The sequence below is a fragment of the Triturus cristatus genome, chromosome 2_1 (genome assembly GCF_964204655.1).
Source record: "Triturus cristatus chromosome 2_1, aTriCri1.1, whole genome shotgun sequence".
NCBI lineage: Eukaryota > Metazoa > Chordata > Amphibia > Caudata > Salamandridae > Triturus > Triturus cristatus.
The window spans coordinates 391901129-391973217 of NC_140581.1; positions in this window are offsets into that span (position 1 = coordinate 391901129).

Sequence of the window (72089 nt, forward strand, 5' to 3'; positions counted from 1 at the left end):
TGAGACGGTGGGTGCCAGTGAGGGCCAACAGTTCTAATTTTTGGGGACCGGCAATAATTTTTCCTCACTGGACATTTCCTGAGAGAAAGAGAAAGAAAACACAAACAGGAAAGAAGGAGGAAGAGAAAAATGGAAAACATGTCCCCACAGGAGAAAGCAGGAAACTGCAATAGTGAGAGAAAGGGGCAGAGTGTGTCTGGTAGTGGATTAAAGAGGCCTAAGGTAACTCAGCACTACCAGCCTCAATATTTGGCATGCTGATATTGAATAGCGCCACCAGGCTTCTGAGCAGCACTTTTGTTCTATAGCACTCATTATTTTACAAATTAAGCACTAGGTAGAGTGAGTTAAATAGAGGGGAGGTAGGTATATAGAACAGAGGCAAGGAGATATGATATGTGACTGAAAGAGAGGAGAAGCGGGCGGAGAAAGAAACATGCCAAGTGGTAAAGGAAGGTACCATAAAGATAGTCAGAGCAGGGGTACATAAAGATGTGAGTTAGAGAGAGAGGGTAGGGATTTAGTGATAGGAAGAGGGGTATAGAAAGAGAGGTAGAGACAGAGATGAAGTAGAGAAAGGTGAGACTGACAGAGAGGGGAGAGGTAGCAAGAGATGTAAGATAGATAAATGGAGATGAGGTGAATAGTTAGTTGGAGAGAGGAAGGCATGGAAGTAGACAGAAGTAGAAAAGGATATGTTGAGAGATACAGAGTCAGAGAGAGAAAGAGAAATTGAGGTATAGAAAGACAGGGAAGAGAGAGAAGCATCACTTTAGCATTGGCCCCTTGGGAAGTCGTAGCCCTGGGCAATTGCCCACTTTCTTCATGAATTAAAATGGCTCTGAAACTATTGGGGAAAGTTACATGGGGGTCATCCAAAGTGTGCTGAACCAGTCAACGTCTTGCACCACGCTGGAGGTTCCCCTGCCTCATTTAGAGGTTAGGGCATGACCAAGCTCCAGATTAAGGAGTCCAATGTGGCTGTATCCTCAGAAATCCTTTTAGGTAGATTATGAGACTAAGTTTCATTGAGTCAGAATGTTAAAAAAGGATTGGGTCTTTTGACGCTGGCTTCTGATATTATGCTCTGCGAAGGGAGGCACAGTGGTCCTGTGCAGGAAAAGTCCTCACTCTTTCTGAGATTTTTTCTGCAAAAATAAAAAAAGAATGGAGAGTAGGAAGCCATGGCATATCACCCCATCCCACCTGGGATTACATTTTGTTGAAAGTACTCATGCAACAACCGCTGAAATAATTTAGGTGAAAATTGACTGCCAGACTGGCAGAGAATTCTCAATACAGCTGGCAGCCCTCCACTGGAGTGATAAGGGAACAAACTGATGAGTGTAGATCACATATCATAAAAGTACAAACACAAACAATTGCATGGGTAATATTTGTAAATATAAACAAATGTATAATTACCTTATCAACAGGGATACTTTTATTTTTATTTTAATTAAGATTTAGATCTATTTTATTATTTTCAAAAGGATTCGATACAGTCCTGCCAACCTACATCCATTGCCCGGTGGTGACTCAAGTAGTAAAGATTGTGGGCATGTATCGTGGAAAAAGTCAAATAGACTTCGATAGTCTTGATCCAAGCGGTTCGAGAAAGGAGGGAGGGTGTGTCCAGGCGCACGCTGATAATAAGATTCGGGGATATACTCAGGTAGTTTGGTGGTCGATGGGCATAGCTACAGAGGTTAAACGCAGTACTCGTAGGTAGCGGGGGCAGGATAATTCACACAATTCTGCAGCCAAATATTTGAGGTATGGTTGCCACATCTTCACAAAAAGAGAAAGCGCTGCATATCCACGGCCATCAGTGTCCCCATCCCAATAATATCCCACAATTTGTGTATCCAGTCCAGATGTGTTGGTGTAGCTTCTGTGCCCCATTTCGTGAGGAGGAGGTGTTTGGCTGCTCTCAATGGGAGGGTAATATCTCTGACTCTAGGGGACCGTAGGTAAGTGAGGGGATTTGGAAGATCCAGAAGAACATAGCTCGGAAACCTAGGGATGCCAATCGCATACATAGTGTTTACTGCCTCTAAGACCCCATCCCAGAAAGACTGCAATTTGGGGCTATGCCATAAATGGTGAGTAATTGTGCCCTGTTGGCCACAGCAATGCCAGCAATGATCATCCCCTGCCCGTGCCCAGATGGCTATTCTGCCTGGTGTGAGGTGCCAGTAGTGTGCAATTATCAGGAGCATTTCTTCGCTGGTGGTGTTAAGGGCGAATGCTCAAGTTCAGTGCAGAATGTCATTCCACTCCTTGTCGGTAAAGGGGGCCCACATTCCCCTTCCCATCTGGTGTGTGAGGGTGATTTTAGGAGGGTCTGTGGTGTAATCAAAAAGTATAGAGATCGGATTGTATTTTCTTGTCAGTGAAACGTGTGAGAAGCCATTTTTCAAAACCGTGTGAGAAGCCATTTTTCAAAGGGTGTCAGCACTCTGATGGCGTGTGGTGGAATGCAAGGCTGCGTCACTCAGTGGGCCACTGTCAAGTTATGACAGAGTACTGTGTCAGGGAGACCATAAGAGGCCTGCAGGGTTGGGAAATCCATAAACCCGTCAGTATCAAATAAGTCCTCCAGCCGTTAACAGTTGGCTTCTTTCCAGGCCATAAATGCTGCACCGAAGGCAGTTAGGGAGAAGTCTGGGTTGCTTATCAGTGGCGTCTGGGGGGACATTGGTGTGGAGAGGCCATGCCACAATTGGACCCTGTCCCAAACCCCAATAGTGGTCCGAGTCACCGGTGAAACAGACACCGAATAGTCTGCGGGGCTTTGGCAGCCACGGTATTTTTCAAATGTGGATGCCCGCAAATCGCCTGGTCTATAACCTACCAGTACTTCTCAATTTGGGTGTGAGACCACTCAATCATGTAGTGTAATTGCGCCGCCTGGTAGTAGTAGTGCAGATTCGGAATCCCCAGTCCTCCTGCTTTCAACAGCAGATAGGCGCGGGCTTACCTGCCCAGACAAAGTCCCTGATAAGGGATTGCAAATGTCCAGGATTTTCAGGGGAGGTTGGAGAGGTAGGGTCTGCATAATATAAAGAAGTTTAGGTAGTTATGTCATTTTTATGACAGCTATTTGCCCAAGCCAGGACAGGTTGTGGGTTTTCCATTTAGCAAGACTAGACTGTGTGTTGGTGAGGAGTCCGTAATTCTGGGCCACCATAGCCGTGAGTGTTGAGTGTATCTGCACCCCCAAATATGGAATCCCATTCTCCTCCCACTGGAAGGGCAGGAGGGTCGCCAGCCGGGCCGTCTCCTTCTCAGTGACGGTTGCGCCAAGGATTGAAGACTTCTTTAGATTGATATGTTCATGTCAGTGAGGGTCAAAAGGACGTCATCTGCGTACAGCATAATCTTATGCTCTCTCCTACCCATCTGGATACCCGTTATGCTGGGGTTATTCTGTATGCATTCCGCGAGGTGCTCGATATAGAGCGCAAAAAGAAGGGGAGATGAGGGGCAGCCCTGCCGGGCTCCATGCGCGATAGGGAATGGGGTGGATTTCACACCATTCACACACACACTAGCCCGAGGGGTGAGGTAGCACGAGCGCACCCAACTACAGAACCGAGGACCGATACCCATTTGTGCATAACACACTGCAAGTAGGGCCAGTGCACCTGCTCAAAGGCGTTCTCAGCGTCGATCAAGAGCAATAAGGCTCGTGTCTGGGTGCGCCGCACCTTGTCCAGCAGGTAACACAGTTGTTTCTTGTTATCACTGCATCCCCGCTCCGGGATGAAATCAGCTTGGTGTGATTCTACCAGACCCTGAACATAGGGGGCCAGTCGGTGCGCTAGAACACTGTTCAAAATGTTTGCATCGACACTCAGGAGGAAGATCGGGCGAGAGGAAGAACAGCACTTGGGTTATTTGACTGCCTCGGGGATCACCGTGATTGTGGCCAAACACATGGACTCAGGAAGGGGGCCCGTCTTGCTGCAAGAATTAAACAGCCGGGCTAAAATTAGAGCAAGCAAAAGCCTTAAAAATGCAGCACTATAGCCATGTGGACCTGGTGCCTTATTTGGCTGTAGTTTTTGAATGGCCACTAGGACCTCTTGATAAGTGATGTCTACATCAAGAGAATGAAATGCAGTTGCGCCAGCGGTGGGTGGTGTCATCTGAGATAGGTGCGCCTGCGCATCAGACTCCAGCAGGGGTTCTGCCCTGTAGAGGGATGCATAGAAAGCTCAAAAGGTATCCGCTACATCTGCATTCTGCCGTCGTAGTGTGCCATCCACTCCCTGCATTTCAGAGAATTATGCCCTGTTCATATGTGGAGTGGCGTCGTGGACTGTCCAACTAAAGATTAATTGACAGAAACCAATCATAATCTAAAATTGAATTTATTTAAAGCAGGCTCAAACTAGGAACTCACCTAAAATGAATAATGTATGAGAACCTCTAACCTACATATAAAACGGCAGTACATGATTGAACAATGAACCATTAAAATGAATATAAACACAGTTGTACCAGCAGGCAGCATCAAATCTGAACATTTCCAACCTTACATGTAGGTAGGTTTCTTACGGGGCACCTTAGTTGATACAGTAGAAATAAACAACACCACGAAACAGATCACATCTTCGTACATTTTATGAAAAAGGGAAAACAAAATGAGAGAGAGTAATCGTGTACACTGTGCAAATCTTAAAAGCCACATTATTTCAGCTGTCTGTACAACCAGGCCAAGCCCCAGTAAAATAGTTTTTGCTTCCTACTTATGCTAACATAGGAGCTCATTACAATGGCGTAACAATCGCCACCGCCAAACCAGCGGTGGCAACCGTTACGCCACCGTAACGAGAAATACCCCCCACCATATCATGATGGCGGTGGGTATCGCGGCGGATGCAAAGTCCGTCTGCTGCTTTTCTGACGGTCAGCAATTGTTCTGATTGCCGGCCGGGCGGTGCTGGGCCAGTAATATGGTGGCCGTGCCTAGCAGGCACCGCCAGCCATATTAGGATGTGGGTTGGAAACGGGCCCTTCATGGCAGCGATGCCGCCATGGAAGGCCTGGCGAGGATTGGCTTGGGGTCCGTTACAGGCCCCCGGGGAGGTGGGGGGTACCCATGGTAACCCCCTGCAGTTCCCTGCACCACGTGGCAGCACCTCATGGTGCTTGCCACATGATGCAGGGAAATGCTGTGCATGCCGTTTTACCATTGCGGACGGTGCTGCAGCCAGCAGCACCGTCCGCAATGGTAAAAGGCCAGGATGCACCCGCCAGTATGGCGGGCGCATCCTAATTGGGCCGGTGGGACCGCCGCAAGTTTCAGATGGTCCCATCACCGTTATGGTGGCGGGCGGACTGATGTCCCCCGCCATCACAATGAGCCCCTTAAACACACGAAAATGTACATTAATCTTTATCATGAAATCTGCTCTAAAATCCTTTTTCAACACTGTTGTTCAGCTCTTCCTCGTCCAGTGGTTTATAAAAGTGAATGTACTTACCACTCCTCTTGATTGAAATGCCTGATTGTTGACTCACAGGACTCAGTCAGTCTATGTTTCTCAATTTCAACCGTCAGTTACACCTGCCTATTGTGATGTGGCGCATCTTTTTAAAGTTTTGACAACTTTGACGAAACTGCAGCTTCTCTACATTGTTTTTCTACAATTGTACAGAAGGGTGGGCTATTAATTTGTTCACCATGGTTTGCGTCTTCTATCTGAGGAAAAACTTTGTTTAATCCTTTTCAGAGAGGGACTACAGTACATGTATCAATATTGGAAATAGCGATTACCTAATTGCGATTTTCTGCAAATCGCAATTAGGGAATCGCTATTCCTAATGTATGAAACTCCGTGAATTTTATTTAGTAATTCCTAGTGGGTCGCAAATCGACCTACCTCATGAATAATAACGAAGTAGTTCGCAATTTGCGACCCATTGGGAATTGCTAAATGCATCCCGTTTTCCTCAAAGGAAAATGGGTTGCGCTTAAAAAGAAAAATTAAAAGTTTTCTTTTCATTTTTTAAGAGCAGGCAGGCGTCTGTGGGAACACTGCCTGCTCTGAAAACAAGCATTTGCAATGCAAATAGGTCTCGCATTTGTGAGTTAGAGCTATTGACATTGTAAATGGCAATTTTTTTACCTATACTTTTTATTTTTGGAGTGAATGTATTTAGTGTGCAAAATCCCTTGGCAAGGTCCTGCACTTCGTAATAAATATATTGAAAAAGACGCAAAGTGTGGATTGTGTCAACAATTGCTTGGCACGTACCTCAGGGGTGAAGTGTCGCCACACATGCACACCGTGGTGCTTTACTAATGCAAAACTCATTAATAAAAGTAGTGCTTACAGACTAACCAACGCGATCGGGATCGGAGCATGTGAATCCGAATCCCGGCTTTTCTTTCATTTTCTAGACTCTCCTGCGTCTTGGTTATCCCTCAAACACTGGGAGGCAATGAAGTTTGCCAAGGGGGGCGGGGGACAGGGGGGCTTCGGGGGTACATGAAAATGTATTCATTGCCTAGTTGTCAAAGGTCGCCCAGCGTTATTAGTTAAAAGTGTGCAGTTTTCATTAGGTTATTAAGAGTACTTTACTCGCATCTATGAGAGAATCGACATTAACTAAACAAAATGCCAGAATGTGTGTCAGTTTTCACAGTGTTTTAGACAGTACTGGTTGCTTAGTTTCATTGCATTCATTTTTGTATTTACTCTTTTACACAGCATCCAAAGTAGGTTACCTAACCCCAAAGCCCGAGTTGTTAAATGACCCATTGAAGGAAGTGTTTTACAGTTGAGCAAATGTGTCCAAATGTAATTTTGGTAGTGCCATGGAATGATCAGACAATGAGGTACTCGATGATCAGGTATTTAACTACACGTTCAAACATACGGTATTGTGGCTGTTGTTTGTTTGTACACAACTACCTCTCTGAATGTGTTTATTAACACAGAGCTTCATCTACCAGACAGTGCTCACAGAGGGGCGACTAAAGCACAGAGCAAAATGTATTCATTTATCCTGAGTGTGAAGGCACCCGGAAGGCTTAGGTGCCCGCCCGGAGAGGCTAGGGATCCCAGCATTTCTACAGACTCTGTTGTGCTCCTCTTCACCAGCAGGGCACAGCTCAGAATCTGCCGCTTCTGCTAAGAATAGGTGAGGGGGCTGAGGTTGGGGCATGCGGGAGTTGCCGGCAGATTTCCAGGTCATTAAAAGTGATGATTCTGACGTGAGGCAATGGAGACTGACTTTGTCTGTTTGTCTGCACCAGTCTATTTCTCTACCATCTACCGGGCTCACTGTCATGTATCCATTCATCTTTCTTTGTTAGAGGTGCGCGAGCCAATATATTAATTAACAGGTAGAGCCGGCCAGAGACGAGCCAAGCCTATACGAGCCAGTGGGCGAGGCGTGCAAATGATCGACATGTTAATCATACAGTAAACATGATGTAAATGTGCGATAATGTCTCTTCAGAATAAAAAAAGTGCATTTCTTTAGCGCGTCACCTCAGTACACAAGATTATAGCACTGAATTGAGAGTAAGTTATTAAAAGTGCTCGTTTTAAGCATGAGTTAAAACACTGCCACTCCTCCCGCCCGACAACAATGCCATTTGTGAACTAAGAGGCGTTGGTTGCCATGCATACCCCGAATGTTGCCTAGAGTCTTATTATATTTAGAGTAACTTTAAAATCTAGTTCATTAAACACGAGAAGTTTTTGTACAGCACGCATCTTCCACTCGCATATTTCAAGGTGGCAATAATAAAGATGAAAACGGAAGTGCCGGCAGGCAAGACAACACGAACGGGAGTGGGGGGGGGGGGCCGGGGAGGGTGAGAAGTCACAGACTGAGGGAGGGGGCAGTGGGGTGCGGAGGCAGGGAAGAAAATAGTGTTAGGAGTAAAAGGGCCAATAGCCGTGGAAGGATACAAATGATGAATGAGAAGGGACTAACAAGCCTCAAACCAATCGGAATGCAGCATTTAAGACAAAAGCCAATGGGCAGAGAGTGGGCAGAGCTTCCACAAAGCTTCCACACTACAATATATACTGCATGTCTTGCAAAGCGATGGCAACGCATTAGCGCTGCAATGCTAGGTGCGACCTAAAAGAAAATAGTGTCAGGAGTAAAGGGGCGAATAGCCGTGGAAGGATACAAATGATGAATGAGGAGGAACTAACAAGCCTCAAACCAATCGGAAGGCAGCATTTAAGATAAAATCCAATGGGCAGAGTGGGTGGTTTTTCCACAAAGCTTCCACATTACAATATATACTGCATGCCTCGCAAAGCGTTGGCAGCGCGTTAGTGCTGCAACGCTAGGCGAGACCTAAAAATGGTTGTTCTATCATTCACAAAGGGGAAGTTGGTGGTAAAATGCAAATGTTTTGCAACCGCATCTCGGTCGCAAAACATTCTTACATACTGCTGCGATTTGGTATTGGGAAGGGATGCCCTAAACCCACCTTTTCCTAACACCGAATCGCAAAACCTATTTGGCTTTTTATTGATTTTAGGCTGCATGTTGTGGAATAGGCTACTTTTTAAGCGTCGTGGCAATTTTGGCGATCCCAATTTTCACAAGGCCTTGACAACCTGACTTTGTGTATAGTAGTTTTTATTTTTTATGTTTTTTAATCTTGCTTTTTCTACATTTCAATGCTATGTTTCAGGTACAAATTGCTCTCTAAAAAGTTCAAATATCATAAGATAGCTTACTGTACAATGTAGCATCCTGGATGACATCACATATCACATCACCATTGTCATATCATCCTAGTACTGCAGTCTTCAGTTAGATACCCATCAAAAAATATACAGAGAAGAAAGGCTGTTGCAATTACTAGTAATATATTCAATAATATTAATTGTGTGAGGGCTACAATATCATTCTCACCAGTAATTTCAGTGATGTAATCAGGTAAATGCATCTGTTATGTCAAGTGTATGGTCATGCGCAGTATTTTCATGGTGACCCAGCCGAAGCGGGGTCTGTGAAACTTTACTGACTACTTATCCTTTCTGGTATAGCTTCAACTCAATTCATCAGGGCCGTTACTCAAATATTTAACTCTCTTGTCAGTTTGAAAACTACTACCAACTGCTACTAACATCACTTAGGTCCGTGGATCTTGCGTTGAGCTGTAAGGGACTAGAATATTCGGGGAATGAACAATTATTTTATTGAATATATAATTGTTGTCTCAAGCTAATGTTTCAACATAAGGTACCACTTTTATCAGCAATAAATATAGATTCCTAGAGGCAAAGAATAGCACCAAAAGAATGAGACAGACAAAAGTTAATTTAGTAAAAACATTTATGTAATGCCTCAAGAATGTGGTATGAACTGAAAATACATTAAAGATCAGATTTTAATGACACACTGAAATTGCACAGGAAACCACAGAGTACATGAGAACTTACATGTTGAGTGATGCTAATACAAACCACTTAATGTCGTTTCAGGTTCTGTCCTCAAGAAATCAGTTTGTGTCCGTTATGCAGCTCCGATTGCCACATTATGAGTCAGAATAACCTCTCAGCCGAGAAAAGTTATCTCCCTGCGCCCGAATACCAGCCGGCAATAGCACAGGATTAGATCTCAATTCGCTTAAGGTTCAATTCGTTAGAGTCTCTACCACTCAAAATGAGTGATTGGGACTAGAAAAAAAATAAAGTTCAGGACAGGTAACATGCATGGATCAAAAACCCAACATCATGACGAGCAGGATATGGCCAGACAGCCAACCAGCCTTATGACTCCTCCTTCAATTTGGCGATTATACTCCAATACATCCAAGTTTGCACCCCTTAAAGTATCAATTCCATCAGTTACAGTTCCATCATTCCTACATATATCATATATTCTAACACTATGCATGCTTTTACAATGCAGTATCTCAGCATGAGAGTGAAAATGAAATTTCTTTCGGTAAGCAAACATGTCTTTATTTTGTCTCATCCAGTGAAAAGGTGTCGTAAATCGATTCTATAGGTAGGAATTGGTGAAGATGGACGCATGATAACCTCTACGCTCCATCAATGGCTGATCAAACGGTAAGTTTGAACTTCAATGTATTGTAGGTTTTTAATTATAAATATAACAGCCTTTCAAATGTTTCCAATATTTGTAACCATTTTCTCAAATATAATTATTCTCTATTACATTATATTATATTTTATTATATTGTATAGGGACTTAATCACAAGAGCATTTTAGAGTACAGGAATTAGTACTCCAGTAGTAGGATTTTGCATACTCACAAATAATATTCACTTCATGTGGAGGTCTCTGCCTACACCTGCCCTATTTCTTATGTACGGAGTTCTTCACCATAAATGCGGAGATCTCCGTACACAGAGATGTACGTTTTAGTTGTAAAAGCTGGGAGGAAAATACTAAGGGCCTTGTTTACAAGATTTTGCTGTAGGGCAGGGCCGCAGGACTTCCTGCTGAGCTGGCCTACGGTAAAAGAAAGGGGCAGGAATGCGTCGTATCTATCAGATATGGTGCATTCCTGTCCTTTTCCCCTGCGCTGGTGCACTATGGGCTGCCATGTGCTAATGCAGGCACCTTTGCGCCATGGTGCAAGGGTGCTTGCGTTGCTGGAATGATTGTTTTTGTGCAAGAAGGGGAACCTTCCTGCATAAAAGCAATCACAAGAGGCCTTTTCCTCTTTCTGTGTGTGCTGCAGAATGCAGCACACATAGAAAAAGAAAAAATGAGAAGAAATAAAGGTATTTCTCCCCATTGCTTTTCCCCTACGCCTCCCCAGGGGAGGTGTAAGTTTTTAGTGCTGCCTCAGTTTTACGATTCCTCGTAAATCTGGGGCAGTGTTAAAAAGTCACGGGTGTTGCTGGGAACGGCCACAGCAACAACCAGTGCATGCCCCTTTAACGCAGAAAACTGCATTAAAAGGAAAGATATTTACAAGGTAGTATTAAGCCACACAAAGTGGCTTAGTGCTGCCTGGTAAATGTGGAGCAGACCGCAAAAAGTGACGCTCCGGTGGCACAGCATCATTGTAAATGAGGTCCCCAATATGTACTACTTAAAAGGTAAGGTTACTGGAAATGTAAGGAGGGATTTTAGGTAGGCAAATGCAGATGCAAATACTAAAACACACCCACAAAAGAGGGTATGAAAATTGCTTAAGTTACACCTAAATTTAATACAGTAGTACAACAGACAAAAGAGTTTGGACTCTATTCCAGACAAGCCTTGAAGTCTACTGGATTTTCAAGATGGTTAGTAAAGATACTATGGCCATCCCACAGGCAAGTGATAGTGAAATATGGAAGTCTCCATATAATATGCATACGTTAACATATCACTTACTTAGTCATTCATTTACTAATTACATACAACTATATATGTGCATTTTTTTCCCGCATATACAATACCAGATCCCTAATTTCTCGTCTGTTCAATCAGGATTCTTCCACCTCAACAAAAATTCCCTAATTATAGGATGTTCCAACTTTATAGAGGAGCGGAGAGGGAGCCTTATAGTCACACTTTCATCAAAGGTCACCTATTGTGTATTCTCAGATCTCCTCTCGGCATCCTGATTGAACAGACCAGAAATTAGTGATCTGGCATTGTATGTGTGAAAAAAGTGCGCATGTGTAGAAATAGGGAAACGTAAAAGGGTCACATAGAGTCCAATTTGGTTCTGAAGAAAGCCCCGGACCCCGATGGGGCCAGTTAAGGGCTGAAACATGTCAACCTGATGTTTAAATGAGCACCATAATAGAGTCTCAGTTGCCTCACTTTGCTTTTTATCCATCCCTCCTCCACCAAATAATAAAGTCTAGAAGGATATGGGTGGTAGGCATTTGTATTGGTTACTCCCTTCCCTTGGTTCCTTTCCAACTATTCCCCCTCAGCCCTGAAAAAGTGGCTAGCTCGCCATTGGAGTATGCTTTGGTGTGTGTGGGATGGCCAATGGTGAAGCATGACACCCGGGGGGGGGGGTGGTGTGAGGCCAACATGTCTATTTTTATAAATGCCCATAGATCCAGAAAAGTATACACCAGTAAGTTAAAGTTCCACCCATATTAGAGTATATTCCTATACAGCAGAGTGATTGAGTCTGTAAGGATAATTAATTAGTGAGGCAGCATGCTCTCCTCTCAGGCTAGTACCACCTGTAAGGTGGGCTACCTGATGTGAACACGACTTTTAGAGTTCCAGCATCTTGGGTTTGGTGGAATTAGGCCTTCTGGGGCAGGGTTATGCCCACGTCTCACAGGAAGTGGTCATATAAAGGGTGTAGGCACCCTGAAGGGAGGTAGCCCATTGTATACTAAATGTCACTCCCTGTAACATCCCTTAATTGAGTATTTAGGTGGCACCCCTGACACCAGAAAATCAGATTCAATGGATCAAGAAGAGAAGGATACCGAGAGCCTCATGAAAAAGCGAGAACTGAAGACTGGTGTGGACGTTTGGTGTCAAACCCTGCCTGCCACTGTAAGTCTCACCAATCACGACCCAGCGACTCATCCTGCAGCTGACCAGCTTCCAAGAGTCCCGGGAGACCGCCAGCCCTTCACAAATTGCCATGCAATCTCCATTGGAGTAGAGGAACTACTCCCCTGCAGTCTACAGGAACAGAAATACAAAGTCAGGTTTACTGTGTTGATGCTCCCTGGCCAACCCAATGCAGCAGCCACCCAGGAAGAGGACCCTGTGCTCCTGAAAGTCAGATTTGCCCCCCCCCCCACCAAGTAAGAGGACACCAAGACCAACCGGACCAATATCCAGGGTACTGAACCACTTGCAGCAAACAGAGACTGCGAGAGTCCAGTCGGGACTCCAAAACCTCCAAGGCAAAGCAGCCACCAAGGGGCTTTAGCACCACAGAGGCCCCACTTTTGGAGTGGCCCAGCTTTCCTGATTTTGCACCCTCAACTGGCAAGACCGATGACCGCAAGGTACCAAGGCGTAGAGTGCTCAGCTGACCTTTTCACTCTGCAGCCACACACCCCAACCTGGGTACCAATGAACTGACTGTGCTCACTTGTCCCCCAGGCCCTTGTGACCTGAGCCACCTGTTGGGAGTTCCCAGACTTGTCCCCAATACCCCCTCTGCAGCCTGTTGCTAGGTGGCCCCCCTTTCCCTTTACCGGTGTAACACGCACAGCTACCAACGCGTCCAACACCTCTGCACCAGGACGTCCTAGGGTAGGTAAGGAGAATCTGCTGATAGTACTTTGGACCTTAGCCCACTATGACCCTAAGTCCCGAAGGAGACCCCAGAATCCGTACACAATCAACTGTATGCTACACATGCCTTTTCTCCCGTAGGAAAGCATTGTGCATAAAGATGCATTTAAGTGAACATTTTACTTACCTGCTAAAATCAATATCTTAAATTGTACTTACTTGCTATCAAAGTTCTTGGTATCAAAATGTATATAAAAATATGACTTATTTTTCTAAATTGGTCTCACATTTATTCTTGAATGTGTGTCTAATTTATTGCCTCTGTGTGTCGCAACAAATGCTTAGCACTACCTTCTGATATGCCTACCTGCTCGCCCACACTACCACAAAAGACAGCATTTGGGATCTCATTTGTGGCTCTGTAAACCAACTGGGGTTTGCCTAGACTCTTTACAGAGTGTACTCCTATTTGATCCACTATGTAAACAGCCATCTTCCTACAGTACCCATCTGGATGTTCAGAAGCCTAGGAAAACATCCACTTCAGACACCCTAGTAGACTTATATGTTGCACCCCACGTACCTCAAGAGTTTGTCATTGGTCTGCTTTCGTGTAGGCTAGCTGGTAAGTAGGCCCTCTCTCTGAGTATGAATGAGATGACTGTAGAGTTGTGTGCAAACCCAGAGATGCAAGCTGACCTTGCATCGAGAACGTTGCATTCTCCGAATGTTTGGTTAAAACACATTTTTAAAAACAATTCAACTTGGAGGAGTACTCTTTCATGAGTGTGGGAGCATGATTGTTGATGCATGCAAGGGTGTTAGTGAGGGGTTTTGGTGAAATGTTTGTGGATTTGATGTAATTTGCCCTTGACCATGTAGGGGTTTTCTTATGCAGGTCTCTGAATAGGCAGTGTTGAGCCCAAAGGAGGTTGAAGTTAGTTGTAGTTGTGGACTGGAAGCTGATGGATTTGTGGGTGGTCCAGGTGATTTTTGATAGAGTTTATGGGCCTTACAGATAGGTCTTGTACCCTGAGTTGACTGAGCTGTATGCGATGGCCATGCAGATTGACACTAGCACCTGTGTGGTATCATCTGCATTTCAAAGCATGTCACCTGGTATCCTAACGGCTAGGGCGGTCAACCTCGAATCTGGGGAACTGGGTTTGAGTCTCAGCAATGATGCTGAACATCCTGTGATTCTGGGCAAATCACATAATCTCCCCGTGCCTAGCAAAAAATTAATGTATTGTCATGTAATGCAACTGGTGCTATGAAAAGCGCTCTGATACACGATTCGGGTCAAGTTTGCGCTATATAAAACTCCGTAAAATATATATATTTTTTAAATCCTACTCCCCAACAAGTGAAGATTTTCCTAGTGCAACTTTGAAATGTCGCGGAGAGATATTTTTATCTCTTCCAAGACACAGGTCTGGCTGTCCATCAGCCTTAGTGCCTCTTTCTGGTGAGGTTGTATGGTGCAGAAGAACTACCACTTTTATCGAATATCCCCCCTCACAGAAGCTTTTTGGGTGAAAACAGATCCTCACAGTGATTAGTATTTGTCTATTCCATCCCCACAAATGCATTCCTGTATAACAATGCCAGCAAGTTGCCCAGTGATATAGAGGGTTGTCACGTGGGAGATTGAGGGAGAAAGATTCATGAGTGTTGGCGAGGTTTTCCTCACCACGACGTTCCTCTGTCTTAGTTTATGACTAGAAAACTGAGCTTGTACCTACATTGCTAGGATGAGCAGGGAAGTGAACTGTGGTCTGCTTAGACTGAGCTGTAGGTTCAAGAAACTCCTTCATAACTGATACAATATTCTGTAGATCAGTAGCTGTTGCCTGGAGACTTGCATTCCATCGGAGGTGTCTAGAAGTGTAAGAAAATATTTATTTTCAACATAATCATTCCTATTCTTTTGTACTGATTATGCTGTTTTTTTATCCTGTATACTGGGGCTCTGAGACCCCTAAAACATGTAAAATGTGACTACACTCCTGATTGACACCTTTAGTTTACCTTTATGTCCTTAGTATATGGTACAAAGTGAACCTAAGGCCTGTAAGTTTAATGTCCATAGTTCGATTGCAGCACATATTGTGCCACCACTAAAGTGAAAACAGAAAACATGGCTGCAGGCCTGCCACCAGTAGGCTGGCTGATCAGGTTTAACCTGCGAATCCACCCTCTCAAAATAATCCTTTTGACAAGACTGAGCATTCCTTTTAAATATTAGTAAGCAACCCCTAAGTTAGCCTTATGTATCGATAAAGCAGGCTGCATCGTATTTAAGAGTTACTTATTTACTTACTGCCCGTTATGCCGACTGGCATGCAGGGCAGCCACAAAGTACTTCTACTTTTGTCTGTCCTGTGTAAGTTTCTGTATGGTTCGCTAGCTGTGGTTCAATGTCTTCATTTTTGTTTCCTCAGTTTGCTTGCAGGTGTTCTTCCTCTCTTCTGTTTGCCTTCTTGGATTTAGTGAAGAGCTGTTCTTGTAGTATGGCTTTGTTCTGTTCTGATGGGGTGTCCTTTTCTTCTCTATCTTTTTCTCATAATGAGGGTGTTCATACTCTCCTACTTGCATCTGGTGAGCAGCTCCTGGTTGGAGATAGGTCACGGACAGAAAATGTGCAACATTCTCTGGTGTGGAAGGTTGACGGCTTGGTAATGTTGGTTTTTGTAATCCTACAGAATTGTGATTCATACAAGAATGTGGGCAGAGTAGAGCCCTGGTAAAGCCTCACCTTGATATTGGTGCTGTCCTGTGATGACCTCCAGACATTGTTCGGCATCCTGAAGTTATTCCTGGCCTTTCTCAGTCTGCTCTTGGTGTCACTGCTTGCCCCTCTATCCTGTCTGAAAGTAATTCTGTTGGTGAAGTCTTCAGTCATGGCTAGGTCCTCTCCATTTACCTTGATTGGTGAATGGTTCGGGATGTTGAGGTGTATGAATTCTGATTTCTTCATGTTGATCTCCAGATTCACTTGCTGTGAATAGATGTTGAGGTGAGCCGTCTTTATATGCAGGTGTGTGTGTGTGTGAGAGAGCAAGGTTAGATAATTGTCATAGTCAAGGTCCTCCAGTGTAGAGAATAAGGTCCATCTGATACTTCTGCTTGGTCTTCAGTTGTGGGCCGCATTACCCATTCAGTGACTAGGTTGAAGAGCAACGCTGACATCACGCATCCCTGTCTCACACATGGTTTGTCTTCGAAGCTATACTCGCTATCTCCCACCTTGCAGATAAAATTATCACAGAAGCTCTTAATGAGGAGAACTATCTGCCTCAGTATGCCGAAGGCTCTTAGCATACTCCAGAGGCTTTCACAGTGGATACTGTCAAAGACTTACTCACTGTCAATGAAGTTGATAGATAATTGTCTCTGCTACTACGTTCGCTGCTCTATGATGTTGCGTGAAGTAAGAATCTGATCAACACACTTTCTACCCTTGCAGAACTCAGCATGTTCTTTTCTTAACTCATTTGTCCATAGCATTTGATATGCATTGTATAATGATTTCCATTAGGCTTTAGCTCAGGATTGACGGAACAGTAATTCCACGCCAGTTGTTATAGTTGGTTAATGCCGCCTTCTTTAGAATCCTGACTAAGAAGCCTTGGTTACAGTCGTCTGGTACTTTCGTCCTCACCCAATCAGTGTAAACATTGGTTGGAGGTTCTTGGCCGATGTTTCAAGGACTGCCTTGAACATTTCTGCATTCAAGTTGTCTTGGCCAGGAGCTTTTCCATTCTTGAGAGACCAGATGGTAGTGACAATTTCTTCTTTCTGTGGTGGGGCACGGTTCACATCCAAGTCTTTCTCTGCTTCTTGGATGTCCACTTCACTTGTAGGTGCGAGTCGGTTTGAGAATTCTTTGATGTGCTCGGCCCAGTCTGCTTCCTTCTCTGACTCTGTAGTGAGTAGTCTGCCTTGCTTGTCCATGAAAAAGGGTGTTGTTTGTTGCACGAGATTTACTACTGATTGTCTTCTTGATCTTGAAGACCTTCCCTCATTTTCCTCTACTTGCTGCCTCCTCGGCTTGTCTGGCAAGGTTATCCATGTATGCAACCTTGTCTGCTCTTGTCATTATTTTTTATGCTCTGTTTGCTTCTGTGTACTGTTGCTTATACGTCTCCGCAGCCTCTCAGATTTTCCTTCCATAAGTTCCTTTTCTGCTCCCTTCCTGTTTTCAAAGGCTTGCCATGTGTCTTGTGTTATACATTCTTTGCTCTTCCTTGTCTTGGTCCCCAAGCATGTTTCACTGTTTTTCACATATATTGAAGAGACCAGTTCCCATTTCTTGTTGACTGTATCTGCAGCTGGCTCAAACTGATTTAAGAGTAGGACCTGTAAAAGTTTAAAGTAAAACATGCCCTTACTTTAAAAAGGCCTAAAAAGCTATTTTCACCGTAGCATGGTTAGCTGGTCCATAGGAAAGCATTGGGAGTTAATGCTAAACATTAAATAAGGTTTTCTCTGCCTAGAAACCAGATACAAGGGTATTTCTTAGACTTTAAAGCCTTTTGAAGTCAATTTGCCTGATCTTCAAAGTCACCCACGAACTAAATGTCTCCTTGTTTAGGTGTGAAATGCCTCCCAGAACAAAGACAAAAGGCACATGTGTGAGGAGGTGCCCTGTTCTCCTGAGAGGATTCCCATCTGGGCAGTGCCCGGGAAACTTATCTTAAAAGGGGCTGCCCTGACACACACCTGGGCTGCTCCATCAAATGTCCTGCTAGCAGCCAGGCACCAATATCCCAGCGGGTGAGGAGCTGCCCCATAACTGTTTTTGAGTGATCATAGGGGAGGGTTTGCTCATTTCCCTGCCCCTCTTGGGTGGGCACAGGAGGTCTGCACAAGGAAAAAATGGTTCTGCCATCTAGGTCTTAGGTAGAGAGGGGCCCGGATGGATTGTTTGCAGTAGGGCACACAGGAACTGCTACAAAAGTGGGTTCGAGTTACCTCTGGGAACTATTTCCTTATTGGCCAGTGAGGGGCCAGGCTGCACCCCCACCCACAGGCTAGTGCCAGGCATAAAAGTAGTACCCCTGGGAACATTCCAGAGAACATTATTGGACCTGTGGAAGACAGGACGATTGAACCTGCTGTTGTGACCTGTGAGGATAACCCTAAAGGCTGTGCATACTCACACTTGTGTCCTGGACAAGGAAGTGACTTCAAGGGTCAGTTGGCTGACCCCCAGTTAAGCTAAAAGCTACAAGAGGCCCTCTTTCCTGAAGAGCTCACCTGAGCAGTTTTATAGGGACCTGCCCTGGACTGTACTGGTGGCTTCATTGGAGTCCTGAACCCATGTGCTGTTCCTGACATCCTGGAATCTTTGACTTGTGTTAGAGTATACTGATCCTGCTCAAACTGCGAAAGCTAGGACTTAGAAATATTTTGCTAATGTTTCCTCTGTAGGACAAGGAGAGACTGGGCTGCCATCGAGCCGAAGCCATATGTGTTGAATTACCAGTCAGATGTAACTTTCTGGTCTGCCCAGCTGTAGGAAATCTGAATTTCAGAACATTTTATAAGTCCTAATTTAAAGGGCTTCACTGAGAGCAACATCGAGTCAAAGCCGTTCGATATCAAGACCTTCCTGAGCACGGACGCCGGACTTCGCCCGCTCAGAGTTTCTAGCCTTTGTCATTGACTGCACCAGGATGCTATACTTAAATAACCCATTCTCAATGAATCCCGACTTGCTCCCAGCTTGCAGGTTGCCCCGTCACAGTCTTTTCGGGGACCATCTTTTCTCCAGGAAAATTTCTAAGCCCAAAGCTAACTCTTTGCCCGGCACCAACGTGGTCCATTGTATCCGGCATGTGCTCCATTGAGGTTGGCCGTTAAATGTACCTTTGTCCCTGTCTATCATGACCAGTTGCCAGCAGTTGTAGCTTTGTACTTCTTGGCATTATTATTATTTACAACTTTAAACATTTCTTATCTCAGGTTACCCTTATTGGATTTTTGTCATTTTGTTCATTACAATATTCTCTAAGTTTTATAAATTGGAGTGGAATTTTTATTGCTTGTGTTTTTGGCACTTCTAAATGCTTTACACATTTTCATTAGTTAAGCCTGTCTTTCTGGGTCATAGCTACCAGGGGTTGAGGTCAGGTTAAATTAATGAAACATTTAGTGGACCTAGAATGTTGCCATTATTACTTGTGGTAGACTACCATCCACTCCAACTAATAATAATAATCCCTTTTCTTACAAGAAGGAAGACTACTGGCTGGCCCACAGCTCTTTAAGATGTTTTCTTCTATCCTATTGAATGAAATAAGCTTTATTTCGATATTTCGATATAAGCATATCTTAAAAGCGTGTACATTTATAACATAGACAAATATAAAATCACAGAACTAGTCATAAAACAGTGATATCACCAGATTTCCAAAGCAGACAGAAGGTAAAAAGTACATATACACAGAATAAATAAGACAGTTTCTTTAAAAGAGAATATAAGCAATCCTATTGTGAATTGCTGGAACAAGCAGGTCAATAGGATGCCATGCTTGATGGGGGAGAATATATGCTTATTGATGGAGGTGAGAGGGGACGAAATCCAGATCCAGTTCCAGGAAGTGTCTTTGTCTCCTTTATTCTAGAGACCTTCTCCTTCATCACCTTCTCTCTTTCCGATCTTCTTTCCTCCATCTCTAATGCATTGACAGAGTCTGCCAGCTCCTGCCACATAGCTGTATTTTCAGCTCCACGGAGGGTGTGTGGAGGTAGACCACGTAGTTCCCTGTGTGGTCTACAACGCATGTCATTACCAGTTCTGCCTCTTAGTCCTCTTAAGTGTGATGTGCTGCATTTAGGAAGCAGTTACAGGTCTGTGGGTGTCTGGCAATCTAGAATATGACTCAGTCCAATGGGAAGAGGGCTCTATTTATTTATTTGTTAGTTTAATGTACATCAGGAGTGTGTGTTCTATTTTCCCTATTTCCTTACATCCAGAGTTCTCCACCATGCATGCAGACATCTCATCCACGTAATATAGAAATACTAGTTATAACTCTGTGGTCATAAGTTCTGTCGTAAGAGTCTCCACACCCTTGTATAAAATGGTAGAGGCTAGTAAACACTATTACTAGGTGGTTATTTCCACCAAGAATTGATGAATACCGATGTGGCAGAGATCCCTGTCTAGATAAAAATCTGTTTGTGGAGACCTCTGTGCTTAGATTTACCTTTGTGAGGTGGGCCCATTGTTTTATATTAATGATATAATTTGTAAAGCTTTTTTTTCTCAGTAAATGAAGATTTTCAAATGAATGTTTGTGTGTGATTTTATGCACTTGACTAGTCCTCTGATTCCCGAAAATTTTGGGCGCAGGGTACCCTTTACATCAGCTCCTGTACCAACTGGGAATGGCTAATCAGATCTTTCATGCAAACGTAAAATGTGTAATTTATTATTAATTAATTAATAATTGGTTGTTAATTAATTTAAATTAATTATTTGGTCATTAATTATAGTAATTTAGTAAATATGTTTAGGGGTGTATTGTGGTGTTTATAAGCGTTATGGGTGGGAAGTAATTTATTTTTACTTGCTGAATTAATAATTTGATGTTAATTAATTTCAATTAATGAATTGGTAATTAATTATGGTAATTGTGTAATTAATTTTAGGCATGTGTTGTGGTGTTTATAGGTGTTAAGGGTGGAAAGTAATTTATTTTTACTTGATGGCTTAATAATTGGATGTTAATTAATTTTAATTAATGAATTGGTAATTAATTTTGGTAATTGTGGAATTAATGTTAGGTGTATATTTTGGTGTTTATAGGAGTAAAGGGTGGGAAGTAATTTGTATTTAAGTCATTAATATATAGGGGCCGATTCCGATCCTGGAAAAACCGGGTACGAACCGTCGGACGGAGCGTTTTCTCCATCCGACTCGTACCCGGGAAAAACACCTACCAAACCCGCAAGTACGATTCGTACAGAAACACCATTTCCGTACGAATCGTAAAAAACACCGACTGGCTAAAATATACCCACAATTCGGATCCGGGACACCGCGTACGCGACATTCGCACGGAGTCGGGCCGCGTTTTACGGATCAGCAAGTACGATTCGTACCCACAGCACTTCGCACGGCAATATTTTTACGGGACCCAAAAAGTGCCGGAAAAGCTAAGTACGCCGCGATGCACGATGAAAAGGGGGCCCGGTACGCACCGTACCCCCATCCCTACACCTCCGCACCGTACCCCCAGCCCCCCATGTACGCATCGTACCCCAGCACCCATACGTGTACATGCCGTACCCCACCTCTGTACCACAGCCCTGTACGCACCGTACCCCCACCCCACCCCCGTATGTACGGTGCGTACCTCCACCCCCGTATGTACGGTGCGTACTCCCCCATAGGTACGGTGCGTACCCCTACCCCCGTGCATACCCCCAGCTACGTGCTGGGGGTACGCACCGTACATACGGGGGTGGGGGTACGCACCGTACATGCGGGGGTGGGGGTACGCTCCGTACATGCGGGGGGTACGCACCGTACATACGGGGGTGGGGGTACGCACCGTACCTACAGGGTGGGGTGGGGGTATGCTCCGTACCTACGGGGGTGGGGGTATGCTCCGTACCTACGGGGTGGGGTGGGGGTACGCTCCGTACCTACGGGGGTGGGGGTACGCTCCGTACCTACGGGGTGGGGTGGGGTATGCACCGTACATACGGGGGTGGGGGTACGCACCGTACCTACGGGGTGGGGTGGGGGTACGCTCCGTACCTATGGGGGTGGGAGCACGCTCCGTAGCTACGGGGTGGGGGTATGCACCGTACATACGGGGGTGGGGGTACGCACCGTACCTACAGGGTGGGGTGGGGGTACGCTCCATACCTACGGGGGTGGGGGTACGCTCCGTACCTATGGGGTGGGGTGAGGGTACGCACTGTACATACGGGGGTGGGGGTACGCACCGTACCTATGGGGTGGGGTGGGGGTACGCTCCGTACCTACGGGGGTGGGGGTATGCTCCGTACCTACAGGGTGGGGGTATGCACCGTACATACAGAGGTGGGGGTACGCACCGTACCTACGGGGTGGGGGTACGCTCCGTACCTACGGGGGTGGGGGTATGCTCCATACCTACGGGGTGGGGTGGGGGTACGCACCATACATACGGGGCTGGGGGTACGCACCGTACCTACAGGGTGGGGTGGGGGTATGCACTGTACATACGGGGCTGGGGGTATGGCACGTACATGGGGGTGGGGTGGGGGTATGGCACGTACATGGGGGGCTGGGGGTACAGCACGTACATGGGGGCTGTGGGAACGGCGTGTACTTGGGGGGGTGGGCTGGGGGGGTGTTCGGCGCGTATGCGGGCACATGTTTGGACGTCTCCATGGTTGTTATGGGAGTTCGCTTGGTACGGTGTTTTTTCCAAACGGTTGTGCATTCGGACGGACGGGACGGATCGTACTTGCGCGCTCGGACTTCAGTTTACCGATTCGTACGTAAAACTGTCCGGGGACGTGTCAGACACTTTTTCCGACCCGAGGAGGTGTCGTGGAATTTTCCCAATGCGATTCGTATGGATTTTTTAACATACGAATCGTACTTGCCAGTTTGTACGGGACTTGTACGAATCATACGTAAAAAAATCTGGATACGATTCGTACGGGGAATATTTTTAACGGATCGGAATCGGCACCATAGTTGTTAATTAATGGTAATTATTTGATATGTATTTTGGGTAATTGTTTGTTGTTTTTACTTTTAAAGGGGTAAAGGCTGGGTATTAAATACATTTTAAATACTTTATTATTAGTTGTTAATAGTAATAGTTTTTAATTTGTAAATAAGTTTTAATTGTTTTTTTATTATTTTAGAGTAATTTAGGTGTGTGTTGCCGATATCATAGTGTTAAAGTGTGTGTAGTCAATTAATTTTTATTAGTTTTCTTTTACTAATAATACGTTTTTAATTGATTATTACTTATGTTAATTTTGGGAAAAACTTTAATTAAAAATGTTGAAGCGTTTTGTATTGGTGTTGTGTTATAGGGTAGGAAATATAATAAATACATTTATGTATTAATTAATTTATTTATTTGTAAATATTTTCTAGTTTAAAAGATTTATTTTTGTACATTCATTAATTATTTTATATTATATATGATTTGTAGATTTTTTATATGTAATGAATATTATACTATTTTTTATTTTTATATATTTAATATAATAGATTTTTTATTTCTAAATATTGTTTATTTATTATTTTAAATAATTGTTCATGTTTTTTATTTTTGTTTTAACTGTTTGAGTGTGAATAGTATTTTTTGTCTCTTCGCTATCCAACACTTTCCCTAATGTTGCACTCACTGGAGTGGGAATAGTTATTTTTACCTCTCTGCTACCCAGCACTTTCCCCACTGTTGCATTCACTGGAGTGGGTGTAGTAATTTTTACCCCTCCGCTATCCAACACTTTCCCTACTGTTGCACTCACAGGAGTAGGAATAGTAATTTTAGACCCTCCGCTATCCAACACTTTCCCTACTGTTGCACTCACTGGAGTTGGAATAGTAATTTTTATTCTTCCTCTATCCAACACGTTCTCTGCTGTTGCTCTTGCTGGAGTGAGAAAAGTAATTTTTACCCCTCCGCTATTCAACACTTCCTCTACTGTTGCACCCACTGGACTGGGAATAGTCATTTTTACCTCTCCGCTATCCAACACTTTCCCTACTGTTGCATTTATTGGAGTGGAAATAGTAATCTGTATCCCTCCACTATCCAACACTTTCCCTACTGTTGCACTCTTTGGAGTGGGAATAGTAATTTTTTCCCATCCGCTATCCAACACTTTCCCTACTGTTTCTCTCACTGGAGTGGGAATAGTAACTTTTACCCCTCCGCTATCATACACTTTCCCTACTGTTGCTCTCACTGGAGTGGGAATATTAATTTTTACCCCTCTGCTATCCAACACTTTCCCTACTGTTGCACTGATTGCATTGGGAAATTTAAGTTTAAATATTTTGTAATAGTTTAATGTTTTAATTTATTATAGAATGTTTTTTATATTTTAAATTATTGATATATGTATATATATATATATTATCTCTATATAATTTGAAAATAAATTAAAGATAATAGTTTATTAAATATTTTAAAGTAAATATATATATAAATTATTATGCTTGTGTGTTTATTATTTTAATTAAGTTTATTTGTTATATTTTGTTAAAATGTATAGTAAATGTAATTGATTTTGTTAAAATTAATATTAATATTCAATATGTTTAATATATATTATTTTATTTTATATATATATTTAAATCGAAATTTTTTACATCTATATTTTTAATTTGATATTTTTGTACTTACCTGTTTAGGTATGGGAGTCGATATTTTTGTAGTCTATATTTTTTTTACGATATTTTGAACATCGATATTTATGTCATCAAATGGTTGGTTTTCATGCGTGGTTATCAGTGAACCGGCACTGTGCATACTCTCACTTTATACTTTGTACCCAGAACTCCATTCTTTGGCTGTGCATGCACACATCATATCCTTCGGCTTATTCAGTAGTCTCTGTGCAAAAGGTATGGCTCTCCACAAAATATAGGATTGCCTAAAGAAAAAATGCAGCTGTGATTCCACTCACAAGTTAGGCATTCTCACACACATAAAATGCCAGTTTAAACCTGCAATACCATTGTCAGCTACTAGATGTCCTCGCAGAAATGACAGGAAGAAGAATAGCTGCGGCAGTTACAATCTATTCTTATGGGATCTAATCTGAGTAGTAAAATTGCAGTATCACTTACAGGAAGATGATGTCTTCCCAGAGGTAATATAAAGATGAACAGGTCCTGCATCTCCACTCTGAAGTGAAAGGTAGTTTAACAAACATGAATTTGTGAAGTGAGATTGCGGTATCATTGGTAGTAATTAGCCATCATCGCAGAAATTATAGAGTCTGCTGCAGTGACACTCACAGATAATAGGTATCTTTGAAACACATAAAATGTATGTATACAGCTCTAGTAGCGCTGTCAACTCCTAGATGTCAGAGCAGAGTTAATGCGCCGGAGAGGGCTACATTTTCTCCTTCACAAAGATTTAATAAAATGAAATCTTTCAGCATTCTGATGTCATAGGTAATGCTGTAGTGACATCATATGTGTAATTACCAATGATGCCATTGATTAAGCCATTTATGATATCATCCATTACATCCTGTGTGAGGTTGATATTGGTGGAATTTTAGTGATGTTTAAGTTTTGGATTCTATGTCAAATGATGTTTATTTGAAGTTATTTTTATTATTAATTAGTTACTGATTAGTAACTGATCTTAGTACACTACCATAGCTTCCTTAATTATTATTATTTTTTTTAAATAACATTTTATTAACAGCGAAATCCACAGCAAGTACATCAATCATGACATTCACATGACACCCATTGAGCTTGGATACAGATTAGGGCATTGGAGACCACAAGCATTACATCAAGGGCATTTAACGCAGAAACCAAATCAGTTTTACGACATAGTATAGGTGGTTCCCGGCACAGTTTACGGCCAGGGAGGCTTCAACCCCTGCATCTTAGGCTAGGTTTCCCCATGCATTCCGGTCAGGGCTCCCACCCCCAAGTCGTCCAATATAGCCTGTCTCTCTCGTCGGAGTTCTATTGTGGGAGAAATGCAAATGTCCCCCCGATATTTGTTCCATCGTCCCCATTTGTGGTCCCATTTTTTGGGGCATCCGCGACTCTTGTAGACCGTTTTCTCCGCTACCATCGCTACATCCATATCTTGAGCCCATGTGCGCAGCGATGGCACAGCTGCTGCCCCCCATTTCTGGGCAATATTCCTTTTGGCTATGGCCCAACCCATCGCCGCCCACTCCTGCTCCGCTTGGGTAAAGTCTGTATCGTCCCACACATTAAGGAGGCAAAGCTGGGGGGAGGGAGCAACTGACTTGCCGATAGCTTGCGCCATCTGACGGGTGATTTCTGTCCAATATTGCTGTATGGGGGGCAGGCCTACAGGATATGTGTGAATGTACCTACTTGATGACAGTTACGAAGGCAGAGCTCATCTGGACACCTACCCAGTTTACACAGCAGGGTTGCATCAAAATACACCCGATGCAGAACCTTGAGCTGAACCAGGCGGAGCCGCAGTGGTATCGCCACCTCCCGAGGGGAGGCTAGCGCATCCCTCCAGTCCTCGTCAGGCATTTCACCCACCTCATTTTCCCACCTCGCCCGTAGTTTCTGCATTGTATCAGCGCGAGTATTAATTAACTTTTTATATGTTAAGGAAATGGCTCTACGATCCATCGGGTCTTGCAACAATCTGTCTTCCAAAGGTGAGTAGTTTGGAAGGGCCGTCCCAGGGGGCAGGGCGCAGTCTATAGCATGGCTAATTTGTAGATAGCGATAATGCTCAGAGGGTGCAAGCTGATACTTAAGTTGAAGTTCTGTGAAGGACGCCCTCCTGCCTTTAACCCATACGTCTCCCACAGTTGAGATTCCAATAAGATCCCATTTATCGACCCCGCGCAGGTACTCAGCCGCCCCAGGCAGTCTGGTTCCCAGAGTGGAGTAGCCTTAGTCAGTCGTCCAGACCATCCCATTCGCTTCTGGAGCTGGTGCCAGGTTTCCACCGTTATGGCCGTGGGGCCAGTCAGGCCTAGTTTCTTCGGGTTTGAGTACAGTGCCCTGTTATATCCTCCCTTCCCCATGAGTCAACGGTCCATTCGGAAGCTCGGGTCATCGTGGGATCCAAACACTCACTGGTTGATCGCGATCAGTTGTGTCGCATGGTAATAAAGGCATAGGTCCGGTAGTCCAATCCCTCCGTCATACCAGCCCATAGTTAGTTTTTGCATTGAAATGCGCGGCGGCCCGGTATCCCACAGTAACCCACGCAGAGTTGCGTCGATCTTTAGGAAGTAACTTCTGGGATCTTAATAGGCGTGTTCTGAAGGGCATAGAGAAAACGGGGGAGGGCTAGCATCTTGAAAAGGGCTGCCCGGCCCAGGAGTGTAAGGGGCAGTGTTTTCCAATGGACCACATCGGACCTAAACCGCTGTAGTGGGCCCTCGAGGTTCCGCTCATAAAATAGTGCTGAGTCTAATGTTATAAAAATACCCAGATATTGGAAACCCTGTGGCGCTATCGGTATATTATATCCCCTAGGGCTCAGTGGCGGGTCACCCCAGAGGGGGTACATCTGGGATTTGGACCAGTTAATCTGGTACCCAGAGTGGGCCCCGAATATATGAAAAATATGCAATACCCGACGGATCGAACGCGCCGGGGAGGCCAGGTACAACAAGATATCGTCTGCATATAGAGAGATGCGGTCTTCATGATCTGCTGTCCATTTAAGGCCCCTAATTTCTGGCTCGCTCCGGATCCAGACCGCGAGTGGCTCAAGTGCCAAGGCCAAAAGGAGCGGCGACAGGGGACAGCCCTGTCTCGTGCCACGGCCGAGGGAAAAGGAAGTCGAACGATGGTTATTGACTGATACGTGGGCTGTGGGCATGGTATACAGTAGTCGAATCCAACCCAACAACCGGGGGCATATCCCCACACAGATCAGGACCGCGAAGAGGTATTCCTATGCAACCGTATCGAACGCCATCTTAGCATCAAGCGCAAGCAATAGTGCTTCCTCTTGGATTGCTGCCGCCCGTCCCAAGGCCCCGTGTACACGACGCAGATTGCGTGCGGTATTACGGCCCGGCATGAAACCCGACTGGTCTGGGTGGATCAAGGCCGCAAGATAGGGGCGCAGGCGATTGGCCAGCAGCTTAGCCAGGATTTTGGCCTCCACTGCGATCAGGGAGATGGGCCTATACGATGCACATTCATCCGCCGGTTTGCCTGGTTTGCGGATGACCACTATGGTGGCATTGCGGATTTTGTCCGGAAAGGCGCCGGCCGGTCTCATAGCTCTCCTTGTACAGGTTGAGCAGATGGGGTGCCAGTTTCAGAGCCATAGATTTCATAAATTCTATCGGGATGACGTTGGGGCCCATGGCCTTTCCGGAGCGGGTATCTTGTATGGCTTTCTGGATTTCTTCCAGTGAGATATCCGACTCCAGCGTCTCTTGGTCTTGCTGGGAGAGACACCGCACCTGAATAGTGGCCAGGAGGTCAGCCGCCAGATGTGCCTGTGAGAGTTGCGGCGGGGTGTATATTTGCTCATAGTATATTGCGAACGCTTCGGCGATGTTTGAGGGTCCGTGATCAACACCCCATCTGGCCCTTTGACTGCTCCCACCCACCGCGCGGCCATTTCTTTCCGCTCCAGCCATGCCAGCAGTTTGCAAGTGCGTTCTCCCAACTCATAGATTCTGTGTCGGGTGGCGAGGATTCGTTGACTGGCCTCCTCACAGAGTAGTTGTTTGTAGTCCCGTTTCTTAAGTTCATGTAAGTGTTGGGCCTCGCGGGCTGGGGTGCGTGCAGTTTCCTGTTGGAGATGGAGTATCTCCATCTCCATTTCGGTAACCGTCGCCTCCGTTCAGTTTTGTGTCCCACCATCAGGGACAGCGCTCTCCCCTTTATAACTGCCCCGTAAGCGCCCAATAAGGTTACAGCAGAAGCAACCGACCCTACGTTTTCGTCAAAATAGTAGTCAGTGTCTTGTCGCAAGGAGTCTCTGATGTGCGGGATTTTCAGCAGCCACGGCTGAATTCGAATGGGACCAGGTTGTCGCACTGTAGTGATCCCAAAGAAAGATCTCACCGGGGAGTGATCGTAAATTCCCTGTGCTAAGCTCGAGGAATCGGTGAAATATTGGATGTACTGTGCTTGCGTAAACAGGTAATCTAGCCGTGAGTGACTACCGTGCACTCCAGATTGAAAAGTATAAAGCGTGTCTCAGGGGTGCGACCATCTCCAAAAGTCCACCAGGCCTAATGCGTCTGCGAAATTGCTCAATTGCGAGCCCCGCGGATCATTCCTTCGTGGTGGATTGCGGTCCATTGTGTCATCCAGCGTTAGGTTAAAGTTGCCGCCCAGAACCACAGCGCCCTCCGGAAGGGCCATCAGGATTTTCCCTACGTCCGCCAGGGTCTGGCGCTGAAGGCCCGGCGGCGCATTGACCGAGAGCAAGCTAAAGGCCCTCCCCTCCCAACTACCTGAGCAGACAACACACCTACCCTGATGGTCGGTGTGAGTTGTGTGGAGCACATATGGGCAGCCCTTTCTCAGGAGGATCCCCACCCCTCTGGACCCAGAAGTAAAGCCCGAGTGTGCAAGCATACGATATCCCTTCCGGTTTAGGGCCTGACAGGAGTTGCCTATGAGATGCGTTTCTTGGAGCAATACTACATCTGCACGCTGTCGGTGTATGTATTGTTGCACTATGCTCCGCTTAATTTTATCGCCTAGCCCATTAACGTTCCAGGACACTAAGCTAAGTCTCTGCGCCATAGCCACAAGATCTATAGAACACCATGTCCGAGTGGTCGGAGTGACTGGTGTGTAGGGGTCTTATAGCCCTCCCCCTTAGTGACAATGCACGTAGCACCTCGTCCCTTAGAGAGACGGCGCATAGGAGATTTGGGGTCAATGGGTGAATAATTTGTGTCTTGCTTGAACTACGGTTACCGTGTGGGATTGCTGCAAGAAAAAAACAATGAACAACAACCTTCCCAACCAACTTAATCCCATAAACTACCCATCCCTCCCTGCTCCCCTGCAAAACGGGACTAATACCGCCCGCCTCCCCCAACGTGCAGAGTGCCTGTCGCCCTCCCATAAACACTTAGAGGAAACGTGCGCTGCCCCACTCCCAACATAGCAGCTGATATCGTTACCAAAAGTTCGCCCTCTTTCCCTCCATCCTCAACCCTATTATCGACAGGTCTTAGAGTTCCGTTTAAGCCACGCCCAGTTTACTAAAATCACTTTCCATCCCGTAGTTATTATGCAGGGATTGGACCCCCCCCGAGCCCAGCAGGAAGACCATTCCATCCGCAAACGCATTAGTGAGGGGGGGGGCCATCTATGTTCCTGGTGGCTCAGTTTTCGCCTGGCAAATGTTTACACTGGAGGACACTTTGGGCCATGCAGCAAAGGGATCAACTCACTCCCCTCACAAGGTCTATCTATAGCAAACAGAATGTCATCTTGAGGACAGTGATACGCTTCCCAACCTCCACCAGGGACCTCCAATTCGACCATGGTGGGCCATACACTTTCTTACCAGCGTCCATAGTTAGTGTTCCTCTGTCGGGCCCGGGGCCCCAGTGTCAGAGCGCGAAGGTGAGCGCCGTCGTTGGTGCCAGTCCTCAGCCGCATCCGCAGCCTAAGCTCCCGTTTTTTTCGCTTGTCCACAGTGCGCCAACCCTCTAGCCAGTCCCAAGCGTCCTCCGGGCGCATGAAGAACCACACTTTGCCCTCGGCCTCCACTCGCAGCTTGGCAGGGATCATCATTGCATATTTGACGTCGTTGTCCCGCAGGGCCTTTTTTACATCCTGGAAGCTTCACCTTTGTTTCTGGACTCGTAGGGTAAAGTCTGGAAAGAACGTAACGTTGCTATTCTCCAGAGTGACGGGTGGAGCCGCCCTCGCCGCTTGAAGGATGATGTCGCGATCCCGGAAGTTGAACACTCGGGCCACTATTGGTCTAGGAGGGGCCACCGGCCTGGGGCGGCCCCCCGGCACCCGATGGGCTCTTTCAATGGAAAAACACTTGGAGAGTCCCCTAGGCTGTAAGTGTTTGAGGACCAAGTCCTCCACAAAGAGGTCCACCGCCTGCCCCTCCGTCCGCTCCGGAACACCAATTATTCGAACATTGTTCCGGCGCATCCTGCCTTCATAGTCGTCCAGCTGCCGGGCAAGCACCTCGTGGGCGGCGCGCAGGTCAGTGATCTCTCGTTTGAGGAGGCTGGTGTCGCTTGACAATTCCTTGGTCGTCTTTTCCACTGCACCCACCCGTTCGGCAATCTTTCTTACGTCTTCCCGGATCAAACCCACATCGGTGGCCACAGTGTCAATTCGCAGTTCCAGGGACGTCTTGACAGCGGTAATGGCATCCAGAAGGTTTTTGTTCGTCGGGTCAGGCTTACCCTCCGAGGCCGGCGGCCCCGCCCGATCCCCGCCCTGTTGTTGGTGCCATGCGAATTTCTCTAGCTTGGTCTGCGTTGCAGTCTTGGTATGCTGCCCGGATGGCATGATCACCCTTCAGTGGGCACTCCCCAGCCGCGAGGAGCCGCCGCTAGTCCCCGCCGCCTGCCGTAGAGACCTCCACCCGGCCTGTCGGTTTTCGCAGCTGCTTCCCAGTCGCCATGGCACCCCACTCGGGTCCAAGAGCCTGCAGCGGCCCGCGGGTAGGGCCGTCCTCCGCCCCCCACGTCCTTGCTTCACCTCAGTCGGCTTGTCACCCTCCAGCCAGACGTCCCCACTCCTGGACCCCCGGCGTCGTATGTCGCAGGGAGGCCCCTGGGATCAGCCACTGAAGAGAGCAGTTCTTTAGCCCCACTCTCGGGTAGGCCTGTAGAGGTAGCGGAGGCGCCCTCCACACGCCCCGCTCTCCGTTGAACGGTAGTCCTTCAGCCCTCGACGACTGCAGGGGCCGGGGGTCGCCGCAGTTCACAGCTCCTCAAGGGGACACGCCCCCGCTTGGGCGAGTCTTCGGAACACCCAGGCCAGGGCTTTACCGGGAATCCCGCTGGCCGCTGGGCTCTCACACGAGCGCACGTTGGTTCAATTAGGGACGTTAGGTCCGGGCCAGGCTGCGCCCCACAGCAGTAATGGAGGCTCCGGGCCCCCCCTCTACGCCTATGCAGTGGCTGCTCACCTCCACTGCCACACTCTGTTCACGGCGCCGTCTGAGTGGATCCCTTACCGACAGCGCTGCGGCCAGGCCATCCAGTCCAGAGCCACTGCAGAGTCGCTCTGACGAGCTCCCGAGGTGCCGGGGAGGCCACCGGGTCCGCGGGAGCAATCGTTTGTAGTGCCAGGAGGCACCGCACTCCAGTATGGCTCCTCCTGGGTAGATCAGGCCGCCACCGCGACCCTGCGTTTTCTGGGGAGGCCGCCCGAGTCACACTGTCCAGTGGCCAGTGAATTGGCCGCAGTCGTGGCCCAAAGTCTGCAAGTCCCGTGTGCCCACCTCACAAAGCGGTTATTCGGCCCCACAGCACGTCCTCCATCGTTTCCCCCGTCGGGGCACGGCAATCGCGTGTCGCACCTCCGCCACTCCACCAAGCCGGAGGCTCCGCTATCTTCTCCCGGTGTTACGTCGCCGTCCTGCCCCCGCAGCCGCCGGGGCCTCTACTGTGTCGGGGGGATCAGCAAGACCAGCCACCGAGTCGCCTGGGGTGTCACGCCTCAACCCCCCACTCTCCTGACGTCCCAGGCCGCAGCCGCGGCCTCTCGCATTCGCCGTGTCCCAGCAGGCCGCACCTCACGTCCGCTCGGCAGTCTTCCGGCTCCCGGGGAGTGGAGCTCAGCTGCCACTCCGCCTCCGATCGCTCCCAAATTTCGCCACCCGGTCCACCGGAGCTCCGGAACCACCAGGGATAGTCCGCCGCACGGGTCGGGACCTCGGGGCACAGGTATTCAGGATAATTCGGGAGTGGCGCTGCAGAGCTCCGCTACTGCACGACCATTCCCGTCGGCAGCAAGCCACGCCCCCCTGAATCATTTTTGTATTGAAAATATATAATTTGACAACTCCCCGTAAGTTTGCAGCACTCAGTGTCTGCAGGATATGGCCTAAGGGTATGCCAAGCAAGCACAGGGAATGGGGTGAGGCCTTTGCACACACCTTGTGGTTGTGCTGTTTGTGCATTATTTCTTTTTTATTTCTTTAAGATTTTATTTTTCGGAGGTGCTGCACTGCCCAAAGGCATTAGTGTGTTATGTAATAACCATCAAACTGCTAACATCAGGGAGATCTAAACTTGCAATACGATACAGGGAGGAGGAGGGAGTTCAGGATGCAAAGGATGAGTGCTGTGTTCAAAACCATTTCAAAATAATATAATCCCAATAGGTAATGCTAGGTGGCACACCTTTAACATTTTTCTGAATGAAAGAAGCTGGTTGACTTCTCAGAGCCATTAGTAACCAGTTCTAAAAACTGTTCGTGGCACCAGTTAAGGATTGACTGGAGGCCATTGATGGTTTTAATATGACCATTTTAGCAGGAGGGGCTCTTTAATCTCAGGCCTCGTTGTCCTTCAGTTGTTTTGAAGAGGTTGTTAAGAACAAGTGGGTTCACTAGATAAAGGGCTTTATAAGTGAGGCCACCACTTTTAATGTCATCCTGGCCTCGATTCGGAGCCTGTCATTTTTTTCAGAACTGGTGAAATGTGATCAACTTTCCTCTTCATGACACCAGAGGAGCAGTGGTGTGGAGAAAGGCTGTGATGGGAATCGTTTATGATTGTGATAGGTCATCCAAAATAGGACTTCTGCTGTCATCCGTGTTCATGGGTGAAGAAATGGGTGGTTTTCATGGGTGTAGAAATGGGTGGTTTTAATGGTTGTAGAAATGGGTGGTTTTTATGGGTGTAGGGAGAAAGAGGTTGGCAGATTTAGCAATTTGGTGGATATGGTGTACTAATGCAATTGGTGCCGATTGTGAAGCCTAAGGGACGCGTTGATGAAGATGGTGCGGCAGAGATATCGGGGAGGCTTAGGTTGATTAGGAGTAAGGGTGCAGAGGTGACGTCAGGAAGGGTGAGTTTGTTGAGTAGTTCAGGGTCCAATTTATTCCTAAATCTGTGCAACCCTCTATCCCGCAATATACAAAAATCAGAAGAAAACGACATTTGGGCATGCAACATCCCACACTCTGTCACAGTCCACACTAAAAATGTACATCCAAGGCCCACACACTTTCACATTCGAGTGTGAGGGTGTACGTGGTCAAGGTCTCGCAGGGGAAGAGCGAAATCCTCCTCACTGTCCGAATTTTTTTTAATGAAAGGCGCCATTAAAAAACACTTTAACACCTGTCGCCAGGGTGGAGTGGGATCGAGCAGACTCGAGGTGGTGATGCCGCATGCAAGAACAGTCTTGCAAAAATAAATGTTGCTTTGCGCGCTGGGTGTCTTTTTGCAAATGGGAGACTTGTTTAAACAGCTTTGGCCTCTCAATGCAACTACGACACAGGTTTATGCTCACAATTTCCCCCAGGTAGGTACTGGTGGTAACTCGGAGTTAGCCGTATGACGCTCATAATAATAATAGGAAATTGTTTTGCATTCGATTTTGCACGTCACACGCGCCTCGGTATGGGACATTTGATCTTAACAGCATACAATATAAACATATCGACAGGTGGTAAATGTGGCAATATGCTGGTGCTAGTAGTCAGAGACCAGTCTAGAGATCTGAAATGTTTGTGTTCGAGAATTGTGGAGCAGCGTGGTTTTTGTGCATAAGTTGAAATGTTCTGAACTCAAACCCTTCAAACAATTAAAAGTTATAAACACAAGATGCAAAGATGTCGTCCTGTCTAAAGTTGTCTCAACCACTGTTCTCGATATATTTTCTTTAAAAAAAGTATTGTTTTTTCGAATTTAAGCATAATATGTGCAATCACCGATTCTTTTTGATGATTGTTGCCTAATATATACGAGACTACATTGAAATAAAATCCAAGTAGAAACTAAATCAACTTAACAAAAATATTTCAATATTAATATAATGACAAAAATTAAGGATGCAAAATCGATCCTGCCTGTCAGATAATAATGGTGACAAGAGAGGCATCCTTTGTTTGTCCCTTTACGGATGTCAAGCTTGTCTGACAGCAATCCATCAATGTTTTTGTGCATCCAAACCCCAGTACAGTGACCCCCCCATGCTTGAAAATTGACGGTGAATAGTTTCCATCAACGCTGAGGATAGATAAGTTCAATGAACATGATGGAATGCAACCTTGGCATGGTGAGTTATTCTAGTCTTGTATTCGATATCGTGTCCCATGGTTCCAGAGTTGCATTATTCAGAGAGATAGGGATGAAGTTAGCACACTTACTGCATTTGTCTTAGAACATTCAGAGAAACCTCATCTCTCCTGCTTTGTTGCATCGGTGAGGCCCCCATGGAGGCCACGATTAATATTAATTCCATACAGCTCAACAGCAGGGGCCACATTTGCTACTGGTGGGCAAACTGGTTCGGCTAGAAAATATTCACAAGCTCCCATAAACCCCCAGAATTCTGGTCAAACCATCCTACCAAAATAGCATATTTGAGGTGCCAGATGGACATCTTTCTCTGAAAACCCAAGATTTTTTAATTATTATTTTTATATTTTTACAGCAGGGATAAGGGGAGGAGAAATCACTTTCGTGTTCATAGACAAATCCATGAATTATTGCTTCATAAGTTCATACATTCATATTCCCCAACCATAATCATTATTAGTTCGTTAGCAGTGGAAGAACGTTTTTAAATCATAAGATACTGCTCATCTTCCCACATCTGTGAACATTTTGATAAAGACACTCTTGTCTTCGCTATCTGATATTCCATTTTGTAGGCTAAGGTAACTTCCCTCCACTGTTAACCATAAGAAGGTACTATATCACATTTCTATTTCTTTGCAGTCAGTAATCTTGCAATGGATAAAACACACAAAAAAACAATCATCTACCCTGGTGCCATATACAATTTAACAGAGTCAGTTCGACAAAGAACAATTGCATTTTATTTTTGAAGAAATGGCAGGCCAAAAATCCTTCATGTTTGGTCAGCAGGCAGACATTTACATTGCATCAATTACTGTGCAAGGGCATTGTGGGTAGGTCGTCATTTCGTTGTACTGATTGTTTTTTTTTTGTCCTCATATATGCCACCAGTATATACTCTAGATGGGAACCCTGTGTGCCTTCACATTGTCAAGTTGATACCACCCTGGACTCAATGTGTAGCAGTCAGGGGTCACCCAGAGGTAGGCTGTTTCCTTGTCCCACTCCCCAGGTCCTATGATGGAATACCTCGGACCTGGGGAGGACAGGACCGACACAAACCTCTGGCATAATCATCGGACCATTTTATCGACAACCAGGCCACCAATTCCGACCACACATTGTCTGTATTCTCTACTTGGCACGCCATGTCCATCTTACTGACTTCTATGATGTTTCGTAAACAATCAGTAAACCTGGGGGGGCCGCTGACTTCCATTCTTTACAGATCTCTCTCCTTGCTATAACCATCACATAGAATATGAATTGTGAGGAATAGTTATTAACGTTGTAGCCAGGTGGTAAGCCAAAAAAAACTAACCTCGGAGAGCATGTAATAGTGGTTGTTAAAACCTTCCCCAGGAAGTCCACGATCTCCTTCCAGTATTCAAGAATCTTTGGACATTCTAAGAATATATGTATATCGTCGGCTGCCAGGAGTTTACAGCGTGGGCAACAATAACTCTCAAGTGTGACCCTGGACAGTTTAGCAGGGGTCCAGTACACCCGATAGACCGTGTACAGATGGTTTCTCCTTAGATTGGCTGGTTTTATTAGGCTCCGGGACAAAGAGAAAGAATCTGTCCAGATCGTACTAATTGCTTCGGGACTATCTGATATCAAATTACCCCAAAGACTCGCCAGCTCACAGTTTAACATTTCTGTTGCCCCCATTAAAGCCCTATACCAAAATGCAACCTCTCGTTTCCACCCTCCTCCCCTGCAGACAGACTCAAGGATCTCAAGGTCCCTCTCTCGCTGTAACATCTGTCTTGACCACCAGGCGGAGAGTTGGTAAAACTTAAATCTCGTTAAAGATCCATTTGTCAGTGACACTAAGGAATCCCAATCCATGAGGCCCGAATTGCCCCAGAGATCTCCCCATCTCCTCACGCCAGCTGTTTTTAGAGGCTGTGACAGCTGGTCCTGAAGGCACTCCGGAGTGCCCGGGGAGTCCCAAACTGGGGCATTAGTATGGTAATATGGGATTCCCAGAGCTCTCCGGACATGTACCCAGTTCCTAAGGGCAGCCTGCAGGATCTTCAAGCAAACTTTTTAATAAAATTTCTGGTCGCCGAATTTGAATTAAAAAAACTCCTGTCCCTGTGGTAAATCGTGGAGCAATGCCTGGAATAGGCGGCCCTGCGAAGTTGAGTCCAATTTATTGGTCAATAATCTAAAATTTTTAAAATGAAAGGCATGACAATACATGAGTAGGTCTGGTAAGGCTAGACCCCCGATTTTTAACCCCCTCCTTAGCTTTTTCCAGGCTATCCTGGGAGATTTACATGCCCAGATAAAGGAGCCGATCTTACCTTGAAGGCTCTTAATCTCTTTCTGTGGAAATGATAGGGGGATGGAGTTATACAGAAACGTTAATTTGGGGAGTATAGACATTTTAATGAGGTTAACTCGTCCGTAGATATTTAATGGCAGACTACCCCATCTTGTTAATGTTTTTGTAATTTCTTTTGCTACTGTCTGCCAACTAATTTTCGATATATTTTTCAGTTCATGGGTTAAATTAATTCCCAAGTACCTCATTTTATATTTTACATTTTGTATAGGCGTAGTATTATTTAAACCCATTATTTCGGTCTTCTCCCTATTTATTTGATATCCCGAAAGCCTTCCAAATTCCTCAGCTAGATGAAACAGCCTAGGTATGGCGTCCGCGTGATTGGAGGTATATAAAAGAAGGTTGTCTGCATACAGTGCGGTCTTAAGCTCTAGGTCTGCTATTTTAAAAGGTTGAATTACATGATCAGCCCTAATACAACAAACAAAAGGCTCAATATAAATGTCAAACAAAAGGGGGGATAGGGGGCAGCCCTGTCTCGTGCCGCGAGATATTTGGAACCAATCGGACAGGCCGTTATTAACCAAGACTTTGGCTCTAGGACCCTGATATAAAGATTTAGGGGCATATCAACAAGGGCTTTATCTCTGCTTTTTTAAAAGCCAAAAAAGCAGAGATAAAACTAGCGCCCTATCAACAACAGGGTGCTAACACGCAAATTTGCATGTTAGCACCCTTTTACTCTACGCTTCCCCTTGCATCTCTAATGAGATGCAAAGGGGGCGTTCCAGAGTAAAATAATAGGAGAAATGTCGCTAAGCGACATTTCTCCTATTATCAAGAATGTTGCTAACCCTGTTAGAGACAAAAAAAGCAGCGCTAACCGCGGTTAACGCTGCTTTTTTACGTCTGCTAATTTTCAGACTTAGCCATGATATCCTATGGAAGGAGGATATCATGGCTAAGTTTGCCTGTCCCTATCAACAAGGTAACGTGTGATTATCGCTGGGTTTCCAGCGATAATCACACGTTAGCCTGTTAGCGTGTAGATTTTTATCGCTATTGAGATAAGCGTTGCTAATAGCACGCTATCTCAGCAATAAAAAATCACGCTAGCCGGCGATAATTATCCTCGCGCTAAGAGCGCTGAGCGATAATTATCGCCGTTTGTTGTTGATATGCCCCTTAATTCCCTCTATAAAAATTGGAGGAAACCCAAACCCAGCCATAGTGGCCCACAGATATTTCCAGTTTACCTGGTCAAAGGCCTTGGCCGCGTCTATTGCAATTAAAGCTAACCGCAGCCCTCTGTCTTCAGCATAGTCTATGGCTCCAATCGCCTGGAAGGTCAGCTCATTCAGCTGCCTCCCCGGGATGAACCCTCTTTGATCCGGGTGGATTATAGATTTTATAATTTTGGCAAGCCTAGTTGCCAGGATCCCCGAGTAAAGTTTCTGATCTGAATTCAAAAGAGAGATGGGCCTATAGGACTCGATTTTTTTTGGGTCCTTATTGGGTTTTGCGATAAGAGTAATCGTAGCTTCAGCCCAGGTAGGGGGGATGCTGTGGCCGTGAATCAATAAATGGTTAAAAAGTAAAGTAAGCACAGGTACCAATTGCTCTGAATAATCAGTATATACTTCGCTTGGTAACCCGTCTGGGCCCGCCGCTTTCCCCCGCTTTATTCTCTTAAATTGAGCTATTACTTCCCCTTCCATGATCTCACTCTCTAAATACTTCCTGTCTATTTCTGAGATTTGGGGTAAATTTCTCTGACTTAACCAAGACTGAGCTTCCTCTATCTCAACACTCTCATCTTCCGTATATAGGCCTTGCATGAACCCTCTTGCTTCCTCCCTAATGTCCCCATCCTCCATAATTGATATACCTGTCTCTCTTTGTGTTAAAACTTTAATATTGTTCCTAGATCTTTCCTCTCTAGCTTTCCAAGCGAGAAGGCCCCCACATTTCTCCCCATACTCAAAATTCTTCAGCTTACTGGTTTCCCATTTTTTCCTAATGTTCTTTTCGTCACTGACTTTAAGAGATAGTTGTAGTTCGAAAAGCTCCTTTTCCAATTCAGAAATCTTCTCTCTATCTGAGACAATGGCCACTTGTAATTCAAAGTCTTTTTCAATAATTGCTTTCAAATCATCCTGCTTTTTAAAAAAAATAATCTTTCTATTGTGAGCCATTAAAGAACTCAACACGCCTCGTAAAAAAGCCTTATACGATTCCCACACAATCTGAATGGTGGAGGAGCCAATGTTGATATTTAGGAATTCAATTGTTTTTTCCCTCACTTCTACCTTTACTCGATCCTCTAAAAGCAGTGTCCTCTCTAGTGTCCATCTAGTAACCGGAAGTCTAGAACTTAATGAAAAAACCATTTCAACAACCGCATGATCTGATATCCCTACTGGGATATGGGAAAGAGAGGTTATGTCTGTGAGAAAATGTTGGTCTACCAGGAAGTAATCTATTCTCGAGTAGTGTTTATATTTCTTACTATAAAATGTGAACCCCCTAGTAGGACCAAATATAGCCCTCCAAACATCCAACAAATTAAAGTCTTTCATCATAGATCCCAGGACAGAAAGTGATTCAGTAGGGGCATGGTATTTAGCCTTTGAGGTCCTATCTAAATTAAAATCAAAAATAAGATTAAAATCCCCCCCCAAGATCACGGGACCTGGGGTCACTACTAGACCTGCTATCAATTTCAATAGAGGACCAGGATTGTCGTCATTTGGGCCGTAATATACTGCACATATGTAGTGGATGCTATAAATGGAAAAGGCTGCCACAATCCATCTACCAGTTTGATCTGTTTCAGTCTTTATCAGCCTTATCCCCCTATTTGCCCTAACAATTATCGCAACCCCCCTAGTTGCCCCCTTCTGTCTGGAACACACTATCTCCTGCACCCACCCCAGTTTCTCAAAGAGTGGCTTACATACATTCAACTCAAGGTGTGTCTCTTGTATTAACATAAGGTGGGCATCGGTGTTTCTTAAAAATTCACAGACCCTAGATTGTTTCCTCTTTTCACCCATTCCATTCACATTCCAGGAGAGGGTTTTCATACTTATTGACCTACTCATGACCATACTCTGCGTTTTCTCTCATCCTGGGCTTGTGATTTTTCCTATATATGAGGACTATTTTTTTTGCTTTTTCACCCACTACCCAACGCCCCACCCCTATCCCTTCCCTAAGGAACCCCCCCGACATACCTGACGATGAAAACCGCCTTTAGGACTCCGGGAGAGCTGCCTTTGAGTCTACATACATCAGCGGGATATTTTATTATTGCTCCAACTATAAGAAAATTTAGTGAATAAGTGTAAAAGTACTACGTGACAAATTAGGGTTTAAGTTTTTATTTTAGAGTTACTTTTTTTTTTTTTTTTTGCTTTTACTCTTCCTTTCTTTTCCCCCCTTTTCCTATTAGTTACATAGGCTCCATGTCCCACGTACCACTATGTGTCCCAGTATGGCCTGTATTACCTCCAATATTTTATACCTTCTTTAATCCATGCCTCACCCCCCTCTAATTCCTTGTTTACCGGGTTTAATTTCCCCCTACCCTGTCACTTCTGTCTCATCAAAATTAAAAGATCATCCACATCCGTGGTCTGGGTACAGTTGTACATTTTATTGTTCCACAAGATCTTTACAAGAGCTGGGAATTTCATTTGTACTTGGGCTCCAAATGATCTTAATTCTGGCATTCTGGTACCTAGCTCCCCCTGCCTCTGGGCTGTTCTTCCTCCTATATCAGATCTAATGAGATATGGGATTGCCCGATAGTGAAGGTCCGATTTAGAGAGACTTCTCCCCAAGATTAATTCTTTGATATTAAAAGTCTGAAAATTCACCAAAATTTTCCTTGGCGCCTTTCTGTCTGTGTGTAACTTGAAGGGGTCTCTATGTACCCGTTGAATTTCGGCCTCCAAGTCAATATCTGGACGGTCTTTTAAAACACCGTCTCTTAACAGATTACAGACAACCCCTTAATGTCCTCCAGCTCCGCTCCCTCTGGTATTTTTAAAATTCTCAAGTTGTTTCTTAGAGCTTGGGTTTCCAGCCTCTCCACGTCCGAAGCCAAAGATCTATTCTGTATTTTCAGAGTTTCAATATCTTTTGAGTTCCCCTGGACAGATTTAGTTAAGGCTACCACTTCCAGTTCCAGTTTACTGGTCCGGGTGATAACATCATCAAATTTAGATTCCAATAGGTCGAACCTGTCATGAATCGCCCTTTGGTTGCCCTCCGAGATCTCAAATTTAGTCATCAGATCTCCCCTTAAGGACTGAAAGAGGGAACCCAGCCTGTCCACGTCCAAACTCTCTAATTCCCTTGGGCTCCCCTGACCCTGATCCCGAGCCGGGTCCAGACCTTCGCCTTGCACTGAGTGCTTTTCCTGAGTAACAACCAGTAAGGGGGACTGTTAGACCTGTCAGCCCTTTGGGTGGTCCCTCCTCATCATTATTTATTTTGTCCCACTTTTGCCTCAAACCCTGTTATAATTTTTCCTTTTTGGGAACCACCAGACTTTTTAGTGTTGATGCAGGGTCAGGGAGCCATTTTCCCTACCCCTGGAACTTCTGTCTGAGGGCCTGAGACACAAAATGGTGGCCACCTATTGTCACCTGTGACATCACCAGAACTCACTGGAGGTTTCCAGAACATTCTAGAACCCTGTGACAGTGGGAGGCAGTTTAGAATGTTGGGAGGCCATCTCAGAGTGGCAGTTGGCATCTGACTAGAGAGGAGAGAGGACCAGTTCAGAAGGAGGTCGGAGTAAGGCAGCAGGGGTGGAAACCAGTGCTTGGAGTGGGGTCCAGAAACCCACCCTTGATGCTAGTCCCTACTGACCAAGCCCAGCCTAGAGCCCTGTGTGGGACCAAGACCAGAAAAACCATCTTAAGGACCTACATATTGGGAAGAGGCCTTAAAGAAGAAGACCAGCAAGCTCCTGACCTGTTTAGCGGTGTCCTCCTGGAGTCCTGACGTCGAGAAGCCTGGAGACCTGAGGCCTGAGGTGGAGAAGCGGCGCTGACAGAAAGCAGACGTCGTACCCGGAGCCGTCAGAGGTCGAGAGAGGGCGCTGACGGAGGTCGTGGAGAGGCACCGGAGGTCGAGTAAGGAGTCACCTGAGATCGAGGTGAAGCGCGCCGGAGGTCGGGAGTGGAGATCGCACTCCGGAGACGCCGGAATCTGAGGTGAAGCGCGCCGGAGGTCGGGAGTGGAGGTCGCACTCCGGAGACACCCGGAAGCGGGGAGGCCGTGACCCTGCGACGCCGGAAGGCGACCTCGATCCGGAACAGCCCAGCGACATCGATCCGGAACAGCCCAGCGACATCGATCCGAAGCCGCCCAGCGACATCGATCCGAAGCCGCCCAGCAACATCGAACCGGAGCCGTCCAGCGACATCGACCCGGCGCCGAGCGGAGCCGATCATCGTGAAAAAGGGCAGTAAGTGGTAGAGGGGGCGTCTGAGGCCCCGTGGAGCCCTAAAAGACCATTCTAGGGGCTAGAGGGGTGTTAGAACCGGCTTGGGAGTGCCAGGGGTGAACTGAGACTGGTGCAGTGACCTCTGTGAGGGGTTGTGTATTTTGGGAGAGCCAGATCCTTAGGTTACCCTTATTCTACCTCAGTTCAGGCCCAGCCTTGACCAATCTAGGTGGGACACCCCCCTATGTCATCCAAATGACCACAAGCTGTACTTGGGCAAAGTGAAACCAAACTACCTCATGAAAGGGTTGTGAACTGTAATTGTCATTGATTGTGTTATTTAAGTTATTGAGGGTGCTTTATTTATTGTCTTCCACTGTATTTATTCCTGACTGTATTTATTTGCCATCTGTATTTATTGCACCTATATTTATTCCGTGTTTATTTATGACCTGATCCTATTTATTGAAACCCCACTGTGGTATTATTTATTTGACCTGCTATTTTCAAGAAAAGTCTTATGGTATTGTATGAATGTTTTGAAACCTGCAACTACGAGAAAATAAGATAAAGACAAACTTCTTTCTTTTATAATTTTTACGGTGTAGTGTCGTTTTTGGAACGGATGAACGCATGGTTATTGTGAGGGTGTGACGTACGCTTAACACGGTGCCTGACCCCCGACCGCTCGAGCCAAGCTACCATTGTGCTGGGAACCTGGTGACTGCTAACCCGGTGGCCCGGTTTCCAACAGGGACTATCTTTGTTAGGGGTACGTGGGACTGGCTAGCCTGGGGATCTGAACCTGAACCTTTAACCACCCCCTCGATCTCCTCAGTCAGTACTGATAGTATCCCACTCCCGGTATCAGACAGACCTGCCAGAGGGGCAAATTGATTCTCCAAGGGGAGTGCGGAGGTCTCCATACTCTGTATTCTTTGTGTAATAGGATTGGACACTGCCTGTATGTCGTGACCGGCAGCCTGCTCCATTATTCTGAAATAAGTTTTGAGTGAGGGCGAATTTTTCTTGAGGGGCAATTGCACGGTTTTAGGCACCTTAGCTTTTTTTATATTTCCTGCTTTTTTCCTCCCCTTACAGGGGGTTAATGGCATGGGCCGTTCTCTTTCAACAGGATCTAACTCTCCACCAGCTTTCAGCTCCTGTGACCGAAGTTGGTATCTATTCCTTTGTCTCCCTAGTGGAAAAAGTGATGAAACCAGTTGTTGCCCTTGTTTTCGGCTTAATACTTTTACTGCCAGTGCAATAGCTGGTGTAGGGGTCGAAGGTCGAAATAGAACGTGAGCTATCTGGGAGGGGGGGTCTCTCAATTGGCCCCACAATTGGCCTCTGCCTCTGCTTCGTAACACGTTCTTGATGTAACTCGCGGTATTGACCATCTGTGGGGTTAGCCGGGGTAGGAACACCTATATCCTGCTCCATAAACTCGTACTTCGGCGCTATCCCTCCACCACGGCAGCTTACCGTCTGAACTTGCACTGGTGCCCCATTACCCCAAGGGAGATGAGAGACTCTCTCACAGACTGGCCCACGGAGCTGCAGTAGGACGAGGGCTAGACGTGAGCGAAACCACCAGCTCCTCCGGCATACATCCGTATAACAGGCGAGTGTGATATACTTGCTTCTTAGCCTAGCTAGTGTAATGGTTTTTAAATAAATATATATGTGTGATCTAGTTTAATTGGTTCTTCCAACCAATTTGACCATTTCCTGGCCCATTATAAAATATCATCAGGCATGCTTGTCGTTCAGAGATTGTAGATTTACTCTCACCCACTGTCATCTTCAGAAAGCCATTTTGCATTAAGGGAAGTATAGGCCTCATTTTGTTTTGTGAAAAAATATCTAATCTGTTAAGTATTTGAAAAAATCATTGGCATAGAAGTTACATTTGAATTGTAATGCTAAAAACAGATTTTAAATTATAGTTAACAAAAATGTCAGTTAGTTTATTTATTCCAGAATATAGCCTAAGATAACCCACGTTGAGAATACTGATAGGAACCTCCAATCCCATCTCAGGTCTCTCAAACGAATACTTCATCTTATCCCCTCTAAAGTCCAAGGTATAGCAATCAGCTTTGCCACCTACGACAACTTCATCGACCATCCACCAGGCGCCACAGACGGCCCTCGCCCCCCAGAAACACCAGTTAGCCCACCATCTCCAACTGGACACCGATCACGGCCAAAGACACCGCCTCGACCATGAAAAGCATCCACTCGGGGGCCCCTACCGACCCCTACCCCCCTCAAATCTACCACAGAGCCGCAGCCGCCATCGCACCAGAACTACAACGCACCATCAACACCACCTTCAAAACATGCACCTTCCCAGATGACTGGAAGCGTGCAGAAGTCAGACCTCTGCTCAAGAAGCCCACAGCTGACCCCACCGACCTCAAGAACTATCGGCCCATCTCGCTCCTCCCCTTCGCAGCCAAAGTTGCAGAAAAAACAGTCAACAGGAAACTGACACGATTTATTGCAGAGAACGCCGTCCTCAACGCGTCCCAATCCGGATTCCGAAGCAACCACAGCACAGAGACCGCCCTACTCTCTGCCACAGATAACATCCGCACCCTCCTGTACCAAGGCCACTCCGCAGCCCTCATCCTACTCAACCTATCAGTGGCCTTCGACACCGTCTCCCACTGCACACTAGTCGACAGACTGCACAACGCAGGCATACAAGGAACAGCTCTGGACTGGATCCGATCGTTCCTCACCGGAAGAAGCCAAACAATCAGACTCCCACCCTTCCTCTCCAACCCCACAAACATCACCTGCGGAGTCCCACAGGGTTCATCACTGAGCCCCAACCTCTTCAACATCTACAAGGCCCCCCTCGCAGCCATCATCCGACAACACGGCCTCAACATCGTATCCTACGCCGATGACACCCAGCTCATCCTCTCCCTCACCAAAGACCCCACCACTGCCAAACTCAACTTCCAGAAAGGAATGCACTACGTCGCAGTCTGGATGACCAACAGCTGCCTGAAGCTCAATGCAGAGAAGACAGAAGTCCTCGTCCTCGGTACCACCCCTTCTGCATGGGACAGCATCTGGTGGCCGACCACTCTCGGAAGCCCACCTACCCCCTCAGACCACAGTAAGAACCTCGACATCGTACTCTACTCATCACTCACCATGACCATACAGGTCAACACCGTCATCTCCAGCTGCTTCAACACCTTCCGCATCCTCCGCAAGACCATCAAGTGGATCCCCCCTGAGTGAAGGAAGACAGTCACCCTACCACTCATCACCAGCAGACTGGACTATGGAAATGCACTCTACGCCGGCATCAACAAGTCCCTACTCCGCAAACTCCAGACAATACAGAACACCCCCGCCAGACTCGTCCTCGGCATCCCCCAACACGAACATATCAGCCAACACCTACGAAGTCTCCACTGGCTCCCCGTGGAGAAAAGAGTCATTTTCAAAATCCTCACTCATACAAATGCCCATACAACAATGAACCCACATACCTCAACGATAGAATAATCTTCCACATACCCAAAAGAAACCTCCAATCTTCCAACCTTGGACTGGCCGAAACCCTGCGCATCCACAGAGCCCGAGCAGGCGGAAGATCCTTCTCTCACATTGCAGCCAAGACCTGGAACGAGCTACCGGCAGACATCAGACGCACCCCCTCCCTGAACACCTTCAGGAAGACCCTCAAGACCTGGCTTTTTGGCTAAACAGATCTGCGGACCCCCCCTCAGCACCTTGAGACCCTCACGGGTGAGTAGCACGCTTACCATTCCCTGATTGATTGTTTGGCTTGACTAGCATATGCCCACAACTTGGGGAATGCAAAAAATATTTCAACTAGTTAAAAAATCTCAGGACGTGGGTGTACATTTAGCAGCAATTCAAAAGGAAAGTGACCATGTCTCCATAGCTTGTAAAGCCCTCATTACCTACTGGTGCAGTCTAGGGTGAAATACTTTATAATAATGTCATAATATCTTTGTCTATTCACATGCCTCAGGAGACCCACAGCATAGCGCCTTGCAGATAAAATCAGACCTTTTGACACTATTAGGTCATTATGACCAAGTGAAGAAATAAGAAACTGTATTTTACAGAGCACGCACATACTTACCACAAAGGGAGGTCATGCATTAGGCCGTCTGCAAGATTGTTGGTGGAATAATCTGCCAGTAAGAAATGTTTGTAAGCATAGGGAAGCGGTGTGGCGCTGCCGCCAGGGCGACTGACTCCGGAATCTGGGGATCACGGTTCGATCCCCGACGCCGGCGGCAGATTAGCCCAGCACCATGTGACTCTGGGCAATAGCTTGCTTAATCTTCCCGACAACGCCTAGAGACACTTACGGGTGATTGTTCGCACTTTACAAATGTGGATTATTATTATAACACAAAATGCAATCGAAAAAAGAGAAAATATGATGTCACGTAAATGTGACTGCCTTTTGTGTGCAGTAACATTTTTAAAATAATTCAGCCATGCAGCAGTTTTTCTGGCTATGTTTTTTTTAACATAAATCCATACAGTTGTGCATTTTATGTGTATTATTGATGAAGGAGATGAGAATAAGTCATCACCTAATGTGTTACTCAAATCTCATTCATCCTGTATTTAAAGTTGTTGTGAAAATAAATTGAAATTACCATTTGAACCCACTTTAGAGTTGAAAAGATAATAACTTTTTGGTGGATATGAGAATTGTGCACAGGTTTTGCACAGTCACTCAAATGAAGACAGCCTGTGTGTAAAGTAGGCATACCCATTGCCACATGCTGTGTGCCGTGGTGGGCAGAATCAAAATGTGAATGACATTTTAACAGACCAATGGATGATCTCTGTTTATCTCTAATTGTTTTGGTAAACACTGTAGTCTGGCAAGACAGCTGAAGTTGTCTCATAAGTTAGACCTAATATTAATAATAAAAATAATAATCATTATCATCATACTCATCATCATCTGGGGTCTGACGTACTATTCCCATTCAAAAACCAGATGTACTATTCTCATTTGCAAAGCAGAGATGTGTAATTTGCACACTGACTGGTTTGAAACTGGTAATGCAACTTCCAATGCTGCTAAGTACTAACAGGGCTCATTACAAATTGTCCATTCTCAGGTGATCACAAACTTACCTGCCTAATGAATATTAATTCGGCAGGTCACAATTTGTGACTCTTTGTGATGGGCTGCAAATGCAGGGATGGAGGCTTGCAATGGACAGCAAACTTGCATTCAAATTCCCAAACTGTAAACATCTCAATTCCCAAATGGTAATTTAAAAGCATCCTGTGCCCCTTAAAGGGATGAGTGTTGCTTAAACTTTTTTTTTCCCCATTTGGGAAGGACTTTTACGACTCATAAAATGGCTTTTCTAAATATGTGATTTTGTGAATTGCATGCATTGTGCCTGGAAAATACCTTTGTATATCGCCCCCCCTGCTTCTCTGCTTTGATCACTCAATATTAAGGCTTTATTTAATTTTTTTTACAAAATACATGGGCCTAATTTACAAGGAATTAAAGCAGCGCGGTGCCGCAAGCCATTTGGCCGTTCCGCACCAGGCCACGTTAATTCCGAAGCACAGGGATGTGTTATATCTACAACTATATGACGGATCCCTTTGCTCGCCCCTGCACTGGCACACAATTTGTTGCCATGCTCCGACACAGGCACCCTTGCACCCTGGTGCAAGGGTGCCTGAATTAAGGGGAATGATTGTTTATGTGCAGGAAGGTGTCCCTTCCTGCACTTAGCAAAAGACACACAATTGATGGGCGTAATGCAAAATTAATCAAAACATTCACCCCCAGTCAAGAGATCTGAGTTAAATCCATAATTTTTTTGGTCATCATGTGACCCCTTCCTGCACTTAGGCAATCTGAAATGGCGTGTTTAAGCTTCTATGTGTGCAGCTTACTGCAGCACACATAGAAGTTGAAAAACTGATTTTTTTCCAATGATTGTTTATGTGTAGGAAGGTAAACCTTCCTTCACATAAACAATCACATGAGGTGATTTCCTCATTCTATGTGTGCCGCAGAATGCAGCACGCATAGAAAGAGGAAAGAAACGAGGAGAAATGCAAACATTTCTCCTCCCAACGTCTTCCCTGGGGAGGCGTAGCATTCTGACACATTTCTAGGTTCACGATTTCTTGTAAATTTGGAAATGTGCCAGAAACCATGGGTGTTGCGTGGGAACACCCACAGCAACACCCATGGCAAGCGTGGGAACACCCACAGCAACACCCATGCCATGCCCCTTTAATGCAAAGTGTTGTGTGTAAAGGGGCCATATTTACAAGGACATGAAAAGCCATGCAGGGTGACTTTACGTGTCCTTGTAAATATGTGGCAGAAGGTTGCGCCCCCGGTGGATCACAAAAAGTGACGCACCGGCGGCGCAAGGGGCTGTGTAAATAAACCCCAATGCATTTCTCTTCGTTTCTTATGTAAAGTGTAAAGTGATTTGTGAAATGCCTTAAATTAGCTTTGTAAGCTAATCCTGAGCACAAGTAACTGACCATGATTATCTGTTGAAGCTTGAATAACTTTGCACGAATCTAATTGTTAAGTAAGGTCTAAAGGCTAATAAGGGAAAGTTGGCTTTCTCTCTCTCCCAATATTTTCCGTGCTTCCAAATTCTGCTTTTTTTAAATAATGGCATTTGATTGATTTTGAATTTTCAAAATTGCACTTTCGTGAAGCCATCTGATATTTGTTCTTAAAAGCGAATTACGGCTATTATTGTTTGAATGCTATTGCTGCAGTCTTTAATTGGCCTACTGCTGCGGCTGATGCGATGAATACAAATGACTGTTTTAGAAGGCTGCAAAACCAAATAGATTAAAATATTAGCTTCTATTTGAGGATTTTTAGCAGCCAAACGACAATCTATATTGAGACATAATTACATGAATACCTTTGATGCAATGTCCTTTAAATATTTGCATATTTCACAGTATGCAGACTTTTAGAGACATATAGCTGATGCACGTGGTTGTCCTAGAGAGATAATACGCACAACAGCCGATTGTGGTAGCTGTGATCAAAAGTTAAGACAACACAACAGCATCCAACCAAACACACTGGTGTCCAGCCAAATTGGTTCTAACCTCGTGTGATGGTCCAGTGCTAGCTGCCCTCCCAGACTGCCTTCCCTAATCACCCATAGGCCTTCCTCCCAGGTCTTTGGGGCGATACACCAGGAACTTTTTATGCCATGTATGCCTGCTCCGTGCTTTACTTGTTCATATGAGCTTCCCAAACTGATAAATAAGTGGTGGAAGGAGTTGGGCATAAAGGTTTGCGTGATACAACTTTAATTTGTACATAGTTTGCAAAAAGGAGATATCTTTAATATAGGGCCTGGTTCATGAACCTTTGTATATGAGTATCTGTGCATTACCCAAGAATTCTAGAGCCCTATGCACAAATCTTTTTTGTGAGTAAGTGAACTTCTGTAAGTGTGAATTATTTTCTGCGAGTAGTTGAGTTTTACTCTAGGCTTAGCTGCGACTTCATGTAAATTTACAGTTTCATGAGATTTTTATTCATGTATCTTGTTCACAAATCTTTTTTTCTGTGAGTAATTTGTTGATACTCGCACTTGTCCAACTTACTATATAGAATTATAGATAGGTAATAGTGAATTATGGGGATGTTTTTCACAGAGGGGTTCTGAGTGACATCAAATAGACAATGAAAGCAAAGCTCGTGTTGAACCTCGAGGTGAAAAAACACCAAAATAATTCCCTTTTTACCCATTTATGATTTTATGCTGTGTATGGACCTGACAATTATCTGCCCCTACCTTTAACTACTAAACAGGGGCCAAGGATAATGAGAGAGCTACACATAACATGGCCTCTCCTCCCTGACACAAATGTGAAAAATAAATATCTTGAGCAATTACAAGGAGATGATGGACGGAGCCCTGAAACTTTCAGACACTCACCCCCAGTCACAGATCTGGGTTTAATCCTTCATCGTTCTTTAGCTCACTTCGCCACCCCAGTTCAGACCCAGCCATAAGCAAATCAGTCTTGACCCTGTTCCTCATGGGAACAGTCCAGCCCATACTGCAAAGCCAGGTCTTCCCTGGACAGGAAACAAGCATCCTGGGACTGGTTTTGGGGTTTCACTCCTCATCAGCCAAGCTAGCTTGAAACCAGTGGCAAAGTGAGCAAGGGACCCACGTCTGGGCCTACCCTGCCAACTTAGGGTGAACAAAGCAAACACAATGTAAGCGGTAACCTGGGATTGACTCAAGGTAAATGGAGGCACTATACAATGTGTACTACGGGATTAAACATTTTATGTTGAGGTCTTGGTACGGAGAATGGAAAACAGTGGTTAGTCTCTTGTTTGGTATGATTGCTAACCACCAGGGATCTTTGTGTAGAAGAACTGATGAATACAAGCCCCAGCTAGGCCCGCAAGAGACAAGGGTTCGCTCTTCTGTAACGAAATCTATAAGGAAGTTGGCACGGAAACTGCAAAGTACAAAAACAACGTTTATTAACCCTTAAGGGTGGTCCTACAATCCACACAACACTCTTCAGTATTGCAAGGAGTAGCACAAAGAACTTGCGTACATTGTCCCCTTTTATACACAACAGAGGGGCTCATAAGTGGGTGGATACAACATGAGGCCGAAGAACATCACCATTTATGGTCATTCTCGATACTGAATCAATACATGGGCGGAGCTAACACACTCCTTAGGCCCGTGAAAACACATGGTCAAGCAAAGCTAATTATAACAGATGTGGTCAAGTCTGGGCATGCGCCAGACGGACAAGAGAGAGCTATTTATAACTGTTGCTAGGCAGATTACAAGAGCAACTAACACAGAGGTCGGACTCTCCTCGTGGTGAACACGTGGCAGCATGTCAATACAAAATGGAGTCCGGACTTCGGCCAACATAAGGAGGAAAACACAATAAAAGGGAAGCATTAATGTTTTCAGTAAATGCTTAATCACATTCTGCTTTAATTTACAACAGACGACCCTTTCAGCATTTACTGAAGACATCTGGCTTCCAAGAATAATCATCGTATATGTCAATTATCATCATTCCTTTAACCTCTTTAGCTAGACCCTTCTGGCGGGCAACATCGGCAATAGCTTGCTTATCTGGAATGCAGAATGAAATGCATACGGAACAGCACAATGGTCCACATTGAATACACATACAGAAAAGGAACAGAATTGCTACAATAATACAGAGACCAGTTAGAACCTTCCAACCCCAGGCAGTAACCAACGCCCAAAACCATCCAGAAAAGGACCAAGTGCCGTTTTCTGTGTGGACTTCAGCTGCTATTTTGTGCAGTTTATTAATGGCATTATAAACGGATGGCGTATGATCAGGGATGAACACGCAGCAGCTACTTCCAATAATTTTACAGGCTCCTCCTCGATCAGCTAGCATTACATCCAATACCATACGATTCTGTAATGCAACAATCCTAGTAATTTGCAATTCTTCCGTAAGATTCCCAAGAGCAGCAGCAGTCTGATTAGTCACAGCTTCTACCACTCTCGTTAATCTTCGGATCTTCCTACTATTCAAAGCGGCTCCAACAAAGAAGAACAATCCTAAGTTAAAATCAATATACTGTTGCAAACTGGTATCTGTTTGATCCACCTCGTCAATTGATAGAGTACGTTTATATCTATTTACAGTCACATTATTCAGCAATTTCAAATCCTTATGATATGACGCAGGTGCTAAGAATACAGGAGGTAATAGGAATGATACGTAGCATACCCCAGACCACCCAGCCGGCAAACGGTAATAACCTTTATTTCCACATACAAAGTAGGTATTATGGGATGCTAGGAAGGTGCTGTTATTTAACCCATCGATATTTAACACAGTTATACAATCACTGACACCGACAGGGATAAAACCCACACTCTGGACACACAGGTCCGCTTGGGCTTGTGCTACTTGGATTACAAATTTGTCCTTCCCCGCAGTGTCTCTGGTGTTCGTGAAGATATAGGGGATGGATTCATTGTCCGGTCGGTACTCTTCCCATTCCCAAATTGTCCCATTCGCTTGTGGATATCCATTCTTGTCCTGATGGCATTCTTTATTAAGTCTGAAAAGCAATCGTCCCACTGTCGGTTTTCGAGTGGCAAACAACAGAGTGTACCATGCTCTACAAGAGCCATTGTGAGAGAAAGGAAGTGGTATGAATGGCGTACCTCCTTTCTTCTGATGGGCTGGCATCATCCCACATATCCAACAGTTCGTAGCATTTGTAGCAACGTGGGTGTGATGCAGCATCTGAATGAAAGTGTTATTCAAATAGGATTGTCGATGCTTCAACTCTTGATATGGCAATGTATAAAAGTAGTGCTCCGCAGGCACTGGAGTCGTCAACACAAGCGTCTCTCGGGCAGGAATTGCCTCCTCCACAAACCATGTGGTTATACCAACGATAGCTACTGTTAGCATGAACCCCAACGCACAAAAAATTTTCTTCTTCTCCATGTCAAAGGAAACAATACCCTGATATCTTCCTGAAACTAAAAAGTCTGTCAGAACTCTTCCCCTTGGGCAGCGGTTGATTTCTTCACCAGCGGGCCAAGACGGGTGTCGCTACACTAATGCAGGGCTGATCCCCCCCCCCTTGCCTCATTGGCTCTCCGTTTCACTAACCCAAGGGCCGTTCTGACAGTATGTCCCGGTACTGGAAACCTCACTTCCTTGGTCGCAGATGATATCGCCTTCCTCCAGAAGTCGTGTGGTCCGGAAAGAGCTCCTCAGTGTCGTTTGGCTCTGCAGCACGGCCTGTCTCTGCTGCTAGGATGTCTCGTTGATCGGTCAGCACGGCAGACTCCACCAATCCGGGCGGTACCTTTCGACAGTGCAGGGAATGGATCCAATTCTTCCTGTTCGAGACTCGCACTGCCGTCCTCGTTGCAAGAAGGACTTGCTCAGGTCCGACCCATCTCGGCTCCAAACTGTTCGTTCTGTCGAAGACCTTCACCATGACATGATCCCCAGGCCGGAGACCATGTCCTTCGCCGGTAGAACGATCAGGGAGCGCCTCTCGGACCTGTTGATGAATAGAAACCAAGTTATCCGTTAACTGTGCCAGATAATCACTCATCATCACACAAGGTACATCATACACAGCCTTAGGCCTTGGTGGACCCCAAATATTCATTGGGCGTCCAAATACAATCTCATAGGGTGTAAGGCCGGTTCGAGAGTGTGGCACCGACCTAATTGACAATAACGCCAGTGGCAGGGCGTCTGGCCAAGTCAAAGATGTTGAAGCTTGAATTTTGGCGATCTTAAGCTTCAATGTACCATTGTATTTCTCGACTAGTCCTGCAGACTGAGGGTGGAACACGGCGTGGAACTTCTGGGTGATGCCTAGGCCCTTCAAGACATACTTTATAACATCCGCTACAAAGTGAGGGCCATTATCGCTCCACAGAAGTCTACAGACGCCGTATCGGGGGAAAAACTCTTTCAGCAATAGCTTCGCTGTAGTCATTGCAGTATTGTCTTTCGCAGGGTACGCCTCAACCCATTTACTGAAGGCGCAAACCACTACTAGAACATACTTCAAATTGTTACAGCGCTCAAGCTGGATGTAATCCATCTGCAGAACCTCAAAGGGTGCAGTGGGTGTCGCAAATCCTCCTGCTGGGGTTCGCGTGCCTTTCCCTGGGTTATACTTCAGACAGATCATACAGGTCTGCACCACCCTCTTTGCCGTGCTAGCAATCTCTGGATGCTCCCAGACTTGGGTAAGCAATTTCACAATTGCGGAAGCTCCAACATGTGCTAGCCCATGTGCCATCTGAACCATAGGTTGTACAAAAGCCGAGGGTAATTTCCATCTATCCATCTGCTTATTTCTCCAGCAACCCTCGTCATCCAGTTCTCCTTCGCTAGCCCATTGTTCCCGCTCTTTGTCAGAAGCGGTCTTTTGTATTTCTCACACTTCCTCCTTCGCATCATGCCATCTCTCCACCTGTGACTTCACTACATACATGGCAGTAGTACCGGGCTGCATCGCAGTCTCCCGTGCTACTCGATCCGCTAACGCATTCCCTTCTCCAACCTTATCAACTACTTTCCTATGGGCACTACACTTAACAATGGCAATTTTCTTTGGGTATGTCAATGCAGTTAAAAGATTGTGGACTAACTCCCCATGCATTATCTGTACCCCATGTGACGTTAAAAACCCTCTCTCCTTCCAGAGTAGGCCGAAATCGTGCGCTACTCCGAAGGCATAGCGGCTGTCTGTGTAAACATTCACACACAATCCTGTACTGAGCTCACACGCTCGTGTTAACGCTATCAGTTCCGCTGCTTGGGCTGATCTCTGTGGTATGCGTGCTGTCTCCACTATCGTCTGTAACGTGGTAATTGCATACGCTGCTGAAGTCGTACCATCTGGTAGCTTCAGGCATGATCCATCTACCCACAACTCTCCATCTACATCTGAAAAGGGCGTGTCCTGGAGATCAATACGACCCTTTGTTTGTTCCTCAGTCACGAGAATACAATCATGCGCTTTCTGTGCCTCAGGCTGGGTCTCGGGGTATGGCAACAATGTGGCCGGGTTTAATGTCACGCACCTTTTTAACGTAATGTGAGGAGCTAAAAGCGTCAACTCATATCCCGTTAAACGGGCACTGGTCAAATGCTGCGTCTTTGTTTGATTAAGCAGGGCATCAACAGCGTGGGGAACTAACACCAACAGTTTATGGGATAACACAATTCCTTCACTCTGCCGTATTGACACAGCTGTCGCCGCAACCGAGCGAAAACACCCTGGCAATGCTCGGGCGACAGGATCAAGTACAGCCGAAAAATATGCACAAGGGCGCTGCTTATCGCCGTGCATCTGCACTAAGAATGATAATGCACATCCATCTTTCTCATGCACATACAACGAAAAGGGTTTTGCATAATCAGGGGTCCCTAACACTGGTGCTGAACAAAGGGCCTGTCTCAATTGCTGAAAAGCAGCGTCACACTCATCTGACCAGGGGATCGGGATGGGCGTGTCTTTTGTCAAGAGCGCTAGTAATGGCTTAGCTATGTGTGAAAACCCCAATATCCACTGTCTACAAAAAGAAACAAGACCCAAAAATGCACGCACATCCTTCTGCGTGGATGGCCTTGGTGTGTCCAAAATTACTTGGATACGATCTGGTGTGAGTGCACGCCCCTCCTTAGACAAAAGGTGACCCAAATAAGTCACCTTTGGTCTACAGAATTGCAATTTCTTCCTAGAGACCTTGTGATTGTGGGATGCTAAAAAGGAAAGTAAGGCTATCGTGCTTTTCTCGCACAACTCCAGGGTGTCAGCCGCCAACAGGATGTCATCGACATATTGAATGAGGGCGACCCCCTCGAGTAAAACAAAGGAATCCAACTGTCGCTTCAAAGCCTGACTGTAAATACTAGGGCTTTCTGTATAGCCTTGGGGAATTCTACAAAAACGATAAGATCTATTGTTTAATGTGAACCCAAAAAGAAATCGGCTATCAGGGTGAATGGGGATAGAAAAGAAGGCATTTTTCAAATCAATCACTGAGAACATGGTCGCCGTAGGCGGGACCAAGGTAAGCAACGTCGTGATATCGGAAACCACCGGATACTGAGGTATCACGATCTTGTTCACCTCCCTCAAATCAATTATGAACCGATAGACCTTTGCATCCGTGTCCTTTTTCAGAATAGGGAGAATCGGACTGTTACAGATATTATAGGGAACTTCTTCCACTACTCCTACTGCGATCAAATCTTGCACAATCTGTATGAGAGCCTCCTCGCCCTCCTGGGAAATACGATACTGCGGGAGGCGCGGTAGTACCGCCCCCTCCTGGACACTAATGTGGACCGGAGGAATCACCATTTGTCCGACATCTGTGTCCGAAGTCGCCCATAAAGCTTGGGGGAGGGTAGCCAACAACGCATCCTCTAAGATTGTACACATCCGCCCAGATCGGGGGTAGTTGTCATTTAAAATCACCCTCACACCCTCAGGGGAGCAGCGGATCGTAGCCCTAAAGTACTTTAACATATCAAGGCCCATAATGTTATCCGGTGTATACGGAGCAAGCAGAAACGGACAAGGCGCAGAAAAACAATCAACTTTAAATGCAAGGGGCTGTGAAAGAGGGCTTCGGGAGAGTGTACCGTCAAACCCTACCGATGTAACTATTGAGCCGGATGGGGGAGCCCCCGGAACCAAGTACCTAGACAATGCACTACGTGTCGCTCCTGTATCCACTAGGAACTGATCAGTAGAACCTAAAACCTCAGCCGATACATAAGGACCCGTCTGATCGACCGGCACCTCAACTGATTCGGACCCCCATCCTACGCATTCCTATGCATGCTGAGAATCATGATATCCCGATCGATCGATGTCCGATACATGATACTGGTGCTGGCGATCAAAAACATTTGAGCTATCTCGGTGCTGTCCAGCAGTATCGAAACGGACATTATCGTTGGAATTCCCTCTAAAATTCGAGAAGCCCCCTCTACCTCTCGGGCCACCCGGAGTGTGCCCCTGACGCGAAGCACGCAACGCTGGGCAATCCCTGGCCCAATGGCCCAACTGCTTGCAATACGCACACTGGTTCCTATTCAAATCAGATCGGCCCGAAGGGGGACCATAAGATCCGCCCCTTCCCCTGTTATTATTACCCCGGCGGGGCGGGCCATATACTTGTGCTAACATCACTTTGGTTTTAAGATCTTTCGATTTCTTCTCCTCCTGGCCCTTCGCCTCGTGCTCCTGACGCTCATAATACTGGGCGATGGTCAGAAGGGCCGTCGGTGTCGCAGAGGACCAAGAACTCTCACTCGCTTTTAACCGGGCCGCAACTGCCGGCAGCAGATTAGCCACATATTTGTCCGCGAAAAGGTGGCGGCCCGTGTCGTCAGTAAGCGACTGGCCACTAAAATCATGAAACGTTTCCTCAAAACGCGTAAAGAAGTCCGCGACTGACTCGTCAACTTTCTGTTTACATGCAGCTAACATATTCCAGTCAATCTTTTTAGGGGGGATAATCGTCTTCAACTTAGCCACAATAGCCGCAGGGAGATCTAAAATATTCTGGGGTGGTTTCTGTGCGGGCTTCCGTTCCCTATCCTCATCCTCAAGGTCAGACCACCGGGCCTTGAAGGCAACCGCATCATCTACCTTCCGGACAGAGCGCTACGTATCCGGCGGTAGGATAAGGCCAAAGAACAGGTCTATATCCGCCAAGGTCATAATGCAAGAATTCAAGGCCCCCTCAACTTCTTCATAGAAGGCCGCTGGATTCTTGCGGGGGTCAGGCAGCGCATTCTTTAATGCCATAACATCGGCCCTATGCCATGGAGTATAAACCCAATTATATACAAAATATCCCCTTGCATCGGCGGAGTTAATATCCGAGCTAGTCCCTGCTCCCTTAGGAGGAACATACAAAGGCGCCGCCTCTCGCATTGGTTTAACATGCACTATGTCATCCTTATCTGACTGGGAGGCGGATGGGTGGCCCCCTGCTGCAGACGAATCCGACTGCTTCTCCTCCTCCGTTTGTTGACGTGCTTTCTCTCTAAGGGCCAGCACCTCGTCCCGCAAAGCGAACAGCCGCCGAGCCGCCTCAGAAGCCTTAGGGGGAGAAAAAACACCATTACGTAATGCTCCGGCATCCGAAGACACGTCGTCAGGCTCAAGGATACTAGAATATTTTCGGAAAGCAGCAATTACTTCTTCTGAAAAATGAGACAGAAAATACACCCTCTCTCTATCGTGCCACGACCCCCAAGCATGGAACAACTCATCCATAGACATCTTGCCCTTAAGTGCACGGAGGGAAAGTTTCCGAAGATCCGCCATATGCTCGGTCGATAACATGGACCGTGTGTCGACCTTACCCGGAGCCGGGCCAGAATCTTGCGGCCGCGGAGCAGATGCGCCAACATAAGGGGGCGGAGAGCGATCTAGTAAATGAAAATCGTCATCAGGATTATTAAGGACAGGATAAAGTGGCTGACGAACAACATATTGACCCGAAACTTGTAGCCTACGCTCTTTCTCTTGTCTGTCCGTTTGCTCTTTGTCCTCCCGACGCTTCGCTTCCTGCGCTCGCATATGATCATTCTTTCGCTGCTCCTTATCAAACAGCGCTTTCTCACGTTTCTCTCGCTCACGCACTTCCTTCACCCATAATCGCACACACTCAAACTTATCCTGACGAGCACGTCGCTTACACATACACTGTTCCACATACTCAATCTTACGTATATCAAACGATCCATACAAAGGCCATCGCAACTCAGGATCCTTCCTCGTATATTTCCTCCATAACGTGCTGTACATTATGGAAGAAAGACCATGCTTCACGTACATATCCCTATTAGGAGTCCCCTCTGGGGGAGCTGGAGCAGATTCCTCGAGGTTCAACCGGTTCCCAAAACAGCAGCACCACTTACGAAGTGCGCTAAAAGCAGGCATGCTAGGAATAATGCAAAATATGCAGTATTATCAAGAAAAATGGCACTTAATCGTTGCGCCGTTCAAAGTTTACACAGCTCTGGAGAAATTTCTCCACATTACCTGCCTATATGTGTTGCAACGCATATATTTTCACAAAGACAAATTCAAAATATGACTAGTCACCATCAATCAAACTCAAATAGCCAGACCAGGCTTCAAAACTCGGAGCAAGTACCGTACAACGGTTCTTACCAATCAAGAGTCCAGGTTCCAACTGCCAAGCTCCACAATCGCCCAAACGGCTCTCACGGCAGGACCGACAGAAGAGGTCTCAGTCGATGACCGGCGCCACCCAGACGGTCAGCTCGTAAGGGAAGGAAGAAAAACCTCGGGATGCCAGGGCTAAAACGCCGCTGGCAGTGATCACGTCCCCGGCCAAACTCCTCACCTTCGTCGCGACCAGTCCTTCGAGCATCCGAGTCGCCGATGAGCCCCACGTGACGGGCGCCAATTGATGAATACAAGCCCCAGCTAGGCCCGCAAGAGACAAGGGTTCGCTCTTCTGTAACGAAATCTATAAGGAAGTTGGCACGGAAACTGCAAAGTACAAAAACAACGTTTATTAACCCTTAAGGGTGGTCCTACAATCCACACAACACTCTTCAGTATTGCAAGGAGTAGCACAAAGAACTTGCGTACATTGTCCCCTTTTATACACAACAGAGGGGCTCATAAGTGGGTGGATACAACATGAGGCCGAAGAACATCACCATTTATGGTCATTCTCGATACTGAATCAATACATGGGCGGAGCTAACACACTCCTTAGGCCCGTGAAAACACATGGTCAAGCAAAGCTAATTATAACAGATGTGGTCAAGTCTGGGCATGCGCCAGACGGACAAGAGAGAGCTATTTATAACTGTTGCTAGGCAGATTACAAGAGCAACTAACACAGAGGTCGGACTCTCCTCGTGGTGAACACGTGGCAGCATGTCAATACAAAATGGAGTCCGGACTTCGGCCAACATAAGGAGGAAAACACAATAAAAGGGAAGCATTAATGTTTTCAGTAAATGCTTAATCACATTCTGCTTTAATTTACAACAGAACTGTAGGGCAGACAAAGGAGCTACAAGATGTTTTTACTAATTATCCAAAAAGCTTTTTGTGAAGTTAAAAAACACAGTATTTATGCAGAATATGAAATGAATAACTGAAGACATATATCAACATTTCGAGCACTAATATAATGAAAAGGTTGCACAGAAAGCTTGAACTGCTGCTCTGTCTGCAAATAGCAGCTCAGCAGTCTTTACTGGACTTTTTCCAAATCAATTCCTAAGCTGGCTTCCTCTGCAGCAGTGAAAATGTCAACTTCAATCTTCGTTAGTGACACATCAGAAAGGGCTCTTCAATCAGCTCAGAACTGGCGTGGTTCTTCGAGCTACAACCTGGGGAGAGACTGTGACAGTAGAAGTTTAAAGTGAATCCGAGCAGTGCATTCTTTGCTTCGTTGAAGGAAGCAGTTCTTCACACTTTCTATTTTTTGTCCGTTTTTTAACAGTAAGCAGTTGGCTGTGTATTATGGAGCCATATGGATGGCACCGCAGAACTCATTTGTCAAGTAAATAACAGAGTTTACGGATTCTGCTGAGTCTGTCTTTTTAAATTGCATTTGCTGAACCTGTGGCTTGCATGTGGTTATGAAGGTGAAAGGCGAGTGGCACTGATTTGATTAATCAACAATTGTACCAGAAGCTGTGCCGGCATCCTAGAATGCAATACTTCTACCGAGTTACCTTAATTGCTGTTTACCACTGTTGCATTTTGATAAGTGAGTCAGCTTCCAAAAGTGTTTTTATCTTAGACCTATTTTAAGTGTCAATTGTTCCCGAAGTTCCAGGCTTGATTCACAAAGCATTGTCTGAGAGTAATTATCTTCTTAGTCCAACACGATGTGTGACTTACACGTGAATTTCCAGAGGTCTCAGTCTTTGAATTTATAAGTCGAGTCTAAGGCCGTATTTAAAAACTGTTTATCAGAGAAAAATCCTGGATGAATTCAGATCTGGGTATTTAAAACATGAGGCAACAAACCAACTGCAGTTCTTATCTATTGGAAGGGTCCTGCAAATGCTTGTTGTAGGAGTGCAGTCAACTCCTGGACAGTTGGAAAACCACTAATTAGGTCTCGCCTAGACAGCGCATGCGCATACTCTTTGAGACATGTTGTTTACTATTAGTGGGCTTGGAGGCCGCCCATTACTTACCATTGGTTGGTTTCAAAGCCTCTCTCAATTGCCTGCATCCTGCTGGTCAGCACTTCCCTCTTCTTGCATGTGGCAGTCCCCTGGAGAATGGCCCAAGTATTTGTGTTCTTACACTGCTCGCACTTTTGGGAGCTATTTTTTCTCTTTGTTTAGTTGAGCCACTCTACAGAGTGGATGGCTCTGTCGTGTGTCATCTGTATCTGCTTGATTCCCCTCCCTTCCATTGCTGTGCCCTCACCCAGCACAATAAATGAGGCGAGAGATCAGATGCACTTGTCTCATCCTCTGACTTTTGTTTTCGTTGCAGCTTTTATATAGCGTGAACTCGCACCCCAAAGTGTGGGAGTACTTTACACAAGGATACCTTCATTTCTTGCAGGCAAGGCAAGATTAAGTGATTTGTACAGGTCTCAGGATGTTGAGCTGGCACCAAGACTCAAACCTGGTTCCCCAACTCCAAAGTCGTCAGCTTTGGCTGTTATGCCACATCCTCTCCCCTTGCTTGTAGGTATCAGATTGCAGGTAAACATATTTCCACTGATGTTACTTATTTTTGCACTGTGATGCTCTGCCTTTGGGGACTACAAACACGGAGGCAAGATGAGCTATTTCTCTGTAGAACTTTCACCTGCCCAACGGACAAAAAGAAAAAAAACAATGCTATGAAGTGGCCAGCGCTGGCGCTTCAGAAAGCTTTTTCACCAGTCCTGTAATCCACAATGTTCACCACCCACACCTGCCCTCCTGCTTTTGTTTTTGTTATAGTTATAGAACACAAACTATTTGCCTCTGCAAGGGGTTATGAGTATTGTGGTAATTCCATATCGGTAGTTATGCCTGCAAAATTACTGGTACTGAGGGATGGGTAATTTTGGATGCAAAATTACCATACCATTATTTGTACTACTGATTTGTCTGGAAAATTCAGCTTCAGCCTATGTTAGAAATGGATGGGTGAACAGGATAAGCGTTTACTAACTCAGATATGCAAACAGCAGCATTGACAAGGACAAATGCCTTTCAAGAATGACAGATTCAAGGACAGTAGGATTTTCCTCTTATAAATACATTCACTCATTTGTTTTAACCATATTTTATTGGCATTTAATCCTTATTACCACATACAATACTTCATGTTGAGTAAGTCCATGACATACACGTTGGATGAACAGTTAACATTCGTAAATTCTTACAATCAGTCTTCTCAAGAAGTAGAACAATTCCTCCCTCCCTCCCCTGGGTTGCAATCGAACAAGTAATACATAGGGGCAGTTTGTTAGTAGCTGCTCGTACAAATGGGACACATCAGTCGCGTGTGGTGGTGGCCTGGTTCGAGTGCGTTAGGTTTGGTGCCCTCCCAGTCCACTGCCTAGGGCCACGTGAGCTGCTCCAGGGAAGCCCACCTCCTCAACGTCTTCCTGTCCAGAAGCTATTAGTTCATCCACTAAGGTTTCCCAGGCTTTGGACCTGTCCATCTTACCAATCCCCCGACTGGCTCCCCGAAACAGTAGCCTACTTTCTGCACCGCTCACTTCTCTAGTTCCCTTCTCCAGGTGGTGATCTGTGGGCCTCTCGGGGCCTTCAAGTTTCTAGCTATCTCCCTCTTGGCTCTTGGCTAGGATGTAAGCAAGGTCCTGAAACTTTCCCATCCCTTAATTCCTGGCCGTGTGTGGAAACCATCCCAAGAGGAAGTGCTCTGGTGTCTGTGGCAGCTCTTTATCAATCAAGTCACCTATTATCTGCCGTATGTCTCCCCAGAAGGTCTGCAGTAGGGGGCAGTCCCAGAACATGTGGATTATGTGTGTCTTCCTCTCCCCGCATCTCAGAACGGCCGCTGATTCCACATCGAAGTACCTCCGAATGCGGGCCGGCTCTGTGCAGTATATAATAGTTAATTAATTTAAAATGTGCATTCCTTGACGCCGTTGGTATGCGTTCTGGAATTTTTTCCCAGTCCCTCTCTGGAATTTGCTTACCCATTGTAATTTCAGGTGCTCTAGTGGCCGCCGTGCATCTGCCTGTATTTGTACAGGCAGGACACTATTTTAATTCTTCCTGCTGAGAGCGCCACATAGCTGCACCCCGCCAGCGCTAGCGGCTCCGTGCCCCCGCCCCTCCAATGTGCCCTAATCTTGTGAGTCAAGGCCCTATGCTTCAGGAAGTGGCCCCCAGGGATGTCATATGTAGCCTGCAGGTCTTCGAAGGGTATTAGTGTGGAGTCTCTGTATAGGTCTCCCATGTCTCTTAGTCCCGCTTCTACCCAGTTCTCCCTGTGGGAGATACCGCAACATTATCAGTGGTATGGCAGGGGTATAGGGAGTCACAGCACCCACCTTCCTCAGGCATCTGGACCAACCACCTTGGTAGCGATTGTGTCTGCTGGCACAGTGCGGCGGACTCGTAAAATGATTTTTGCTAGGTTGGCAGTATCTGGTGCGCCCGGGCAGCACTCTCTGGCAGGATTGCGGTCTGCTGCTAGCCACTGGATCACCCAGTATAGCTGCTCAGCTAGATAATAGCCCTCAAGGTCAGGCACCGCTAGCCCACCCTCTGCGGTAGGGCGTCGCAATGACGACAGTGCTACTCTCCGTCTGCCTGCGCCCCAAATAAAGGAAGTGACCATCGAGTCCAATTCCTTAAACATCGCCCGTGGTATCTACACTGGCAGTGTCCGAAAATAATATAAGAGGTTGTGGCAACGTTATCATCTTTAGGACCGCCACTCTTCCAGCTACGGAAAGCGGGAGTGTGCTCCAGAAATCCAATGCTGCTTTCGCCGCCTTCACTGCCTTGCCTACATTACCTTCCAAGAGGTCCGATGCATCATGGTAGATTTTAACACCAAGGTATTGTAGGCAGCTAGGCTCCCACTGCAGTTGTTCGAAAGTAAGCGGTGGAGGGGCATCCGGGGTTAGCGGAAACAAACTGGATTTTTGCCAGTTAACCTGGAGGCCAGACACAGTGCCAAATTGGGCTAGCATAGTGCGCGCCCCATGAAGTTCGCCCGCAGTGTCGCGCAAGAAGATCAGAAGATCATACGCATATAATGCTATCAGATGTCGGCCCGTTGATGTCTCTAGCCCCCTTAATCCTGGCCACTGCTGGCTCTACACGCCACCAGTTCCATGGCCAGAGCAAACAGGAGTGGGGAGAGGGGGCATCCCTTTCTCTTTCCTCTCTCCACACCCTGACTAGAAGAGATGACTCTTCCAGTGCGCACCCGGCTGTAGGGGCTACATACAGGAGCTGCACCCATTTCAGGAATCCCTCCCCCAGTCCCATCCCGACCAGGACTACATACAAATATTGCCACTCCAGGCTGTCAAATGCCTTCTCTATGTCCACTGCGATCACTGCTGCTTCCTGTTTATTGTACTCATCAGAGTCCATTACCGCTGGGAGGCATCTGATGTTTGTGGCAGTGTTCCGTCCTGGGATAAAACCCGCCTGGTCAGGGTGAACCATATGAGGTATATGCGGCAGTAGTCGGGTCGCTAGGATCTTACTCAAGATTTTATAATCCATGTTCATTATCGACAACTGTAGGCTGTGTAGTCATGGGGCTCCTTCCCCGTTATAGGTATGGGGACAATAAGGGCCTCCCTGGTGCTATCATGTAACTGCCCCAGTTGTTGGGCCTTCTGGTACATTGCAACTAGGTGGGGGGTCAACTCTTCCACATACATTGCAAAAAATTCGGCCAACCGAATCTCCAGTTGTGTGATATCTGCCCCTAATAGGTCTGCAATGTCAGGAGTCAGGCGTGTTAGTGGAAGATCAGTCAGGTAGTCCCCCATATCTGTCAACTCACATGTATACGTTTTGGCATAAAGTGAGGTGTAGTAGCGTCCAAAAACCTAGTTAATCTTACCCTGAGCAAAGTGTCTGATCCCCACTCGTCCTCTATTTCCACCAGTGGAGAACCCCGGCTCACCGGATTCGTCAGCTACGCCAGGAGTGATCCAGACTTGTCTAGTTCAGCATGTGTGCGTTTTAAATATTTTTTGTAGTCAAAGCTCCTGAGCCTCTCCGTTTGTCTCGCTACCTCCTCTTTGGTGTCCAGGAGCGCCCTTCGGAGATCCGGATGTCCCGGTCGCTTGCGTTCCACTTCCTGGAGAGCTGTCTCTGCCCCCTCTACATCCCTCATAATGACCTTCCTGACTCCTGTGACAAGTGTAATGCACTGGCCCCTCAAGACCACCTTAAAAGCATCCCATTCTGTGGTTAGGGATGCCATTATCCCAGTATTGAGTCGGAAATAACCCACTATCCCACCTCTGATCTCCTCCCTAAAGACATGATCCTCCAGTGTGTCTGGGCGAAGTCGCCAAGTGGGGATCGCCGCTGGCGGGTGTGCCCACTTCAGGGACATAATCAGAGGATTATGGTCCGAAATGGTGCGTGCCAGATATTCTGCTGACATGACGTGTTGTTGAGCATCCACTGAGCACAATAGGGCATATAGTCACGCGTGCAACTCGTGAACCACCGAAAAATAGGAGTAGTCTTTGGTTTGTGGGTTCAGGGTTCGCCATGCTTCCAACAGCCCCCAGCTCTGTCTCCAAGTACAGAACGCATGAGAAGCACACGCTGCCTGGGAGGTTGGATGCGGGGGTGGGACCGGTCCAGAAGTATGTCGTATACACTGTTGAAGACGCCCCCCACTATCACAGTACCTGCAAGATATTGTGCTAATTTGTGGCTTAGTGTCACAAAGAACGCAGGCTGATCTACGTTAGGGCAGTACACACTAATCATGGCAATGTCTCGGCCCTCCAGCCTTCCCTTGATGGCTACCTAGCGGCCCTCCAGACCGACCACTGAGTGGAGCAACTGGAACTGGACTCCCGCCCGGACCCACACTAACGCCCCCCGTGCATATGTTATGTTATGTTATGTTATATATACTTCTATAGCGCACGACTATAGGGCATCTCGGCACTTGACTAGAAATTTTCCTGAGACTAAAAAAGAGGCAAGAGAGATTAGAATTGGCTGTTTCCTAAATGTGCTATAGATAGCAATTTTGCGAAGGGGATCTGGTAGCTCATTCCAGTATCTTGGTGCTAGATACGAGAAAGATTTTCCTCCAGAGCGACACAGCCTTATGCGCGGTACTTGTAAGAGGCCCTGTGCCCCGGACCTAAGGTTTCTATTAGGTACGTATTTAGTCAGTCTCCTTTGGAGGTTTTTGGGACCTCTTCCATTAAGTGCTGTATAAGTGAGACAACAGATCTTAAAGAACGATCTCTTTCTCACTGATAGCCAGTGGAGTTCTCGCAAGAAGGGCGCCGATGCGGAGCCCACTGGGCGGTTCAGTACCATCCTAGCTGCAGTATTTTGAATCACCTGCAGTTTGCTCATCAGAGTCTCTCCTACCCCTGCCAACAAGGCGTTGCCATAGTCCAGGTGGCTGATGACCATAGCCTGAACCAAGGTTTTGCGATGGGTAGTAGGCATAAAGGGGAGGATTGTGCGCAGCAGGCGCAGGCTATAGTAGCATGAGCTGGTCGTCACGGCAATGTGGTCTTTCATAGATAGAGACTGATCTAGTTTTAGCCCTAAATGTTTGACGCATTGAGTAGGAACAGGGGCTACTCCCAATTGGGCGGGCCACCAGTCATCAGACCAACTAGCTGTGGTTTTGCCCATCAGCATTAACTCGGTTTTGCCGGGATTCAGCTGGAGACAGTTCTGTGTCATCCAACTGGAGATCTCAAGCATTCCTCTGGCAAACCGTGCTTTCTCTGCTACTATGTCCGTGCCAACCGAGAACATAAGCTGAGTATCATCAGCATAAGAGATGATCTCGAAGCCCAATTGTTCCGCTATCCCTGCTAATGGGGCCATATAAATATTAAATAGGGTCGGGCTTAGGCAGGAGCCCTGAGGGACGCCTCTGTCTAAGCTGATTGAATCTGACAGATGTGGACCAAGCACGATTGTTTGTGTTCTACCGGATATAAAGTTTTGCAACCATTTTAAAGTTATTCCCTGGATACCACAAGAGTCAAGTCTCTCCGCTAGCATTTCATGTGAGATGGTATCAAATGCTGCGGAGAGATCTAGTAATATCAATATTGCCGATCCCCCTTTATCTATTTGTAGCCTGAGCGAGTCCGTGACTGCTAAAATAGCAGTCTCGGTGCTAAAACCCTGTCGGAATCCCGATTGTGATGGATCTCGAATTTCGGTTAGCTCCAAATATTGACTTAGTTGTTTATTGATCATGCTTTCCAGCATCTTGCCCAGTAAAGGTAATAGAGAGATCGGACGATAGTTGCTGAGTTCTCATGGGTCTGCCGTTGGTTTCTTCAAGATAGGACGCACGAATGCTTCCTTCCATGTTCTTGGAATATTCCCAGATTGTATCGATAAGTTATACAGTTGGAGAATAGCTGGCGCACAACTAGTGGCTAAGAGAGCCATCGTCTTGTGTGGACAGAGATCGGTTGGTGAGCCCGATTTAGCTGAGGCAAGTGCTTTAGAGACTTCCTCAAGGGTGATTGGGTCAAAACAGTCCAAAATGCATCCTGTCCTTTTTTTACAAATTCATGTGTCTGCTGGGGCTATCAGGAACTTGCGCAATTTTAGACGGAAAGTTAGCGTAGATTCTGATGATCTTATCTTGAAAGTAGCTTGCTAGCTGATTATGAAAATCTTGAGTTTCTATGGGGGATTGCCTGCAGGCGTGAGGAGATACAAATTCTTTTACTATGCTGAAGAGGGCTTTAGGGGCATTAGTGGCACCTTCAATTTGGTTAATGATAAATTGGTGTCTTGCCAATTTTAAATTGAGATGATAGGTGGTCAGGGATTGTTTATACTGTGCTCTATCTTGTGTTGCTTTACTAACGCGCCAGACTCTCTACAATCTTTTGCATTTGGACGTTTCCGACCTAAGCTCGCTGGTGTACCAGGGGGCTGAAGGGAGGCTTTGCGACTGAATCATGTTTTTTTTAGGGATCACTGCATCCAAGGCGGTGACGAACGCCTAGTTGAAGCCCTACAGCGTTAGCTCATTTCACATCTCCATTTTCCACATTTCTGATTGAAAAACCTCCTCAAAGGCTTTGACTGAAAGATTGTGCCAGGGCCTTACCATAATTTGTTTCTTACCCGAGCTTAAGGTTGGAGTCTTAGGACAAGACAGTTTGATGACAAAACTGATCATAGCATGGTCTGACCATGTGAGAGGCTCTGGGGGGCTGCAGATTAGATGATCAATGTTAGAAAAGATAAGATCTAACATGTGCCCGGCGATATGGGTTGAACCAGTCACTCTTTGGGTCAGGCCAAGCATATCAAGAGTGGACATGAGTTTGTTCACCTCCAGACTCATTGAGTTTTCTCCGTGGAAGTTAAATTCCCCCAATAGGAGGAACTTATTTGCAGAAAGCACGTGCATGGCAATTAATTCGGTCAAATTGTCCGCAAAATCGGTCTTTAAGCCCGGGGGGCGATATAATATGGCTCCATTCCAGCTGTCTGTACGAGAGGTTGTAATCTTGAAAATTCCTAGTTCCATACTATCATTTCTTAATGTGCTAATCCAATTTATTGAAAGGTGATTTTTAAATGCTATCGCTATAACGCCACCTGTCTTTCCCTCCCTATCCAGATGCAAAAAGCTGTATTTCTCGGGAATAGCCACTTCAATCAGTGGATAATTAGTAGAATTTAACCATGTTTCCGTAAAAAAACATATGTCTGGAGTGTGCGATGAGATCATGTCCCAGATTTCAAAAGGGTGCTTTACAAGTGATCTCACATTACATAATATGCACTTTAAACCACTGACTGCATAGGCTGAGAAAGTAGTGTAGAAGAGCTGCCCTCTCCAGCTCCTGTGTAATGCCTGTCCCTCCTTTTGTGTCAGGTGCGTTTCTTGTAGAAGAGCTATCTGGGCTCCTCGTCGTTTGATATATGAAAGGTCTTTATGGCGTTTAGACATAGTGTGCATGCCCCTGATACTCCAGGTCATCTATTTGTAGTGTCGATTGTCAGCCATTGTCGAGTATTACCGTGATCTGAGCCCCTCCCAGGCTGATCAGCACCCACCACACCGTCTCGCATTTGAGCCCACATAATATCCAACATTCTGCAACCCAGTGTTTCCCCCCCGAACCCAACAACAAACTTGCCCTCGAACTCCCACTCCCCGGGCTAAGTAGGAAAAAACAACCCCCCATCCAAACTTGTTTATAAAGTCTACAAGCAAATTTAGGGGCATCCCGCCATGTTCATGTTCTGCAGGGCCGTGTCCGCTAGGCCTCACCGTCATATGATGTCATCCGCCGTCTGCGGTATGACACTCGGAAGTGGTCATTCTGCGCCTCAGAGTCCCTGGACTCCCCTCAGAGCCGGTTCCCCCTGCATGGTCGCTATCTTCAGGAAGGTCAGGGCTCCGCACCCCTCTGCTGTTCTGGGCCACCACTTGCATCGCGTTCAGTTGCTCAAGCTTTGCCTCTCCCTGTGATGGCGCCAAAGAGTCCGCTCTAACCCTCTGTGTCCTAGAGCGTGGTCCGCGCCGTCCCTTTTTCGCCAGGTTCTGTGGTGGTCTAGTTCCGCCATGGCGGTCCAGCCAGTCAGATGCTTCCTGCGGGGTTTTGAAGAACTCCGTGCCCCCCGCTGTTACCACCCAGACCGTAGCTGGGTATTGCGTCACATATTTGTAGTCCAGCTGGCGCAGTCTCTGCTTCATGTCTCTGTAGGATCCCCTTCGCAGCTGCACCTCCCGCGAAAAATCTGGGAAGGTGTGCACCATAGAATTGTGCACTTGTGTGTCTCCCTTGAGGTGTGCCTGGGTCAGGATGTGATCTCTGTCTTTATAATGTAGGAGTTTCGCGATCAAAACTCTTGGAGGAGCTCCTGGCAGGGGCGGCCTCACAGGGCGTTCTAGGGCAAAGGAGTTTGACAAACCCTCAGGCGCTATTTCTTCTTTGAGCCACTTCTCAAGGTAGGCCATCATGTTGCAGCATTCGATATTCTCTGGTAGGCCCACGATCCGCAGGTTGCATCTGCGTGATCTGTTTTCAGCATCCTCAGCCCTGTCTTTCAGTGTCTGCACTTTCGTTTCCAATTGAGCCATTCATTGTTGCATAGCAGTGAGCGCTGGTATAGCTTCCGCGAGCTCTCTTTCATTCGACTTGACCCTGTCCGCCAGCTTTCTATGGTCTTCTCGGAGCAGCCCCATGTCTAAGCTAAACGAGTCAATTTTACTTTCCAGGCGTTCACTAGATGTGGTGATCACCACTCCAGGTCCCTCCTGCCCCTCATCCACAGCAACCGTTGTCACAGACAGAGGCCGGGCCACGAAATACTGCGCATTTTGCAGATGTTCGGTTTTTCCGGCCCCTCGCCCCAAAGTCCTGCTGGGGGGAGGCAATGTAGTCTTCAGCTTCCGGGTCAGTTGCGCAACTGGGAGGGGCCCCGGCGTCCCTCCTTGCTTTGTCCCCGCCTGGGCCCACCTCTCCGCTGCTCCACATGCTGCTTCACGCCATCTCCCTCACTCCAGGCGTACGACCTAAAGGGGCCCAAATAAGCACCGCCGCTCTCCTGCCGGCTACGCACTCCACGGGGTCATCCCAGGGCCCAAAGATGGCGGGTCACCCTTGATGCAGTCCTGCACAGGGGGCCTCCCAGCCCGGCGCCCTATCTTACGTCGGGGGCAGGGAGAAGGGAGCACCTCAAGCCTCCAGTGAGGCCGCGCCAGCCGGGCAGTTCAGGGCACGTCTATCGCCGCATAGTATTCACGCCGCCATCGTACCACTGAGCTTCATTCTGGTTGGCGGACACAGCATCCCAGGTGTGTCATCGATGGGAGTCTATCCGGGTGCCCCCATCCCATTGCGCCGCTCTCTGCAGGGGAAGGAAGGGGGGGCAACCCCTTGCTGGAGTTTATTTTGCATCTGAGGCGGGAAGGAAGGAGCACCTCAGGCCTCCGGTGAGGTCGTGCCAGCTGGGCAGTTCAGGGCACGTCTATTGCCGTATAGTACTCACACCGCCATCTTACTGCCTGGCCTCATAGCGGTCAGGGGGCTCGGCACCCTAGGTGTGTCAGCAATGGGAGCCTGTCTGGGCGCCCCTCAGCCCGCTGTGCTGCACCTTCTAGGGGGAGGAAGGGAGGGCACCTCGGTATAGATACTCGACGTTTGTTCCGTCTCTCTCAGCTCCCGCTGAGCGCCGCCATCTTGGGACTTCGTTCGGCCGCGCTGGTCCCGAAAAATTCCTGGCAATTTTCGGCTGTGCTGGAGGCTCGTTTTATCTCCAAGACACCCCAGCTGTGTTCTCAGTTGTGTGGGTGTGCTGTGGGGTATTGTGCCCTATGCAGGGGTTCAGGATGGCCTTTTATGGCGGCTGGCCGACGGGGAGCTAGCGGTATGAGCTGCTCACTCCATCATC